This window comes from Rattus rattus, chromosome 4 (genome assembly GCF_011064425.1).
Source record: "Rattus rattus isolate New Zealand chromosome 4, Rrattus_CSIRO_v1, whole genome shotgun sequence".
In the NCBI taxonomy this organism is placed as follows: domain Eukaryota; kingdom Metazoa; phylum Chordata; class Mammalia; order Rodentia; family Muridae; genus Rattus; species Rattus rattus.
Window position 1 is genome coordinate 110727829 of NC_046157.1, and position 70728 is coordinate 110798556.

The 70728-nt window shown below is 47.9% G+C and overlaps 3 protein-coding genes, 1 non-coding gene and 1 pseudogene across 5 annotated transcripts in view; 3 read left to right on the plus strand and 2 right to left on the minus strand.

Annotated features, from left to right (window-relative positions):
• LOC116898129 (serine protease 40) overlaps nucleotides 1–4378 on the plus strand; it is a 5404-nt gene extending 1026 nt beyond the window's left edge. Inside the window, exons 2-5 of the mRNA XM_032899503.1 lie at nucleotides 174–336; nucleotides 923–1197; nucleotides 3116–3285; nucleotides 3892–4378. Of these exons, the coding sequence (XP_032755394.1) occupies nucleotides 174–336; nucleotides 923–1197; nucleotides 3116–3285; nucleotides 3892–4215 (932 nt within the window). The 3' untranslated portion in view covers nucleotides 4216–4378. The remainder of the gene's footprint in view (nucleotides 1–173; nucleotides 337–922; nucleotides 1198–3115; nucleotides 3286–3891) is intronic.
• Nucleotides 4379–35230: 30852 nt separating this feature from the next.
• LOC116898130 (cryptic protein-like) lies at nucleotides 35231–42496 on the plus strand. 2 transcript variants are annotated; one of them, XM_032899504.1, is made up of 6 exons: nucleotides 35487–35539; nucleotides 35794–35843; nucleotides 35939–36106; nucleotides 36665–36779; nucleotides 36866–36975; nucleotides 42190–42462. In XM_032899504.1, exons 1-6 carry the CDS (start codon nucleotides 35487–35489, stop codon nucleotides 42297–42299), a joined length of 606 nt encoding a protein of 201 aa, XP_032755395.1. In that variant the 3' UTR covers nucleotides 42300–42462. The 2 variants fall into 2 exon arrangements, with proteins under 2 accessions (XP_032755396.1, XP_032755395.1); XM_032899505.1 differs by lacking the exon at nucleotides 35794–35843 and having other exon boundaries at nucleotides 35231–35539; nucleotides 42190–42496.
• Nucleotides 36994–37126, minus strand: LOC116899829. The gene has a single exon (XR_004387829.1). It is a non-coding gene; the product is annotated as a small nucleolar RNA SNORA51 (small nucleolar RNA).
• Nucleotides 42497–50768: 8272 nt separating the features above from the next.
• Nucleotides 50769–59583, minus strand: LOC116898131 (serine protease 40-like). Its single transcript, XM_032899506.1, has 5 exons — nucleotides 59393–59583; nucleotides 58587–58749; nucleotides 55886–56160; nucleotides 54774–54943; nucleotides 50769–51279 (listed from the first exon to the last, which is right to left on the minus strand). The coding sequence occupies exons 1-5, from the start codon at nucleotides 59571–59573 to the stop codon at nucleotides 50938–50940; spliced, it is 1131 nt and encodes a 376-aa protein (XP_032755397.1). The 5' UTR covers nucleotides 59574–59583; the 3' UTR covers nucleotides 50769–50937.
• Nucleotides 59584–64714: 5131 nt separating this feature from the next.
• LOC116898471 overlaps nucleotides 64715–70728 on the plus strand; it is a 16141-nt pseudogene continuing 10127 nt past the window's right edge.

The window sequence follows — 70728 nt, forward strand, 5'->3', positions numbered from 1 at the left end:
ACCCCATCATTCAGGGTGCTCATTGTCACATGACTCCTGACCTTGGGTGCACAAACCTGACGACAGAGAGGGGAGGCCACTGTGTCCCCTGGGTCCTGCTGATGCTGACAGTTAGAGCATCAAGCGCATGCATCCTGAATGCAGGTGCCTTGTGGCTGGGATTGTCTCCACAGTCTGTGGCAAGACCAAATTCCAAGGGAAGATCTATGGCGGTTCTATTGCAAAGGCTGAGCGGTGGCCGTGGCAGGCCAGTCTGATCTTTCGTGGTAGACACATCTGTGGAGCGGTTCTCATCGACAAAAACTGGGTAGCCAGTGCTGCCCACTGCTTCAAAAGGTGCGTGTTCCCTCCCTGACCCCTTCTGCTGGGAGACAGTTCCTAGGACAGAAGGAGAGGCCTGAAGGATAGACAGCAGCCATGCCGGTGTAGGCTGCTGCCCCGACCTTGAGTATCCTCCTTCACCTGGCTTGTTAAGCTTCAAACATCAAACAGAGGGACAAGAGGAGAGACCCAGAGGTGGGAGACCTATTTTTCCTTTTAGGTCTTCCTAGAAGTTCTGACAAACTATTCTTATGCAGCCCTGAGGGGGATCTGGTCAGGGCTGGCAGTGAGCAACCTTTCTGTCTCCAAGGTGATGAAGCAGTGCATTTGGATGTACTTCTGATTAAAAAAAAAAAAAAAAAAAGAAAGAAAAAAAGATCAGGAAGAAAATCCTCAGCTCCTTGGATACTAGGGCTGCAGTAGTGATTGGAAGCCTTCAAAGGCCCAGATCCTCAGGCTGTTGGAGGTCAGCCTGCACTTGTAGAGAAGGAGCGCCCTAGTATCAGGAGGGGAGGACTGTATTGGTCTGTGTGCCTGTAGGGTGGGCAGGCAGTCAGGGTGACAGTGCCAACTCCGACTTAGGGGTGCCGCCCCTCGATAGGTCTCTCAAACCATCTGACTACCGGATCCTGCTGGGGTACAACGAGCTGAGTAATCCCTCCAACTACAGCCGGCAGATGACACTGAGTAAGGTCATCGTGCACGAGGACTACAACAAGCTCCACAGTCGGGAGAAAGACATTGTCCTGATCCAGCTGCACCTGCCCGTGCGCTACAGTTCCCACATTTCCCCAGTCTGTGTCCCCGACCAAACCACCAAGGAGCCTTCTGATGAGTCCTGCTGGATAAGTGGCTGGGGAATGATGACAGATGACAGTGAGTACGCAGGAGGGGGAGGGGTACCCAGGACAGGGCAGGAGCAAGAGCCTTGGAGACCTTTCCAGTGGTTGAGGAACCCCAGTTTCTCATTCAAAAGCAACCCCCCGCCCCATTTCCTTTTCTTTTCTTCTTCTTCTTTTTTTTTTTAAGATTTATTTATTATTTTATGTATATGAGTACACTGTAGCTCTCTTCAGACAACACCAGAAGAGGGCATCAGATCCCATTACAGATGGTTGTGAGCCACCATGTGGTTGCTGGGAATTGAACTTAGGACCTCTGGAAGAGCAGTTAGTGCTCTTAACCACTGAGCCATCTCTCCAGCCCCCCAACCTCCCTCTTTCAGATTAGAAATGTAGGCTGTCTGACTCCAAAGCTCTAGGTGCGGTTGACCTCTGACCACTACAAGGCTCTCCCCTGGTCAGGAAAGACACTGCCAGGTATGAGAGTGACCTTCTCTCCCTAGCATGGGGACAGGTTGGGGTGTTCAACTGGGAAACATTCACCCCTCTGAACATCACAGGCAAGGAAGCCTGTTCTACCAGCTTTTACAAGTGGTCCTGAATACACATGGTTCTGAATCTATGGATCCCGGTCACCTGGGTGCCAAAAACTTTAGTGTGGGGGAGTGACATTCTCCTTGTTCTTATTCTCTGAGCAATACAGGATTGTGACCATCTCTGTCACACTTGCTTCATGTCGGATATTCTGTCATCCAGACACGATGTCAAGTGTACAGGAAGATACGCACAGGTTCTCCCCGCACACCATGCAGAGGGAATCCAGTGTTTGTGGACTTTGGTACCGTGGGTCACAGGAAGAGACTGCTGACAGCAAGGGACAAGCCTACACATTTAGATTGAGAGCACAGAATTCCCGGGCAAGGATTTCCACAGGAGGCTAAATGCTTTCCATCTAAGACAAAATAAGGGCAAGTTAAATTAAAGAGAATGTAAATTTGAACATGGAACTTAGGGCCACACACAGTCTGGGCAAGCAACAAGGAGGCTTGGAGGTGGGAGATTCTCTGAGGTTGGGGCTAGGGCCCCCCTCTCTCTCCCTAGCCTCTGGGTGTCATCCTCACAGGCTAGTCACTAGAACAGAGGGTCAGGGCAGACAGGGTCTCCAGATCAGGCCAGGGGATGAGAATAGAATCACAGGGAAGGCATGGCCTGGGGCAGCTCTCACAGCAGAGAAGCTGAACCTTGAGCCACCCTCTCTCATGACCTCTCCTGACCACGGTTGCTGTGCTTGGGGACAGGCATGGGTTTGCTACCTACAGTACCAAGCCCTAGGCACCCTTGAGGGATGCGCGCCATGGCCCCTGAGTGCAGTGAGCCATGCTGCTGTCCCTCTGCTCCCGTGGTACAACCCCAGGCCAGACCTGTGAGAGCAGCTGGAAACAGAACCCCTGTCTCCATCCCCAGCTGCTCCTTCAGATAGACTGGTCCCCCCCATTCTCCTGAGCGTTTCTGGCCTGTGTCCTAGGCCACTGCTACACTCAGGCTGCAGTGTCCCTGCCTCCAGCTGGGGCCCCCCAGACCAACCAGAGCAGTTTGAAAGTGGAGCCCCTTCCTTCCTTGGCGTGGCGTCCTCAGGGGTGTATGTAGTCTGGGTCCCCTTGCCTGGTGAGGAGGCTCTGCCTGGGGCCCCACTATGGTTGTCCCTAGTGTTCCTCAGCCTGCACCCCGGGACCTTTGCAGTTGTGGTGACTTTCTGCCTGGTCACGCCTTCCACAGAGCCTCATGCTTGCACTTGCAAGCCATATCCCCTGGTCACTGAGTGCCTGCTGTGAGTCCCTCCCTGCTGCTGTGGCCTAGAGTGGCTGCCTCCCCTCCCCACTGGTGATCACCCCAGAAGGGGAGGTGGGGGGTCTTCCCTCAGCTGTGTCTCACAAGCGAACCCCCTCCCACAGAGTTTCTGCACCCACCTTTCCCTCTGCTGGACTCGGAGGTCTTCCTTCTGAATGACCAGGAATGCGAGGCCTTTTTCCAGACACCGCAAATCAGCACCACTGAGTATGAAGCTATAAAAGATGACATGATATGTGCCGGGGACATCGCCAATCAGAAATCCACCTGCCGAGTACGTGAGAACGGCTCAGACACACCTCAGTGCTCTCTCTAGTTAGTCCTGGCCAGCAGGCTGCCTGTGTGTCCTCAGAGCCCTCCCCTCCCATGGGGGTGGAGGGACAGATAGCAGATATTTAGTTCCACATGTTACCTTCTACGTGCTAAAACTCCGTGACCTTCCCAGGTAGGCATTGTCCAAGATCCCTTTGCAGGATCCGTTTTATTATAGCTCTATAGTCCTGAAGAAGCTGACCCGAGGGACTGTCTATGTTTTTATTTTATTTCATTTTTTAAAAAACAGCCTAGGCTTGAGGAGTGATGATGGAGAGATGGCTCAGTGGTTAAGAGCACTGAGTGTTCTCCCAGAGGTCCTGAGTTCAATTCCCAGCAACCACATGGTGGCTCACAACCATCTGTAATGGGATCTGATGCCCTTTACATCAAGGTGTGCTTGAAGACAGCTACAGTGTACTCACATAATAATAAAAAAAGCTAGATGGACCCAAAGGGTACTAGTCAATATAGCTGTAGAGATCCCTGGTCCCCAGTGAGCCCTGTCTAACCGGGCAATGTGTGCTCCTTTCTTCCTGGACCTATTAGCTGTTTTCTCTCTCTTCAGGGAGACTCTGGGGGTCCCCTCGTCTGCTTACTGGATAGCTACTGGTACTTGGTAGGGCTGGCCAGCTGGAGTGGAGCATGTCTAGAACCAATACACAGCCCCAGCATCTTCACCAGGGTCTCTCACTTTTCTGACTGGATCGAGAAGAAAAAGGCAGACACGCCTGACGTTGACCCCTCCCTCGCACCCCTTGAGGAAACGGCGCCATCCCTGATAGGCTGGAGGAATTACAGTGCAGGCACTACCCTCGAACCCAGGATCTGCACAACCCTGCTGTCTTCTCAGGTCCTCCTCCTGCAATCCATTTGGCTCAGGATTCTGTGATTTGCCCGCAGAGCCTTGCTGGCCATCATGTCTGCCAGCCATCATGTCTGCTGGCCTAGTAACCGAGAGTCACTTTGTATGAGTGAGTCCATCTTGTGGGCTCACCTGTCCCGTCTGAGGCCATGTGGGTTCTAGGCCTGACAGAATGAAGCAACTAAAGACACTTGTGGAGTTCTTCTCTTTTGTCCCCATCAGTACACCCCAAGCCCCATGTCCCATCATGCTTCTGTTCTTCAGGATCAGAAAGCCACTTCCTCCTTGGGCAGGGACTGTGGAGGAGACAGCAGGGAGCTGGTCTACCAATGTAGGAGCCAACTCTCTCCGAGCTGGCTTCCAAAGACTACGAATCACTTCTGCCCCCTAAGACTGTGTGTCCTTTCAGGAGAATGAGCCAATGTATGGGTCAAGCCCCATGTAGCTGCAGCAGCCTGTGCTACAGCTACATGGGGCTTGTAGCAAGCCCCAGCTTTGGCGTGAGGGGCAGCTCTCAAGCCCAAGGTCATAGTTAAGCTTCTAGGGAGTTTGAGAGTGAAGTGTGAGGGTCCCTGAAGTCTGACATCTCAGGAGCAATCACCAAAGCTCTTTTGCAGGGGTCAGCTGTCACCCTACTGTTATTACCTCTTTATATGCCAAAGCTTACCGCTTGTCTGATAAGCCCACAGTCCTTGTGGACTTGCTTCAGCCTGCATTGGCTGGGGCTTGGCAGACCTGGGAATGACTGGCTTAGCACTGGGCTGCCCTGCAAGCTTATCTGCGTCACTACACCAGATTCTGTCTGTGTGGGAGCTCACTAGGGACCCACATCAGTCTCCACTCTTCAACGTCAACTGTAGATACAGAGAGCACTGGACTCTTGGCAGAGCCATGGTGCCCTGAGAGAAATCCAGGTGCTTCGGGCAATCCTTTCCAACCTTATTTGAACATCCCAGGCTACCTGTTATAGTAACTTAGATCTTTAATAAGCAATTCAGTTAAAGTTGGTTAAGAAAAAGTTGGGATGGAGAGAGGGCTCAGCAATTAAGAGCCCTGCATGCTCCTCCAGAGGACCCGGTTCAATTCCCACATGGCAGCTCACAACTGTCTGCAACTGAAGATCTGACACTTTCACCTAGTCATACACGCGGACAAAACATCAGCGCATGTAAAATAAAATTAAAAAAAGAAAACATGGGCTGGAGAGATGATGGCTTAGTGGTTTAGAGCACTGTCTGCTCTTCTAGAGGTCCAGAGTTCAATTCTCAGCAACTACATGGTGGCTCACAACCATCTGTAATGGCATCTGATGCCCTCTTCTGGTGTGTCTGAAGACAGCTACAGTGTACTCATATAAGTAAAAGTTAAAAAAATTAAAAAATTATAATGAAACAATTGTTAGATATCTAATATACTATATTTTCCCACAATGTAGATGCAGCTTCCTGGTGGTTTATTAGAAATTATATCACTAAATTTTTTCTAAATTTTGTAATAATGTTAACATTAAAGTATGTTTTTAAATGAGAGTCAAAAGGAAGAAAGCTGCTCAAGGAGAACTATCAGACATAGAGAAGACAAGGAAGGAAGGTCAAAGAAAGAAGTGAGCTATTTTAAAATTTTCCTCAGTTTCAATATAGTTCTGAGAGAATTTTTGATTTTAACATCTAATCTAACCCACATGTATTTCTGAAGAACTCATTTTTTATTATGAATGATCTATAATTTTTTGTTTTTATTTTTTAAAGTTTAGATTATTTACTTTTTTAAAAATTGAATAAACCTTATTGATTCTTTGTGGATTTCACATCATGCACCCCTGTCCCACTCATCTCCCCATGCCCTCATATCTGTCCTCTGCTCCTGCAACCTCCCCCTCCCAAAGAAAACAAAATCTCGGGCTGGAGAGATGGCTCAGTGGTTAAGAACACTTACTGCTCTTCCAGAGGTCCTGAGTTCAAATCCCAGCAACCACATGGTGGCTCACAACCATCTGTAATGAGATCTGGTGCCCTCTTCTGGGGTGTCTGAAGTGTACTTATATAGAATCATTAAATCTTTAAAAAAGAAAGAAAGAAAGAAAGAGAAAGAAAGAAAGAAAGAAAGAAAACAAAATCTCACTGTGGAAGCTGCAGTGTGTCACAGTGTGCAGGGCTGTACCCTTTTAGGTACAGCTTGATTTGCAAATCCTCATTGCAATGAATCAATGGTCTGGTTTGAAGCCTGCAGTTTCTTTCACACTATCAATACTAGATTTTCCCGGGCTTCCTCTCTGACATCCTGTTGCCCTGTGCCATGGAGATCTCACAGCTTTGGGTCTGCAGGACCGGCTCCTTCACAGGTGCCTGCAGTTCACAGATGGGGCAGATGTTGGGGTGGGTCAATTCAGAACCCTGTCCCTGTGGAAGCTGAGTTGGTCAGCATGCCAGTTTTTCTGAGCCGGCACCACCAGGACCAACCCTCCTGCTTTTGCCCAGGTCAGGGGCCGGGCCAGCTCTACCACTCTGGTGCCCTCCGTGCTGGCTCACCCTTGCTCCTGCCACCAGGGCCAGCCTGTACTGTGCTGCCCAGGTTCCACTCTCAGGAGTACTGCAGCCAGCGAGGGGAGGAGCCAGTTCTTCTGAGTGTGGTGGCCTGGAGAGGGGCAGGACCAGCTAGCTCATCACAGTGCTTAGACATCAATGCGGCCTCAGGCAGAAGTCCAGACCATGGTCTTGGGTGGTAACACAGACCTCAAACATCGACGCAGATCCTGGTTGTGACAGGATCAAAAACCCGGACACAGCCCTCAATTGTATCATAGGCAAGGATGTCACCACGGTGTCAGATGGCAGTCCAGGCCACTGACATCCATATGGCCTTTGGTGGTAACTTGGGCCACAGACATCATCACAGATCCTAGCTGCAGCAGGACCACGGACCCAGTCACGGTCCTCAGCAGTGGCAGACCAGGCTGGGACTTCACCGTGGCCTCTAGCGGCAGGACAGTCCCCTGTAGCAGCATCCTGAGACATCCACAAGCTCTCGGGTGGCAGCTCAGAAGTCACCATGGCCCCAGCTGGGCAGGTGGCTCATATCCTCACATCTCCGTTCCTCCTCTCTCCCCAGTGCACGCATCTCTTGGCTCCACCACCAGCTCTCCTTACTCCTCTCTCCCTCAAGCATTCACCCGTTGTAGCAATGCTGGGCGCTTGAGTGTCTCTCCTCCTCCTGTACTTACCTTTTTTTTTTTTTAAACAGATTTTTTTTTTTTTTCGGAGCTGGGGACCGAACCCAGGGCCTTGCGCTTCCTAGGCAAGCGCTCTACCACTGAGCTAAATCCCCAACCCTTTTTAAAACAGATTTTATGTTTTAGTTGGAATGAACTTCCTGTTTGTGACTTAAATTTTTTTCCTTGCCTGTTGAGTTTACCAAGTGTACAAGATAAACCAGTTTTGAGGTAGTCAATGTTTCTACCCCTTTCCCAAATCCTTGCAAGTTAGTGATTATCACACACGAAAAACACCAGATGGTGACTTATCTCCAAAATGTCCTTTTCAGAAACTTGTTCCTCATGTAAAAATATTTACGTTTATATGTATATACACACAGAGAGACACAGACACAGAGACACACATACACACAGACACATACACAGACACACACAGATACACACGCAGATAGACACACAGACATATACACATACACAGACACATACACAAACAGACACATACACACAGACACATACACACACACAGACACATACACACACATATACATACACAGACACACACACACACACACACACACACACACACACACACACACACACACACACACACACAACACACACACACACACACACACACACACACACACACACACACACACACACACAGAGTTCTCTTTTCTCCCGAAAGGTTGTCTGTCTATGCTAGCTGGGGAATGTGTGTTTTGGATTGGTTTTATGTGTTGCTTTGGGGACTGACTTGCTTTATCCCTGAGGTAGTCTCCTCCCATTGGATCTTGGGAGTTATTCTTCATGTTTACACAAGGGTGATAGTGGCCAACACCCTGGGTGACCAGTCCCTCAGACATATCTTCTTGCATGAGCTCCTTCTGATCCAGGGAGGAGTGTGCTTGTTGGGTGTCCCTATGAGGCCACTGTATGCCATGGGGTACTCCCCTGACACCTGCACATTTTTGGGTGGGAGGCAAGGAGTGCCTCTTGCCTTTGGGTCTTTCTCATTAGGTGCTCATTAAATTCCTAAGCTAGGGCTGGAGAGATGGCTCAGCGGTTAAGAGCACTGAATGCTCTTCCAGAGATCCTGAGTTCAATTCCCAGAACCCATATGGTGGCTCACGACCATGTGTAATGGGATCCGATGCCCTCTTCTGGTGCGTCTGAGGACAGCTACAGTGTACTCATATATATGAAATAAATTATAAAATAAAAAAAATTCCTAAGCTAAAGAAAAGCACAGGATTTTGCATTTGAGGGGGAATGTCAGGTGATAAAAGCCAAATCATTTCAAAACCAAAGAACCAAGGCAAACAAAACAGTGTCCCTTTCCAAATGCACACATATACATGCGTCTTAGTTTGGATTTTATCGATTAAAGAGTCACTAAGACCTCTTAAAGAGGAAAACATTTAATTGCATCTGGCTTATAATTTCAGAGGTTCAGTCCATTATCATCGTGGCAGGAAGCATGGCAGTGTGCAGGCAGCCATGGTGCTGGAGAAGCAGAGAGTTCTACATCTGGATCACATAGGTAGCAGAAGAAGGCTGTCTTCCATAGGCAGCCAACAGGAGGAGTTTGGGTGGAACTCCCTGGGTGAAACTTGAGCAAAAGACCTCAAAGCCCACACCCACAGCGACACACTCCCTCCAACAAGGCCACACCCCCTGAGAGTGTCACTGTCCATGAGCAAAGCATTCAAACACACAAGTTTATGGGGGCCAAACCTATTCAAACTACCAGGACACGCATACACACAGGCATACATACATACACACACAAACATGCATGTATACACACCTACATAAACATATAAGAGACCCAGTTGATCCTTTAAGGAGAGAAATCTACTCAGAATCTGTCAATTTACAAATTAGTTTCATCTAAAAACAATCTTAAAACATACCCACGACGTTTAACAAATGTTGGACCACCCAATCATCCAGGTTACAGAATTAACCACCTCAGGAGTTTTGTGGAAAACATGTTCAGCCGTGACTCTGGGACCCCTTTCCTCCCCGCTGAGAGCCCTGGCCTCGGGTCATAGCACAGTGTGATAAACTTTCTTCTCTGCCTTTTGGGAGGCTCCAAGTCTGAAGGAAGGCAGGCCTGACACAGAGAGGAAGAGGGGACACACTTCAGTCAGTTGGCCAGGGGTCAGCCAAGCAGCCTTGAACAGTGAATGTGGCCTCATAGAACTCCCAGACAGGGACAAAACACATACAGAGCTCCCTAGCGATGGTGCATGGATCTTTGCTGTGGGCGAATCCGAAGCCACAATTAGCTTTTGCGAGAGGCACAAGCAGCGTGTGCTAAGTGTAACCACCACAAATGGAAAGAAAATCCCTAAAAGAAGACCTGGAAGAAAGCTGTTGGCACAGGCTCGCAATCTCAGTACTGTGGAGATTAAGGTAAGAGGACTGGAGTTTGAGGTCAGCCTGGTCTATAGGGAAAGACCCTGGTCTTAAACAAAAATGGTGACGGTATAGGTCAGTTGATGGAGTGCTTGCCTAGCATGCAAGATGCTCTGGGTCTGCTCCCCAGTACTTGATAAACCAGACATAACGGTGCATCCCTGTGATCCTCTAACTCAGATACAAGAGGATCAGAAGTTGAAGTCTTTCTCTCAGCCCGGCCTAGTAAGAGTACAAATCCAATCCCATCTACGTCAGATCCTGGTTACAAACAAACAAACCCCAAACAAGTAGCCAGACTTGGAGGCTCACTCATAATGCCAGAATTTAGTAGGACAACAATTCGCCAGGCATTCGAAGCAATCCAGGGGAATGCAATGACTTTCCAGGCCAAGCTTCACTTCGCTGTAAGACACTGTCTCAAAAGAGAACAGCCTCCTCCCGTGGTGGTTTGAATGAGAGTGGCCACCATAGTCTCATACATTCCAATGCTTAGTAAACAGTTGGTGGGCTGTTTGGGAAGGATTAGAGGGGCTAGCCTTGTTAGAGTAAGTGTGTCATGGGGAGTGGGTTTTGAGGTTTCAAAAGCCCACACCAGGCTCCATCTCCCCCCCCCTCCCTCTCCCTCTCTCTCTGCATGATGCCTGTGGATCAGATAGGGCTCTCCATCCAGTGCCAGGCCTGTCTGCTTCCTGCCATGATGATAACGGGATACTTCTCTGAACCGTGAGCAAGCCCTTAGTTAAATATTTCCTTTCATAATCTTCTTTAAATTATTTCCATAACCAAGGGTTTACCTTGTTCATGGTGTCTCTTCACAGCGATAGCACTGTAACTAATGCACCTCCCAAGAAAACAAATAAGAACACCAAACCAAACCAAATTCCAATCCAAACCAAACCAAAACTGTCAGTCACGTGATGCATGCTTCCCAGTCCTAGTCCGAGGGAGGTAGAGTGAGGGCGATCAGGACTTCGAGGTCATTCTCAGTTACACAGCAAGTTGAAGGCCATTCCAGGGCATAAGAGACTCTGTCTCAAAACAAACACCAGGAGGAATAAAGGAAAACAGAAACGGAAGTAATTCAGGCTTTTCAAATGACAAGAATAAAAAAACAAAAACAGGGCTGGAGAGATGGCTCAGTGGTTAAGAGCATTGACTGTATTTCCAGAAGTCCTGAGTTTAATTCCCAGCAACCACATGGTGGCTCACAACCATCTGTAATGGGATCCGATGCCCTCTTCTGGTGTGTCTGAAGACAGCTACAATGTACTTATAATAAATAAATAAATAAATAAATAAATAAATAAATAAATAAATCTTTAAAACCCATTCTTTTTTTAAAAAAGATTTATTATTTATTTATTTATTTATTTATTTATTATCTATTAGTACACTGTAGCTGTCTTCAGACACACCAGAAGAGGGCGTCAGATTTACAGATGGTAGTGAGCCACCATGTGGTTGCTGGGAACTGAACTCAGGACCCTTGGAAGAGCAGTCAGTGCTCTTAACCAGTGAGCCATGTCTCCAGCCCCCTCATTCTTCACTCAGGGCGTCTCTTAATTAATAAGTGAGCACAAAGCTATTGGTGGTGAGTGTCTCTTCCAGCCCAGTGCTCTGGACCCACTGCCAGAGACATGAAAACACTACTTTAAATTCAAATGAAAGATTCCAAAATGTCTCGGAGGGCACACACAAGTGAAGAATATTTTGGAAAACCTTTTACTGGACTGGTTTTAGGGGCGTGGTTAGAATGGGTTGGTTTTAGTGGGTTGGTTATAGTGGATTGCTGATATAACTCCTGCTTAGTGCTCACTAGGACCTGAGTTTACTCCCCAGCACACCAGAAAATAGACACGGAGGGAGGATGAACTTCACACTTCTGAACTGTGGAATCGAAACCTTTTATACCCCCCTCCCAAACCCCCCCTCCCTCCTCGACCCAGCTCCTGTGGCAGTGGTTAGTCCCGAACGCGTGAGTTGTAGAGTGTGAACCGGTCCTTCCTCGTCCTCTGCCTCCACTCTCACTGATCTTTTCTCAGCATGCCTCTCTCCACCTGTCCTGCTGCTACCGTGTGATACCAGAGGAAACCTTTACTTACTTGATCACCAGATCTACCTACCGGGAACCTCGAACTCAAATCGACTTCCGTTCCCTATAAACTACCCTGCCGCATTTCCGGTGCTACAGTCACGGGGCAAGCTGGCAGTTGTTGATGTAGTTCAGGAGTCCTGAATGCCCATCGATTTGAGTTCTGTTTTGGTTTTGCCCTAAGGAGGGGAATAAGAGGTGGTGAAGGGAAGGAAGTGGGAAGGAGCGGGGGAGGGGAGAGAAGGAGGGAGATGGGGGAGGGGGGGGCGATGAACAGAGTGTGTAGAGCTCACGATGAAGTTCTGGCCTTACTTGACCGGGTCAAACAGTAGGAGCTTTCACCCTGTGGTTCCCCATGGACGAACAGAGTGCACAGATAACCCTCAGCCACTGGAGTGCGCTGTTGATCAGCTCTTTCGCAGCCTCAGGCAGTGGGGGCTCGAACCTCAGTCATCACCTGACTTATTCTAACCCCAGCCACCTCTAGAGGGGTATATGGACCCTTTGTCACCAGGTAAAGTAAGGCGTATTGTAGGAAAAGCAGCGAGATTCTGTGTGGACTATTAATTCACCTGGAGTTAATGAAATCAGGGAAAATAAAGGTCTGGCTGTATTAAAAATAGCTCAACCAGTGATATTGTTATGGGGTTGGTGTCCCCTGGGAAAAGTCCATAGACTCAATCCAATTATAATTAAAAGGTTTATTGATTAGCTGCTAACAGGACAGCCTCTGAGCCAAATTTGAGATTGCCACAACAGACGGGTATGGGGAAAGACTTTTAAAGGGGAAAGTCACATGAAGACCTTCAATATCTACCCAAGCAAGCTTTAACTGCTCTGTTCTGCCAAATTAAGTGGTTGAGACATTTCAAAACAATTTTTGGGCATCTGCGACTTGCAAGGCCAAAAAAAAAAAAAAAAAAAAAAAAAAAAAGGCAGTTAGTCATATGATAAGTAGTCATGGCTGTATATTTTTGGGTGGGGGTCACTGAGGCGGGGTTACTGGGAACTTACCTTCCAGGGACTGGGAGTCGAGACAAACAGCTACTGAGAACCAAGATGGATGTCTAGCATCAAATGAAGTTTCTTTAGCCATCACGACACTCCCCGATGTTATGTGAAAACGTGGCCATGGCTTAGCTCCATGAAGACAGAGTTTTGGGGTCCTCAGTTCACGCTTACCGGATACAAAGAATAATGGAGAATTACCCAGAAACGAAGCTGTGCTTAAACGGTACAGTGTTTCTTGGATTTCTCTACCCCAGGGCTAATGTGTTGGTAATTGTGGAATGACATCCCCTCCTCGACACCCCCACCTTCTTCAGTCAGCTACTGCTGTACTGTATGTAGGAGAGGAGAGAACAGCCTCCCTGCCCTGGGCTTCCCAGGGTCCTCTGAGGGGAAAGATGTCCTATTTGAGACTCAATGGCAGGTCACTAGGCCGTGAAGTGCAGGACTCTAGGTACAGAACAAACAGAAAATTCCTTTCTCTGCAGTCAACACATCCGATTTTTGTGGACTGCTAAGAGCTGAAGGAGAATGGTTGCGTTGTTTTAGAGTCTAATACAGGAAAGCGCTTCAGTGACTCTCATTTAGCTGTGAGTATTGTGTGTGACTCACTCAGGGCAAAGAAGTGACTTAAAGGAGAACAATAAGGCACCTTTCCCTCAGATTAGTCCTTATTCTATTTGTGTGTGTGTGTGTGTGTGTGTGTGTGTGCGCATCTGTGTGTCTATAGGTGTTGCACATATGTACATGGGTACATCTGTGTATAGGAATGTGTGTATGTGTGTATGTGTGAATACATATATATATATTTGTGTTGTTTCTATGTATGAGCAGGTGTGTGTACATGTACATGCATATGCATATATGTATGCATGTGTATGTATGCATGCCTATGTACATATGTACATATGTGTGTATGTATATGTGCATACAAGTTATGTGTGTGAGCATGTGCACATGTGTGTGTATACGTGTAGATACATGTGCATGTTTGTGTGTCCACATGTATGTGTGTGTACATAAGTGTGCATGTGTGTATGTTTATGTGTGTATATTTGTGTAAATGTGTGTGTACTTTGTGTGTGTTTGTGTGCATGTATGCATGTGTACATGTGTATGCATGTTTCTGTATATATGTGTATATTGTTTCTATGTAAGGACAAATACATATATGTGTTTATGTGTTTGTGTGTGTGTATGTGTGTGTATGTGTATTTGCTAGGCCTCAGACTCTGTTGACATTGGCTTTTGATAAGTGTTCAGATTAGACGAGGCTGGTAGGCCAGAGAGATGCTGTAGGTTGATGTCATTATGCAGGTGAGGGCAGACAAGATAAAACGAGGCCTGTCATTGGGCAAGAAGGAAGGGCGGCAGGAACAGAGGTTTTAGAAGGGAGGGAGAAGCAGGGAGAGGAAGCGAAGAAGAAGAGCGGGGAGAACATGGCGGCAGGTGTTGATTCTTCTCTGTGCATAGTTACAGGTTGTTGTGACTATTTTTAAGGGATGGGTGCATACAGGATTTTGTGCTGTCTAGATGGGCAATTATCTCTTATCGATTGGATCAGAGGATATTGTGTGATGCGCTCTTTCATGTAGCAACTTAATTAAGTTCAAGAGTGTGTGCGGTGGCTGGGTGCATGGGCCGCCATGGAATTGGGATGTGTATGCCTGGCGTGGTGGCAACCTGACAAGGGGACTGTGAGTGAGGATGGGGTGGTGTGGCAGGGTACCACCGTGGAACGGCTCCATCAGAGGGAGCCGGGGAGAGAAAGTGCAGAGCGGTACACGTGGGAACCAGACACCACGTGTGCGCCTTTTTTATTTTTACCACAACAAGATGCTGGCAGGCTGAGTCCCTGCCTTCCAGGCCTGGGTTCAGTTGGGATGGAGAGCGATACTTGAGAGAAGTTTGAGGTGGAAGGGGGAATGATGTAGATGAATAACTCATATACAGAATTATAAAAGAGTTAAAAACACTTCCTTCCCACCAATTACCCAGTAACCAAATCTACCATGGTTTCCTTTCTCTGTGGGTTCTGAGGACTCACATTTGTGTGGTAAACCCTTTCCCACTGACTGAGCCTTCTTCCCAGTTCTCCTGAGTTCTTTGACTCAGATTAGGCACCAGGAGAGAGCAGCCATTACTGCAGTCACAATCATTCCCTGAGCATCTGATGCTTGTGATGAGACCTGATGATGTCTATCCTCATCCACAGTGGTCTCCAAAAACCCAAATCTATTCAACGAGTAAAGTCATACTTTGTGTGTGTCCCCTATGCCATGAGGGAGACGGTTGAGCATGTCCAAACTGCACCCCGCTTTCTCTCCCGTTTTCATGATGCACCACACCGACAGATTTGATAAAGACCTCTGATATGTCTCAAGTCTAAAAAGATCATTTGATCGATTTCCCAGGTCACTGTCAGGAGAAGAGTGCCCTTTCAAAATTAAACCATTGGCCCGAAGCTTCGAACTTACTGCCACCGGTTGTCACCATCATGATTGGGTTGCAGGAACCTGTCTCTTCTTGTTTTTTTCCCTACCCTATGTGGCCCCTCAACTGCCGGCCTTATTCATTTGCGTCCTAGATCCCGAAGGCTAGCTATGCGCGCATCCGGAACCCCAGCCCAGGAAGACCTTGGCTAACGTCCCCAGTGATGACGTATGTGAAAAAGCAAACCCTATGGGCACGTTGCCTGTCCACCCAGAGTCTCTTCACATCAGCGGCACAGCTGCTTATCCATTTGTGGAGCGGGCAGTTGAGGTGGGGTTTTACCGTAGGGAACTTCTACTGGCTTCTTCCGGTGGCCGGGATCACTGAGGACAGGCTACCTGCTTCTACCCAGGCCTGACTGCTACCTGCTGTGAGTGCAGAGCAGTGTAGACTAGCTGGTGAGAATGAGGCTACAGTTTGCCAGGGATGCTCCCCTCCTGCTCACAGGGAGACTGCAGGGGATGGGATTGGCTCAGAGGCACTCCAGGCCTGAGTGCTGCCTCCCTATTGGCTCCCTCGGGAAAGTGATATGTTCTAGCCTGCCGGAAGCCCAATAGGGTCCTTAAAACCTGGACTTAGGGGCTGGAGAGGTGGCTCAGTGGTGAAGAGCACCGACTGCTCTTCCAGAGGTCCTGAGTTCAAATCCCAGCAACCACATGGTGGCTCACAACCACCCGTAATGGAATCCGATGCCCTCTTCTGGTGTGTCTGAAGACAGCTACAGTGTACTCATATACAAAATAAATAAATAAGACAGCTCAGAGATTAAAAGCACTTGCCGGGTTGGAGAGATGGCTCAGTGGTTAAGAGCACTGACTGCTCTTCCTGAGTTCAACACCCAGCAACCACATGGTGGCTTACAACCATCTGTAATGAGAGCTGGTGTGTCTGAAGACAGCGACAGTGTGCTTATATATAATACATAAATAAATCTTTAAAACAAAACACTTGTCATATAAACAAGAGGAATGGAGTTTGTATTCTCATACACATGATAGCAGATTGGCCTGTTGCCCAGTGCACCTATAAATTCTTGCTCAGAAGGTAGAAATAGGATCTCAGAGCAAGCTGGCTCATGAGACTGTATTGTAGACTGTATTGGCTGTATTGTAGAGCTCTGGGTTTGATTAACAGTCCCTGTCCTAGAGAATAAAGAAGAGAATGAACTGGAGTGATATCTCAACAGCTAGGGGCACTGGCTGTCCTCCCAGAGGACCAGGGTTTGAGGCTCAGTACCCACTTGGGGGCTCACAATGGTCTCTGATTGGCCCACTATTTGGCGTGTGACCTTGTTGAAGTAGGTGTGTCACTGTGGGCATGGGCTTTAACAGCCTTGTCTGACTTAGCCAGCTCAGTCAGCTAACAGGGTCTCAAGAGAGGGAGTGAGGATTGAAAAAGAAAAACATTTAGACAGAATTGTAACACGACTCCAGCCAGTGCTGAGGCTGAAGCCACTTTATTTCTCTCCAGGCTGCTTTTATATCATTCCAGGTACAGCCAAAAAACACACGGTCAGTTCTTAGATCAAAGACAAAGTAATCAAATGAAGAGGTAAACGAAGAGATCACACAAGATAGTAATCAAGTAAAGCAGTAAACAAAGCCCCACAGTCACTGTTTCTAATATTCTTATACTACTACTTCCTTGTCTGAGTCCAGTGACAAATGCCAGATGCCTAGAAGCAGCACCAAAAGCTCTCAACACTCATCCTAGCTGCCTAGAAGCCAGTCTTCTGCTAGCAGCCTTCAGATGAAGACAGAACCCTCATTTCCTCCTGCACCATGCCTGCCTGGATGCTGCCATGCTCCCACCTTGATGATAGTGGACTGAACCTCTGAACCTGTAAGCCAGCCCCAGTTAAATGTTGTCCTCATAAGAGTTGCCTTGGTCACGGTGTCTGTTCACAGCAGTAAAACCCTAATACACCAGGCTCTCTCTTCTGATCTCCACAGGGACCAGGCACACCTGTGGCACACAAACATTCATGCAAGCAAACTGCCCACACATGTTTTCCTTTAATTTTAAAAATTAAAAGGTAGAAGAATGGTTGAGGAAGATTCCTAAGGGCCAGAATTTTGGACACACCAGAGACCTGTGCCATAGCTGTTACGTTCGGCGTATGTGTAAAAGAAAGAAACAAACAAAAGCGAGTTTGTCTGCTTGCTACCTGTCTCTCTTGCTGGACTCAAATTATTAATGTTGTTTTTATTATTAGTCATTAATGCATTTATTATTAATTCTGAATACTGCTTCTTTCTCCTCCTCCTCCTCCTCCTCCTCCTCCTCCTCTTCCTCCTCCTCCTCTTCCTCCCCCTCCTCCTCTGCCACTGAGGCCGCCGAGGGATTTGAAGGGCATTGTGGATAGGGGCAACATTGTGGAATATGGGAACCAAGCAGACAAACCTATCTCAGAAAATATCAGGTGACTGGGACTTCCTGATAAGCTTGAGGCTGGGGAGTTTCACAAGAATTTGCTGAGTAAACACCCTATTCAGGAAGTGTTCCAACCACAGTAAGAGTGGGTCCCTCCCCACCAAGGGCCTCCAATGAATTCAAAGGACAATAGGCAGCCACCAATGAATTTAAAAGGTAATAGTCCCCACCAATGAGAAATAACCAACTCATGCTGTAACCTAAAGCCTATACCCTGAAAAAGTATAAAGAGTGTGGGCCTTTGTTCTTCATGGTCACCTCTGCCTCGATTGCAGAATGACCCCAGTGCACTGGATCAGTAAACCTCTTGCTTATTGCATTGATCTCCATCTCTGTGTCTCTGTGAGTGGGACGTCCCGAATGTAGGGCTCAGAGGGCTTTTCTCGAGTCTTACAACATCACCTTTTAATGTGAAGGACAGATTCAGTGCTTCTGAAATCTCTAATCTGCAACCTCTGCGAGAAGCCTCCCAAACCCCCGAGGGAGTTAGGTAGCCCCCTTCTGCACAGACACCACAAGAGCCATGCCCACCAAAAGGACACACACACCCCACCCCCAACCCCCACACAAAGCATGCCTGGGATGGTTGAACACAACCCTGGGTATACAGCACAAGCAGAGAGAACTGCTTGGAAGCAGGTACCCCTAGGGGCAGGGGCTGGGTCTACCCACAGTTATTTATTCGTTTATTCAATGGTTAGTTTGGTTTTTATTGTTGCCAGATGTGCTGATTAAAGGGAAAACTGAGTCCTAGGAGGTGGCTCAGGGGTTCAGAGTGCTGCCACTCTAGCAGAGAACCAGAGTTCTGTTCCCAGCATGCATGTCTTCTGGCTAACAACTGCCTGTAGCTCCCTCTTCTGGACTTCTTGTGCATCTGCACATAAATGGCATGCACACACAGACACACATGTGCACATAAATAAAAAAATATATGTAAAGAGAAAACTGAAATTGTAGCAGCTCAGCCTGGCCCCATCTTGTGTTCAGATTTCCACACGAGCACATGTTTTTTTGTTTTGTTTTGTTCGTTAGTCGTCCCCCCCCATGTTTGTCTAGAACATTCTAAATGCATATGTTGTCACCATGCTGCACACCAGCACTGCAATGGTTAATTGGATTTTTCTTTGTTCTTTTGGAGATGGGACTCAGGAACTGGCATTTGCTAAGCAAGGACTCTGGTGGTGGCTCTTACCTCCAGCCCTTGGTTAGCTGTTGGCACTCATGAACCATTATTCTTCCTTCTTGGGGACAAGTACTGGCTAGTCCTAGTACTGCTGGTGCCTGAACCAGGGGAGAGGCAGGCTGCCTGCCTGGCTTCCCAGTGCTAATTACAGTGACAAAGACAGCGGGGTGGTTTCTTCTAAAAACACAGAAATGGGAATGTATTTTGTTTTAGCGGCTTGTCTGTGGCAGCTGCCTGTGATTTGTTTAGTGCTCTAGCAGGGATGTGACTTTGCCAGCTGCAGATCGTTTCATGAGTGTTTGACGTCTGGAATTCTGGGAACTCTTGAGAGGGTATGTGAATGCTAGCAAGCCAACGGCCTGTCGGTTGCTGTCGCTCACAGTTGGTTAAGTAGCAGTGCACAAAAAAGAAAGAAGAAATGGAATATCCTGATGGTGAATATCAAACTGGTCCCAAAGAACTCAGTGCCTCAATCTGCAGGACGTAGACTAAGGATAACTGTTGGTATCAGGAATTGCCCTTACCTCCAACAGCAACACCATTTGGTCACTGTTGCCAGGGTAATGGCCAGACATTCCCAGAAAACCTTTCGGCTCAATTGGCACCTCCACCTGGGAGTAGTTACATCACATTCCAAATAAAAGGCAGACATAGTCTGCTCTCTCTCTCTCTCTCTCTCTCTCTCTCTCTCTCTCTCTCTTTTCTCTTTTCTCTTTTCTCTTTTCTCTTTTCTCTTTTCTGTTCTTTCTCTCTCCCCTTCCCCTTGTCTCGTTCTCCTATTAAATCTGTCCATCTGTCCACATGGAACCGTGTTGGTGTTGGTTTGGTGTGCTTTATCTGGACCAGCTGATATTTAACAACAACAATAACACACCTCCTTTTCCCTTTTATCCTATTCTCTTCTGTCTAGTGTTAAGGAGTTGAAAGGTGGAAGAAAAAAAAAAAAAGAACCTACAAAGTAGCAAAGGACCAGCTACAGGTCAGGTGGTCAATCCCTGAAGTAAACCATTAGGGACTAAGACAACAGACCTTCTCAACCTATCTAGAAAACAAGAAATTGAAAAGGTTGAAATCTCAGCAGGAACCAAAATCTCTTTCTTGCATTGGCAAGAGATAGAAGTGGAGATTCCCTACTGTATAGTTCTTGGGCTGGGAGGTAGAAAGGGTTCAGCTGGAGAGCGGTCTGACTGGGAAGGCAAGGGGGAGACCCTGCAGGCTCTGTGTCCTGGGGCGCTTATCAGCTCCCACACATGGTGTTTCTGCCCTCTGCTGTGCACAGCACTCTCTAGGGAGACATGGGCTTCCCTGATGTCACAGGTGAGGAAGCTGAACCTTGAGTGGGTAAGCCCTTTGGCAAGTAGATCATTGAGAAAAAGATTATGCAGACTGTGTGCTGAGCCCGCAGCCCGTCTCTGCACAGTCCCTTTTGCCTGATCTGAGATGCTGCAGCCTGAATCACTGGAGTGGGTGCCCTGGGGCTTCTGCTCCTCAGCTATTCTATCTGCTGAGATAGGACAGAGCCCTATCATTATCATAAAGGAGGACACTTGGCAACAGGTGTGGTATGATCTTCTGTGACTTTATGTAGAAACTCAGTTCTTAAAAATCTTGTTTCCTCTGAAGTTGAAATAATGTTTGGGACTAACTTGATTTATTTCTCATTTGAATGTAAGCTTCACCAAAGAGGCTGTTAAACCAAGAAGGAAATGGTGAGTTTCCCCAGTCTGTGACCTCCCAGTGAAGGGTTCTATGAGCTTCCAGGACCAGACAGGCAAACACCAGTGGACAAAAACCACAGAGAAGATTGAGGGGGGGATGTCTCAGGATTTCACAGAGACACAAAAAGGCATTTTTAAAGGTAATATTTATTGTTGGTAAAGAACACAGTTCAATTGCATATACAAAGCAAGAACATTTAATTGTTTCAAATACATACAGGCTTCCACATGAGCAGAATGGTGCATTTAAAAAAGATCATCTATGTGCTAAGAAAGTAATTGTATTTCTTTGCGAGAAATGCAAAGGAAAATTTTAATATTTTTTACTATTATTTTATTTGTTCATCTACACATGGGTGCTGTGTTGTATATACACCTGTAGGCCAGAAGAGGGCAGAAGATCCCTTAATAGATCACCGTGAGACACCATGTGGTGGGTGAGAATTGAACTCAGGACCTCTAGGAGAGCAGCCAGTGCTTTTAACCGCTGAGCCATCTCACCAGCTCCAAGGGGGGGGTGGGTGTTAAAGTTCACTGTGCTGAGTTCTGAATCCCAGCACTTGGGAGGCAGAGGCAGGCAGATCTCTGAGTTCAAGGTCAACCTGGTCTACAGAGTGTGTTCCAGGACAGCCAGGGCTACACAGAGAAACAAGAAACAAATAAGAAAATTGATGGCCATTGTACAGAATGCTATGGGAACTTCCTGATACTATCAAATTTAAAAGAAACTGTATCAAATATTGTCCGTTCTTCACATGATTTTTTTTTTCTTTATTTTTTTTCGGAGCTGGGGGCCGAACCCAGGGCCTTGCGCTTGCTAGGCAAGCGCTCTACCACTGAGCTAAATCCCCAACCCCTTCACATGATTTTTTAACTAAAAATTTCATAGTGTTCATTTGAAAGCATACACAGAGCTGGGATATTTATCCAGTAAATTCACACTTATTATGTAAGGGTGAACCCAGCCAATCCCAGTTCCCCTGGGCTGAATTGTCACTGAGTCACGAAAAGCAGTTCCCAGACACCTTGGCCCCCACAGGTCTGATTTGCTGTGGTTCACCTGTGGCCTGTTTGCTTGCTAGGCAGGAGCTAAACCTCCTGAGACACATGGCCACTGCCTGATGAGGTTTGGGAAATCTACACTTTATGGTTGGAAACTGCACATGAAGGGAAAGAAAGGGCTTGCCTGCCAGACAGGAGAGAGACAAGCAGCAGCAGGGGATGCCCCACCTCTGGAGTTTGCTTAAGGTCCAGGCGCCTGAGGAGCCTCAGAGAGAGGCCCTGGGTGTCAGAACTGTTGTTGATAAACCTTCTCACCTCACTGTTACTTGCTCTGCAGCAGGCCTTTGTGGTCCAGGCTGAGCCATTTACTCCCCATCAAAGGAAGAGCTTGGCATTGTCACCCCAGACAGAGCTGCTGCATATCTGCCACCAAGGAGACCCAGCAGGGAGGGCTTGCCTGGCAGAGGCTGAGTGGGGCAGGGGGAGAGGATTCTCTCTTGTTATCTCTGTAAGAGATAAGACTGGAGTCACTGATCCTGCCTCCTGGGGGGCATCCCTAACTCACAGTGTGTGGGAACCAGGACCTCCCTGGCCCAGGACAGGACTGCATGCTGTCTGTCCCCTGTCCTCCTCTGGGACAAGCTATCACAGAGGAAATGACCTGATACAGATAGGTGTGGGGATTCTCTGAGCATGGCTGAGAGCTCCCTGGGATCAGAGGGGAAGCAGATGTGGCTTATCCCAACTCCTGGGTGCTTGGCTGAGGCACTTTCTGTCTGTCTGGTCTTTTCTCTCCTGGGTACACCATGGAGTGAAGCCATACTGTGCTTGTCCTCTGGGTCCTGGTAGCACAGACACAGGACCAACAAGGGGCTAATGAGACCTCATGAAACTAGAAAGATTCTCTGCCACAGGTGAAATGAGCCCATTTAAACCAGATTAGATTAGATTAAAGGTAGGTTTATTGGGCAGCTGCTCTCAGGGTGAGTTTACCAACCCCAAGGACTGAGGACTAGTCAGGGGAGGCCATGGATGCGTGGTGGGGAAGAGGAGAAAGAAAGAAAATGCTCACTCACTCTCAGAGGGAGAAGAGAAGAGAGCAAGAGAATAAAATGTCTGGATAATATAGGGAAGAAGCTCTAAGGGAAGGGCAGCCCAGCCCCTGATCTGGAAAGTTCAGGGTTGGGGTCAGGGTGTGCCAGAGAGGGAGTGAGGGATGCTGGGAGAACCTGGAGCCTGGGTCTGCTTTGTTATGTAAAATATGCACCTCAGCCCCTTGTCCAGGTCTGGAAATCAAACTGCTTCTTATAGCAAAGGACATCACCAGTACAGCCATTGGTTCCCTATGCAGGACAACGCGCATGCATGCAGGAGTGTGTGTGTGTGTGTGTGTGTGTGTGTGTGTGTGTGTCTATGTAGAGGTGAGAGGACCACTTTTGGGAGTTAGTTCTCTCCTTCCACTGTGTAGATTTTAGGCATTGAACTCATGCTGTCAGGCTTGGTGAAAGGAACCTTTACTGACCCAGCCATCTCTTTGGTCCATTACTTTTTATTACAAGCATTGAGTCTCTTGAGTTCAATAAAAGGTAGAGATCCTAAATTTAACTTTGCCTGTTTTGTGAATGTTGCTTGTTTTATCTTGACAGCTTTATAATGTGTATGCACACTTATTTAGTTACTATAGTATCTTGATAATGAGAAGAAATGCGTGTGTGTTTAAAATCAACACAGGAATAAAATGAATTTACTAACAAGCACTAATTTAGGAACAATCAGGGGACCAGGAACGAGGACAGAGTCAGGAATGCCACTGTGCTCTCAGACAACAAAACTGAAGTTGCACTGCTGACTTCCTTACTTGCCCCTCCCTCTTTTTCTGGAAAAAAAGAACATAGATAGCAAATTTCTAAAGATAAAACTGTTTAACGAGAAACCTACAATCTCAGTTTTGGTAACATTTGTTCAGCTCTACAAAAAATCTCCATGGGGTGGGCATTAAAAGACCACTCTAGTCCTGTAGGCAAGGTTGTGACAGCACTGCCTGCCCTGTGTAAGCTATGGTATATGCAGTGGAGCCTCCATAGCAGGAGCCAGAGGCTTCAGTAGGACCAGTGATAGAGTTCGTCCCTTTATCTCTGCCGACTATTGAATTTCTCCCAGGGGGAGAGGGAGCTCCAGTAACAATCTCAGAACATTATTTGTAACAATTGGAATCTGTTACATTGTTACATTAGATTAGTTGTTAATGCTGGGTAGCACCTTTATCTTTCCGAGATCAAAAACAACCCGGCTCAACACTGACAAAATGTGTTTCAGAGGGAGCGAAGCTTGTAAAAGCGTTTCTAACTATAGGCTGCTTCTTGAGTTGTTTTTATCATTCAAATTTTAAATTCTTTGGGCCTTCTTATTTGTTTGTTTGTTTGTTTGTTTGTTTGCCTTAGAATCCACCTTTATTTGAGAGACCAGATGGGTTACCCTAGGACCTGGCTGCCATCCTTGAAGCCGTGCAACCCTCAGACCAGCAATCTGTCCTGCCAGTGCCCTGAAATACAGCTTAAGTGCCAGACCCTTCTTGTAGTTACTGAAGGTACAGGTGGGAGGGCGCCCTGAAGGCGTGTATGCTATTACACCTTCATTAAAAAAGAAAAAGACAGCAACACTCCATGTCCCTAGTGCTGGGTAGGCTTCAGGGGGCTGTGAGACCTACAGCAGCATGGGATGTGTACAGTCAATCCATCCATTCTGAGGGGCAGAGGGTGGCACATGGATGCCAAAACTTGGCTTTGTAAAAGTTGCATGATAGAATGGGCTCTAGGACTCAGGCCACTATGAAGGTTTGCATATGCTTGGCCCAGGGAGTGGCACTATTAGGAGATGTGGCCTTCTTGGAGTGGGTGTGGCCTTCTTGGAGTGGGTGTGTCATTGTGGGTGTGGTCCTTAAGACCCTTATCCTAGCTCCCTGGAAGCCAGTCTTCTGTTCGTCTTCTAAATAAGATGTAGAACTCTCATCTCCTCCTCACCAAGCCTGCCTGAACACTGCCATGCTCCCACTTTGAAGAAGATGGATTGAACCTCTGAACCTGTAGTACAACCCTAATTAAATGTTGTCCTCATAAGAGTTTCTGTGGTTACGGTGTCTGTTCACAGCAGTAAAGTCCTAACTTAGACACCGTTTGTATTTCGTCTTCCTGTCAGCAGGCTTGGGAGTCTCAGAGGTACACAGGAGTCTCTTGTCCATTCTCACCTTGATGCCAGAAAACTCACAACAGTGATGGAAAAGAGAAAATGTCAGTGACTGCCATCTGGCAAGGAACACAGAGCCACCTTCCACCATCTGACATGCATGGCAACTGGGCTCCAAGTCAGGTTTATGCAGGAACTTGGCCAGCGTCTCAGCCCCAGAAGACACTCCACTTGACAGTCACTCTTTAAACCCTGCACATCCTTGACAGAGTCAGACCAAGGCTGCTGTCTTAGGGTTTTACTGTTGCAATGAAACACTGCGACTAAAAAGCAAGTTGAGGGTGAAAGGGTTTATTCACCTCATGTTTCCCCATCCCTGTTCATCATTAAAGGAAGTCAGGGCAGGAACTCAAACAGGGCAGAAACCTGGAACAGGAGCTGATGCACAGGCCAGAGAGGGATGCTGCTTACTGGCTTGTTCCCCATGGCTTGCTCAGCCTGCTTTCTTGTAGAACCCAGGATCATCAGCCCAGGGATGGCACCAAACACAATGGGCTGGGCCCTTCCACATTGATCACTAATTAAGAAAATGCTTTACAGTTGAGTCTCAGGGAGGCATCTCCTTAACTAAGGTTCCTGCCTCTCAAATGGCTCTAGTTTGTGTCAAGCTGACACACAAACCCTTCCAGTAGAGCTGATCACACAGTGGGACACGGTCAGGCACATCTGTGGGTCACATCCTGTGCTAAATCTGCTCGATGGATTTAAGGCCAGGGAGAAACCTCCTTGGCACAAAGCCTTCTCCTCTTCAGGGGCCACAGTGGGGCAGGAAGTAGGTAGAGATTTTCCACAGCTTGACTTTATAGCGTCCCTCACATTCACTGTCAAATCTGTAGATATGATTGATGCCGGTATAATCTCCATGCTTCTTATGAAGGTACTTATTCTCGGGTGGTATTTGTTCTTAGAGGTTAACAGCAGGCAGATGGCCTCCACATAGCCCACTACCACTGCCAGGGTCCAGCCTCGGCCTAGGAATGGAGTTCTCAACTGGAAGCAGGGCATAATAAATATACACAGACTACTCTTTGGGTACAAACTGACAGGCAATTTCAAGGCTTAAAGTTACTCTCTTTCCTCTCTCTCTCTCTCTCTCTCTCTCTCTCTCTCTCTCTCTCTCTCTGCTCCCTCACTTGCAGCTCGAGGCTGCACACTGTATTCTCTTACACACTCTTTTTCTCCATTATGCTTTTCTTTTCTCGAACTCCCACACTTATGCACACCTCTGTTCCTTACCTTTCATAGTCACACACAATCTTCATACACACCTCACATTCTCTCTTGTTCTTCTCATGTTCTCTCTCTCTCTCTCTCTCTCTCTCTCTCTCTCTCTCACACACACACACACACACACAATCTCATGCACACCCCCCCTCTCTCCCACGTGACCTCTACATGCTTGCACATGTTCACACATGTTCTCTCATTTGCTCTCACACTCGCTCTCTCACTCCCTCTCTAGCCTTTCTCTTGCCCCTGTCTTTTATTGACACTCCAAAAGCAGGTTGAAAAAAGACATTGTATAACCACTGCCAAATCAAATTCAAGAGAATAACCACATCCCACAAAGAATTAAGAATCACAATTGTTCCCCAAAGTTTCAAGCTTCCCCTATTCCCAGGCCTATGGCCAAAATAATAATAATTGCAAACTTATCATTATTTAAACTTTAACTTTTGACTTATTATACTTCAGAGCTCAGAGCTCTGAGGTCAGCTACTTGCATTGTCCTGTGAAGCTCCAATGATAAATGACATGGGCAAAGCTGCCAGGCAGTGGCCAGAAAGAATCAAGTTAACCCTTAACTCGGAGGTTCCGCTAGCTTTCTGTTCCTTGCTTTGCACACAATGACTCTCGTAAGAGTCCCAGTATTTTGACTTAGTTTTACTAGTATATAATTTTATATATTCTATACTTCCTTATCCAGGAACCATTCTCAAATGTTATGTAAAACGTTATTTCCTGACTTCAATAACTTTTTCCTTTCTTGGGGTCCCAATGTTGGCTCAAATTCATTTTCTAATAATCTCTTCAAAGTTTCTTTGCAAGTCAGGTATTAATCTGGAACTACCATTGTGCACTTATTACATTGTTTCCAAAATGAGAACACACAGCATGCACCTGGGCCATTAGGGCTGTGCTGTTCCTCTATGCCTCAATTTCCAATTGTTTAAGAATCATTACATCAAGGAACATCTAGTTTCATAGAATTCACTAGAGCAGAAGGAGAAAGAAGTAGGAAAGTCAGATATAATAGAATAATTATGCACACCAAGGCCAACTGAAAGGCAGTCATGCACAAATGAAATCTATACAGCCGTTGACCAGGGCTAAGGTTAAGAGAAATGGGAACAACCAGTTTTTACAAAGAGCTTCTGCGGGCTACTGTCTCCATCCCGGCCTACTGCAGGCAGCCTCTTATTTCAGATGGCGGGTCCCCTGGAGGGATGTGTCTCCTGCTTCTCAGGTCCCAGACGCCACCCTTTTTTACAAGGAGCTGCCACGGACTTCTGAGATGTCTCCATCCCAGCCTACTGCCGGCAATCCCTGCCATCATATGCTGTCCCCACACACCACCACCACCACCACCCCTGCCACAAAAGAATAGTTGCTCTCCGGAAGGAAATCACCATACCAAACAGCCACAGAAGGCAGTAGAGCTGACATTGGAAGTCACTTCAGTTTCTAAGGGGGGAGAGGGATGTCCAGCCAGCAGCATATCCTGGTTCAGGAAACTCTCTCCTAGGATTTGACCGAGGACTTTGCCCTGAATGAGCTATATAGTCTTCACAGGGCAGGAGGCAGATCTATACACTTCAGAAGGTGAGAGTCCAGATTGAGTCTTACTGCCAGCTTTTGTAGTGTGGCCACAGTGGGCGCTCAGCCCAACCTCATGAATGCATTTTAAAATTACTTTGCAAAAAAGCTGCTTATACATTTTTTGGAGCATTTTCAAAAACATATTAAATTCAAGGTGTTGGTTGTGTCTCTTCCGGGTAAGAACTGATGGTATAGCTCTGCCATTTTACTACGTACGGTGAGCTTGCTTGGCTCCTAAATATTTGCTGTTTGTTTTCGTCTGGTCCCATCTTCAAAAAGAAATTGGACAGGAAGGTCTTCCCCCCCCCCGCGCCCCCGGAGCTGGGGACCGAACCTAGGGCCTTGCGCTTACCTAGGCAAGCACTCTACCACTGAGCTAAATCCCCAACCCCTAGGAAGGTCTTTATTACACATTATTTTTTGTCTATTGCAACCTTGATTTTAAAAAGCTCATTTTTGCCAATATATATGTCTGGTCTCAGAAAAGAATTTCATAACTATAATGTAATAAAGAGACTTTGATGTACATTCGTTAGAGGGTTTTTGAGATTTATTTATTGTATGTATGTGAGTACACTGTAGCTGTCTTCAGATTCACCAGAAGAGGGCATCAGATCCCATTACAGATGGTTGTGAGCCACCATGTGGTTGCTGGGATTTGAACTCTGAACCTCTGGAAGAGCAGTCAGTGCTCTTAACCCCTGAGCCATCTCTCCAGCAGCTAGAGGTGCTTTAGTTGACACAAAGCATTTTTATGTCTTTTTAATTTTTTTCATTGGCCTTGATTATCCTAAAAAGAACATGTATCTGTGTGTCTGTTAGTTTATTGTTCATGTTGGAACAGAGTCCCACTGTGCAACCCTGGCTAACCTGGAACTTAGTTCATTATGTGAACCAAGCGGGCCTGAAATTTACAGAGATCCTCACCCGCCTGCACACGGCCATGCTTCCTGCCATGCAATAATGGACTAAACCTCTGAAACTGTAAGCCAGCCCCAGGTAAATACTTTCTCTTGTAAGAGCTGCCTTGGTCCTGGTCTCTTCACTGCAACAGAGCAGTGACTTACACAGTGGGTCACTCCCACGAGCTTGTGCCACGATTATACTAGCATACCTTGTAGGCAGGTCGCCATTGTTGATCACAGGGTGCGTGGCTGGGTGGCAGTTGATATTTCTCTTTTGGTAGCACGCAGAGCGCCTTCCTGTACTAAAGGTGCTAGCATGTAGGGGTGAAGACTCTATGAAGGCCAGCACAATATCTTCATGTTCAGTTGTGTAGATGCTGTCTTCATCAGTGAGGCCTTGTGGAGAGCAGACCTCAGTCTCGGCAGCAGCCTGGGATGTTTGGGGATCCCATGGACCTTTCGGGCCAACAACTCAATTAAATATAACCTAATCCTGGTGCTGGAGTCATCCAGCGGGTCTTGTCTCCCCCATCATTTGGGGATTTCATTTAGATCACCTTCGTATATGTGTATGTGTATATGTATATGATGTATATGTATCTGTGTCTGCATGTGTATATGATGTACATATGTATGTGTATATGTACATGATATATATGTGTACATGTATGATGTATATGTATCTGTCTGTGTATATGATAGATATGTATATATGATGTATATGAGTCTGTGTATATGTGTATGACTTACATGTATTTGTATATGTATACATGCACATGAAGTATATATGTGTGTGTATGTATTTTAGGAAGGTTCTACTGTATTAAATTTTAATATTAACTGTTGGTATCAGGAATTGCTTTTGCCCCCAGCAGTGACACCGCCTGGTCACTGTTGCCATGGCAACAGCCATACATTCCCAGCTTAGTTCCCACGTTCACCTGGGAGCAGTTATGTCATATTCCAAATAAAAGGTAGACATTTTCTAACCTCTCTCTCTCCTTTTTCTTCTCTCTCTCATCCCTCTCCCATGTCTTGTTCTCTCATTAAAACCTCTCCACGTGGAACTGTGTTGGTCCATCGGACACGAGCCGAGATTTCTGCCCCAACGTTACCCTCCAATGGTCCTCACTTTTAACATGCAGTTTTAGCATGAACTCACTTGAGCATAAACGGCGATTTTAGCATGCAGGAAGTTAAACAATGGAAAATGATTAGCTACCAGTTTGCTCCTCAGTTAGCTTTAGGACTTCCAGGATGGTTGCCTAACTCTGCCCCCTTCTCTTTTAGACACTTAACAACACAGAAAAACAATTATAGCCACACACAGTGCATTCTCACATAAATCGTAAGTTGACAAGATGAATTTCCCTCCAGGGGATACTGGGATGGTGCTTAATTTTCTCATCCTTATGCAAATTGCAACCGAGATTTCTTGTCAAACAGATTTCAGTGATTCAAATTAGCTCAATTAGTAAAGGAAGACCCTGTGTGGTTAGGAATAAATGTCCTCCATAGGCTCCTGTTCTCATCGCTCCCCTCTGAGTCCTTCCCACTTCATGCCTTTCCCCTCCCAACTTCATGTGCACTCTTAAATTTTTTTTTAAATACCCACTGAATGTATTTAGTGCTGCCTGTGTGTGCATGGGTGTCCAGTGACTGACTACTGGAGCAGGGACCTAATCATCGAAGAAAACTAGCTCTTGCTCTCCAGAGGCCATTGATCAAACCCCTGAGAGAGCAATGGAACTTCATGTGCTCCCCACCCCATTTATGCTGTGAATTTGGCTTGCTTAGTCCTGTGCAAGTCTCATTCACGAAGTCCCGCTTGCTGAGTTCATGTCTCAACTGAGGTGTCATGGCTTGGAAACACGATTTTGCTACAGATGTTTGCTTCCTTTGTTTTCCATCCTCTCTTTCATGATGACTTCTTTTTTTTTTTTTTTTTTTTTTTTTTTTTTTTTTTTTTTTCAGGCTGGGGACCCGAACCCAGGGCCTTGTGCTTGCTAGGCAAGCGCTCTACCACCTGAGCTAAATCCCCAACCCTCATGATGACTTCTGATCAAGGTCTGGAAAGTGTCCAAGAACTCTGGAAATAGACTGTAGTGTGAGAGAGTCTCTGTCTGTGTGTGTGTGTGTGTGTGTGTGTGTGTGTGTGTGTGTGTGTGTGTGTGTGTGTGTGTCCATGTGATCACACTGATCAACAGCTTGAGAAAAGTTAACTTGTACTATTGGGCTTTTTATTTGATAGCATGTGGTGTCTGGGAGAGCCATTGTACCCAGAATTATAAGGTAACTTCATTTAAATCCCTCTTATATGTGTATCTGTTTTAGGAACTTCTATAATAGTAGTTTTCCATATGGAATTTGCAGAAGTTTTTAGTATTACTTATTCCCACATTCCCCCATTTTAGTATTATTTATTTTAAAATCATTTATTCCCATTATTCCCCTCTCCTGTTGCCTCCATCCCATTTAACCCTTCCTGTCCTGTTCCATCATTTCTCTTGCCTCTTCCTACCACATTCGTTCCACTTCCCTTTCCTTGAAATCTACCCTCTCTGGTCACTTCAATTTAAATGTGCGCACACACAAGCATGTGCACACGCACATGCACACACACACACATCTAAATATTTAAAGCTAGATCCAAATATTAGGAAGAACATGGGGCATCTGCTTTTCTGGATCTGGGTTCCCGTATTCCAAATGATTACTTTGAGTTCCTTCCTGGTACCTGTGAAATCCACGGTTTCATTTTCCCAGTTTTCTATTACCCAGCTATCTATTTCTTGCAGTTTGTGAACAGAGGACACCGAACATGGATTACCAGGTATTTCTGTAGTAGGATTTAGAGTCCTTCGGAAATATACTCAGGAGTGGTATAAAATAGCCAGTTGTGGTGTTTAAGGGACTGCCATGTGGATTTGTATAGTGCCTCCCACAGTTTGTGTTCCAGATGCACATGTCAGCTTTGTCACTTGTTTTACTGATTTTTGCTACTCTGATTGTGGTAGGATGACATCTCAAAGTAGCATTAATTCACATGTCACTGATAGCTAAGGATATTAAACCTTTATTTAAAAGATTGCTTAGCTAATTTTATTTCTTCTTAACTTTTTGTTTAGTTCCGTGCCCCGGTTTTTAACTGGTTGGTTTGTTTTCTTGATGTTTGGTTTTCTGAGTTCTATGTTCTGGACACGAAGGCTTTCTCAGATGTATAGCTTCCATAGATAGACTTCCGCCCATTCAGGAGGCTGCACTCAAGCAATGACATCCTTTGCTATAAGAAGCAGTTTGATTTCCAGACCAGAACAAGGGACTGAAGTGCATATTTTACATAACAAAGCAGACCCAGGCTCCAGGTTCTCCCAGCATCCCTCACTCCCTCTCTGGCACACCCTGACCCCAACCCTGAAATTTCCAGATCAGGGGCTGGGCTGCCCTTCCCTCAGAGGTTCTTCCTCCAAATAATCCAGACGTTTTAATCTCTTGCTCTCTTCTCTGAGAATGAGCATTTTCTTTCTTTCTCCTCTTCCCCACCACACATCCATGGCCTCCCCTGACTAGTCTCAGTCCTTGGGGTTAGTAAACTCACCCTGAGAGCAGCTGCCCAATACACCTACCTTTAATCTAATCTAATCTGGTTTAAATGGGCTCATTTCACCTGTGGCAGAGAAATAACCTATCAGAATCTTTCTAGTTTCATGAGGTCTCATTAGCCCCTTGTTGGTCCTGTGTCTGTGCTACCAGGACCCAGAGGACAAGCACAGTATGGCTTCACTCCATGATGTACCCAGGAGAGAAAAGGCCAGACAGACAGAAAGTGCCTCAGCCAAGCACCCAGGAGTTGGGATAAGCCACATCTGCCTCCCCTCTGATCCCAGGGAGCTCTCAGCCATGCTCAGAGAATCCCCACACCTATCTGTATCAGGTCATTTCCTCTGTGATAGCTTGTCCCAGAGGAGGACAGGGGACAGACAGCATGCAGTCCTGTCCTGGGCCAGGGAGGTCCTGGTTCCCACACACTGTGAGTTAGGGATGCCCCCCAGGAGGCAGGATCAGTGACTCCAGTCTTCTCTTACAGAGATAACAGAGAGAATCCTCCCCTGCCCCTCAGCCTCTGCCAGGCAAGCCCTCCCTGCTGGGTCTCCTTGGTGGCAGATATGCAGCAGCTCTGTCTGGGGTGACAATGCCAAGCTCTTCCTTTGATGGGGAGGGAGTAAATGGCTCAGCCTGGACCACAAAGGCCTGCTGCAGAGCAAGTAACAGTGAGGTGAGAAGGTTTATCAACAACAGTTCTGACACCCAGGGCCTCTCTCTGAGGCTCCTCAGGCTCCTGGACCTTAAGCAAACAGCAGAGGTGGGGCATCCCCTGCTGCTGCCTGTCTCTCTCCTGTCTGGCAGGCAAGCCCTTTCTTTCCCTTCATGTGCAGTTTCCAACCATAAAGTGTAGATTTCCCAAACCTCATCAGGCAGTGGCCATGTGTCTCAGGAGGTTTAGCTCCTGCCCAGCAAGCAAACAGGCCACAGGTGAACCACAGCAAATCAGACCTGTGGGGGCCAAGGTGTCTGGGAACTGCTTTTCGTGACTCAGTGACAATTCAGCCCAGGGGGAACGGATTGGCCGGGTTCACACTTAAATAAGAAGTCTGAATTTACTGGATAAATAACCCAGCTCTTGTGTATGCTTTCAAATGGACACCAAGAAAATTTTAGTAAAGGAAATCGTGTGGAGGCAAGGTTAGATTTGAGGTAGCTTTTTAAAACTTGAGTATTATCAAGAATTTCTCATAGCTTTCTGTACCATCACCATCCTAAAACCTGTGCATATAAAGAAATGCGATCACCCGGTTAGCTGCAGAGTGACTGCTTCAGGTTTACCTTAGGAGTATGCATATTTTGCTTGCCTGCTTTTCTGTGCACTGTGTGCATTTCTAGTGCCTGGGGACATCAGCAGAAGGCTTTGGATCCTGTGGAGTTATCAGTAGTTATGAATCACCAGGTGGGGGCTGGGAATGGAACCCAGGTCGTCTGCAAGGGCAACAAGTGGTCCTGGCTGCTGAACCGTCTCTCTAGTCCTATACTTTAAAAATTACAATTGCTCAGCTCATACAAAAGTATGCACTGATTTCAAGTTATAAAATGTGTTCGTTTTGTATATGTGATTGAACTGAGTGATTTACTAGTTGATATGTTTTATAAAACGGGGTATGATGCAGCAGGAGGAGGGGCCTTAATGGGCCCATGCAGAGCATTCCCCTGGGGTATCAGCCATAGGACAGGCCTAGTATAAAAGGAAGTTTATTTGGGACCTGGGAAGGGGGTCTGGGGAAGGGAGTAGAGGCTGAGAAAGGGGAGAGAGAAAGAAGGGAAGAGGCCAGCTGGTAATGTGGAGAGAGAGAAGATGGACAGAGATAAAATGGGGGGAGGGAGGGAGAAGGGAAGAGGAGAGAGAGAGAGAGAGAGAGAGAGAGAGAGAGAGAGAGAGAGAGTGTTGTTTTACACAGTGAGCTAGGCTAGTAGTACCAGGATGTTGCTAGGTAACTGTAGGGTGGAGCCTAGAGTCCTCTGTTTTGTCCACTGTGTTTGCCAGTTCCTTTCTCGTCCTGGAAGCTCACAGAACCCTTTCTTTCATTGGGAGGTCACAGGCTGAGGAAACTCACCAATTTCTTCTAATTTAACAGCCTCTTTGATGAAGCTTGTATTTAAAGGAAAAAATAAATCAAGTTAATGCCAAACATTTCAACTTCAGAGGAGACAAGATTTTTTAGAACTGAGTTTCTACATAAAGTCACAGAAGATCTTACCACACCTGTTGCCAAGTGTCTTCCTTTATGATAATGATAGGGCTCTGTCCTATCTCAGCAGATAGAATATCTGAGGAGCAGAAGCCCCAGGGCACCCACTCCAGTGATTCAGGCTGCAGCATCTCAGCTCAGGCAAAAGGGACTGTGCACAGACGGGCTGCGGGCTCAGCACACAGTCTGCATAATCTTTTTCTCAATGATCTACTTGCCAAAGCTTACCCACTCAAGGTTCAGCTTCCTCACCTGTGACATCAGGGAAGCCCATGTCTCCCCAGAGAGTGCTGTGCACAGCAGAGGGCAGAAACACCATGTGTGGGAGCAGATAAGCGCCCCAGGACACAGAGCCTGCAGGGTCTCCCCCTTGCCTTCCCAGTCAGCATGCAGGACATTTAGAAGCAGTCCTCAGCTGCTGTGTCCCATCGGCCAGACTGCTCTCCAGCTGAACCCTTTCTACCTCCCAGCCCAAGAACTATACAGTAGGGAATCTCCACTTCTATCTCTTGCCAAAGCAAGAAAGAGATTTTGGTTCCTGCTGAGATTTCAACCTTTTCAATTTCTTGTTTGTTTTCTAGGGTGGGTGAGGAGGCTTGTTGTCTTAGTCCCTAATGGTTTACTTCAGGGATCAGCCACCCTGCTGTCACCAACACTGTAAATAGCACAGGGGAGCCAGGCAGCCCATCTCCACCCCCTCTGCATCCAGGACTGCTTCGAGTCAGCTCTCCAAGCCTGGTGGCTCAGCAGTCCTGACCTGAGGGGGCTCCAGCACCTGGACTCCCAGATCTTCCTTCAGCCCCGCCATCTTCTGGCCCAGGCAGAGGGCAGAGACATCCCCATCTTGCAAGCTTGTGCATTCTGTAACCCGCTATAGTGACTCCAAGACCTGAAGCAAAGGACTCCTCCAGGGCTAGAACATTTGTGTTTCAACCTCTGTGGCCATCGGTCCTCAAGCACAGATGAGAGGGAACTCAGCAACCCAGGGTGTCGGTTTGAAAACGAATGGAGCTAGGTAAGGACAGAAGTCAGCCTGGTATTAGAAAGCCAGGCTAGGAGGGTTGAAATCCTCCGGCCATCTTCTGTCTCATGACCTTTCTAAACTGTGATGGTACCCTTAAAATTTACAAGGGGTACAATGATTACGGATGTTTGTGATTTTTATTGAGTTATAAATGTCCTATACATTTTACATTATGATTGACGTGTGAATTGTGCTTAGACTGGTTGTGGACTAGAAACGTCAACGACTTCCTTTAAATATTCTAGGCCTCTGTTCTTGATGACTGTGGCGTTGCAGCTCATCCGTCCGGGAAACAGTAAGTTAACACCCCCTTCCCCCCACCCCCGCACCCCCTCCCCTGAGTTTCAGTTATAAATAGTAAAATCTCTGTCTCTTTGTCGTTCTTTAAAGGCTATCAGAGAGAAGGAGATGGTGCCAGAGAAATCAGCTATATCCTGTCTCCAGAGCTCCCAGGGACGACACTGGATGGAACCCTGAGTAATTCCAGCAGAAAGAATGACAGCCAGGAGGGAGCGCACCCGTGGGAGGCCCTTACTGGTTCCAGCACTTTGGAGGAGAGTAAGTCTTAGCTCTAGGCTTTGCATCCTTGGCAGTGGATCCCAAGCACCCGGGCTGGAAGGGAGACACGGACAGGGGTGTCTTTTCACCTCAAGTTAAAAAAAGAAGGAAATTTTAGTGGTGCGTTTACTTTGAAGTCTCATTCCCTTTTTCATGGGTAAACTTTTGCTCTGTAAATAAGATAAATGCTGCCGCCTAGCTTTCGGGCAACTCCAGCAAACTCAGTGGCTCTAGGCCGGGCTAGCGACATCACACCCTTGGGTGGTCCTGCCTGGGAGGCCTGTGGTTAATCACTGTCCACAAAGTCACATGCTGACTTTAACAGTGGAAGAGAGAGTGGGAGAGAAGCAACTTGGAGGGTATCAAGGGCTGTCCCCGCCGGGACCCCGCCCACATTCCTGCTACCTTGTTTTCTAGCCTTCATCAACGAAAGAGTGGGGTTTACCTAGCAAACACTCAGCAGGCACGGTCCCCTCCCAAGCCCTGCCGCTCTGCGGGAGGGGACTTGCCAAGCGCCACCGGAGGCTAACACAGCTGCTGAACCGGGTCATCCTGCAGGTGCGGTCCCTGGATCCCGCTGTTGCCACAATGGAGGCACCTGCGTTCTGGGCAGTTTCTGCGTGTGCCCCGCGCACTTCACAGGTCGCTATTGCGAGCACGACCAGAGACACAGGTGGGTGGGGCAAAAGTAGGCTGGGCGGGGACTGGCTTGGGAGGGAGGGGCAAACTGACAACACTGACCTGTTCTGGCCTCTGCAGAGACTGTGGCACCCTGGGGCACGGAGCTTGGACCCTGCAGAGCTGCCGCCTATGCAGGTGCATCTTCTCAGCCCTGTACTGCCTCCCACGCCAAACGTTCAGCCACTGTGGTAAGAGCGTCCTTCCCGCCCGGTCTCCCTATTCACCCTACAGACCAGGCACAGTGGCCTAGGCTGAGGTGTGCATAGGGTAGGTTTATTTTGCCTCTTCTTTCTATACAGTCAGGGTAGGAACACAGCCTGTGGCAAGCACAAGGAGGCCCCAACAATACACTTTTACCTCACACTCGTATACACTTGTGTCTTTGTTGTTAGTGCTTGGCACACCAGTCCATAGAACATCAGCTTGTGCCAGGAGACATAAAAATGATCCAATTAGATTAGATCCATGTATAGCCTAATGACGTTCCGATCCCTGTGAATCCGCGGGGCTTAACCTGGGAGCCAGCAGGCTTAACCTGGGAGCCAAGCTAGCAGAGCAGATCACTAGTGATCTCCGAACACTGGGTACATGGGGACAGTGCTGACAAAGAAGGGGGGGCTGCCACATTCCAACCTGATGTCTTGGGCTACAGCCTTTCCTCATCTTAACAGAAGCTGGCGTGGATTCCCCAGTGGTAGGCACAGTCACGGAAGGTTCACCTTTCAGCCCCGTGCTGTCTCTGCCTCTCTCACCTCTGGGTAATTTGGCTGTGCGTTGTGTGAAATGAAACCCCGAGTTCCTTTCCTGCTCTTTCTCAGGCACTCCAGTGGGTGTGACAGTGACATTTTCATCCTTTCCTTCTCCCACAGCAGTCTAGGAAGGGCAGAGCCAGAGCAGGGAAGGTCCTCAGCTCCGCTGCCTAGCCCCACCCTCAGGTCACAGCCCTGGGTCAGGACATTAGTGGAGGAGGACATTCAATGGCCGCTTCCTTCTGAATCTCCCTCCCCTTCCTGTGGGGCACCAGCAGCGACTCCAGGCCTAGCCTTCCACATTCCCAATGCGTTTCTCTGTTCACCGATCATGCAAAGCCCTTTCTCTCCCAAGCAATCCCCTTTTTTTTTTTTTTTTTTTTTTGGTTCCGGAGCTGGGGACCGAACCCAGGGCCTTGCGCTTCCTAGGCAAGCGCTCTACCACTGAGCTAAATCCCCAACCCCCAAGCAATCTCCTTTGTTGAGTTTATGTCTCTTGATTTGCTAGCCCTGAGCCCCAGAGGACACCAATTTTGGGAATCAGGGTAAATTTACAGGATAGATCTAGTGACCTTGCAGGTGAACTCAATTCTTACCAGAGCTTCTTCCCTGGGAATTATGGGAAAGGGCTCTTTGTGGACTTTAGCAATTTTCCCATGCAAGGTCTGCAGAGCAGCATCTGAGAGTCAGGATAGCCAATTACTGTTTCCCGTCCTTGGAAAGCTGGACAAAATATCCAGATCCTCCTCCAGGGTAGCTGGCCAGGCACAGAAAGTGCAGTTAACAACCTTGTGCCTTTGATCGACTGGCTGCATTGCAGGGCCCATCTCAAAGGCTGATGTCAGCAATGGGGAGTACCCTGTTCAAGCTCTCTAGCTGATGCTCATGGGTAAGGGATGGTCACCCCTGAAGTTGTGCCGACTGTATTCTTAACCAGTGTGCCCCACCCACTGACATCATTGGATTCCACCACAGTTTAGGAAGAGCATCTGTTGCCTCTCTGTTGTGGAAAAGGAAACCCAGAGATAAAAACTCCCACTGGTATCAAACAGACCACCGCGTCACCCATGAGCCTTCATTGTGAGAGTTACTCTCAATATGAACGAGCATCTTCATTTGTGACGGTCTTATTTAGAATGTTGAGAAGTGGCTGTGTTTTAACATCCAATCCCATGGAAACTGTCTTAGTCAGGGTCTGTGTTTCTGCACAAAACTTCACAACCAAGAAGCAAGTTAGGGAGGAGAGGGTTTATTCAGCTTACACTTCCACATCGTTGTTCATCACCAAAGGAAGTCAGGACAGGAACTCACAGAGGGAAGAAACTTGAAGGCAGGAGCCGATGCAGAGGCCACGGAGAGATGTTACTTACTGGCTTGCTTCCCCTGGCTTGCTCAGCCTGCTTTCTTATAGAACCCAGGACCTACAGTGGGTTGGGCCCTCCCCCATGGATCACTAATTGAGAAAATGCCTTACGGCTGTGTTGTGATGAGTTGGATGTGTTTCCGTCAAGGTATCTAGCAGATACCTTGGGGCACCCTGGTGCTGTGTTGGATCTCATGGAGGCATTTCCCTCAGGCTAAAGAGCCTCCTTGCTCTGTCTGTGTCCTCCATCTGAAAGAATGGAAAGCTCCCACCGAGCTCAGGTTAGACGCAGCCAAAGCTCTCCCCATCAGAGCAGCCCTCAAGGACGATGAATAAATGTTCATGAGCAAACGACAGTGAATGAAGGACTGGCGTGGGACTCAACACCAGAGTCCTCGGTTAGCATGTGCCAGGCCCTGAGTCCCATCATCAGAGATGCAAGGGGAAAAAAAAAGTCAATTGACTATTGTGTTGTGTGGTGGGTGGCATAGCAGTTAGAATGTTCTAAACCCTGGTTTAGCCTCTACCAACAAATGGGAGCTATGGGAAATGCTGGTGTGTTAATCTAAACATGAGATGGACCCAGGCCAAGCCACTATGACTTCAGTTCTCTTTATATTTATTTTGTTATTTATATAGACATGAATGTGTGTGCATGCACAACATATATGTGTAGATGTTCAGGAAGGCCAGAAGAGGGCCTGAGGAACTCAAGCTACAGGTCACCAGACATGTGCTGGGAACAGAACTCTGATCCTCTCCTAGAGTGGCAAGAGCACTCTTAACCACCGAGCCACCTCCTAGGCCTCAGTTTCCCCTTTAAATGGCATATGTGGCAACAATAAAAAAAACCAAACCAACCAGGCTGGAGAGATGGCTCAGCGGTTAAGAGCACTGACTGCTCTTCCAGATCCTGAGTTCAATTCCCAGCAACCACATGGTGACTCACAACCATCTGTAATGGGATCGATCCGATGCCCTCTTCTGGTGTGTCTGAAGACAGCTACAGTGTACTCACATACATGAAATAAATAAATCTTAAAAAAAAAAACCCAACCACCAACCAACTAATAAGCAAATAAAAAACTGTGGGTAGACCCAGCCCCTGGCCCTAGGGGTACCTGCTTCCAAGCAGCTCTCTGCTTGGTGTACACCCAGGGTTGTGTTCAACCATCCTAGGCATGCTCTGTGTGTGTGTGTGTGTGTGTGTGTGTCCTTTTGGTGGGCATGGCTCTTGTGGTGTCTGTACAGAAGGGGGCCACTCAGTGGCACTTCCAGCAGGGGCTGCAGATTGGAGATCTCAGAAGCACTGGTCTGGATCTCACACCGAGACGTGGTGTTTCCCTCATCACAGAGACCCTAAAACCTCCGAGAGGAAATGAGAATCTGGTCCTGTAGTCTGTGCAGCGTAGAGACACACTGACAGGCAGGGAGTGCTCAAACTTGGCTTCAGTTCTTTCCTTCTCACAGATGGGCAAAAGTAATGGGCGTGACAAAGGCCTCTGGCTGTCCAAAAATCTAGAAGACCTCTTTGCTTTTTAAAGACTTATTTATTTAATGTATTTAATGTATGTGAGTACACTGTAGCTGTCTTCAGACACCAGAAGAGGGCATCGGATTCACAGATGGTTGTGAGCCACCATGTGGTTGCTGGGAATTGAACCCAGGACCTCTGGAAGAGCAGTCAGTGTTCTTAACCACTGAGCCATCTCTCCAGCCTCCCTAGAAGACCTTATGGTGAATATATAAGGTCTCAGGCACCAGTATCAAGTCATCTACAAATAACTTTTTTTTTTTCTTCCTTAGTGTGACAAAGAATAGTGGGGGCTCACAGAATAAGAAATGTAGTTTTTTTTTTTTTAAGTTTCATTTTTTATCTAAGTCTACAGTGGACATTCTGATTTTTTTTTTTCTTTCTAATCTCAAGGAATCACTTGGGAAGCACACCCCACAGTGGTCACGGGTCAAGTTTGAGACCCCAGGCTGCTTACTTTACAGAACCTGATGAAACTGTTTACTTGAAAATGTAGTTTGTGTGTAAGGACCAACTGCCCAAGGGGCCTGAGTCTCCACGGTGGCCTCCATTCTCCTGGAAAGGTGATCCTGTGTGATAGACCCTGTCCTCACTTGATGCCGTGTGCAATTACCTGTGCATGGCCAGGATCTCTGTCGGGGGGATCTTCATCAATTGCTATTCTCCCTCCTCCTCTCCCCTCCCCGACTGCTCCTCCTCCTATTTTATTTTATTGTGACACAATCTCTGGCCCACACCTTAATCTGCGAGCTCTAGGTCCAAGTGAGAGACAACATCTTTAAAAAATAAATGATCTGGGGGCTGGAGAGATGGCTCAGTGGTTAAGAGCACCGACTGCTCTTCCAGAGGTCCTGAGTTCAAATCCCAGCAACCACATGGTGGCTCACAACCATCTGTAATGGAATCCGATGCCCTCTTCTGGTGTGTCAGAAGACAGCTACAGTGTATTTATATACAAAATAAATAAATAAATCTTTAAAAAAAATAAATAAATGATCTGAAAGGTACCTGAAACATGACAACCAAGGTTGACCTCTAACCTCCACAGGCATGCAGATACCTTGTCCACACGCATGTACTCATATCTGCATATAGACAAAGACACAAAGAACTAATCTGTACAGAGAGTTCAGCCATCTGTATAGCAAGTGGCTGCAAATCGTTCTGTTTGCTTTGATCAAGTGAGGGACACTCAGGTGTCCCCGTTCTCCTCAGGAGCTAAAGGAGTTAGGCTGAAGGGCTGTTTGCTTGTAAGAGCAAATGAGGCATTTCCCTTCAGTTCTCAATGCTCTGTGAGGATTTAGGTGTCTCTGGCTGCAGAGGAAAATAGCTTTTCCTTTGTTTGTTTTGAACACATACTCAGCAAGAGCTCTGCCATCCTGAAGGTGGTCAGGCCTGGTGGTGAACACCTTTGGTCCCAGCATTCGGGGGTGGGGTGGGCAGAGGCAGGAGGTCCCCTATGAGCCAGAAGCTAGCCTAGTCTGAGTACTAAGCTCTAGGCTAGTACTAAGTGCTGAGTACTGAGTTCCAGGCTAGCTAAGGGATGACTACTGTGATCCTACCTCAAAGAAATTATATACACTCATACATAATAGAATATATATGCATGCACACACACACACACACACACACACACACACACACACACACACACCCCTAGCGCACCAGGCAGGAGAGGGCTTTAGTGAGAATGGCTACGGACATCTCTGTGTTCCTGTAGCCATGCACTTTACATATTGTCTGTGTTCTTTTCCAGACCTGAAAAGCTTCCTCTCTTCAGGCGCCAGAGGATCAAGGGCATGCAGCATCCCGAGACTCCTCCTGTTGGCGCTCTGCCTCCTCCTGCAGGTTGTGTGTGGCTGGTAAGGGCTGAGGCTCCGAACTGCCATGACAGAATCTCCTCCTGAGCCTGCAAGGTGTCACCCTTGACTACCCATGGCACCACAGCACGCCTGCAGGAAAGCTGGGTGGTGGGCATCTGCTTCAGTGTTGAATGCTGTAAATGACCGAATGGCTGAACTATGCTGGATCCTCGTGCTGTGCAATAAAGACGTTCAACAGCGAGCCCTCCTTGCTTAGCTGAGCCTCTCTTCACGGTCTCCAGGGGAGGCAAACCTGAATACAAGAGCCCAGCCTGTTCAACTCAGAATCCCTTTCTGGAGGCTTCAGAGTATGTACTGAATAGGCTTCAAGGAGGGCCCCAAACAAGTGGCCCCTCCCAGGTAACAGCCAGTCTGAGCAGCCTGGACCCTCACTTTCATGCCTCACTGCTGAGGTTCCCGGTCACCTGCTGTTCTCTGTCAGTCTCTCCTCTGACCTCTGAGCCCGTTGGAGAGGTACTGTGAGTCCTGAACACTGGTTCGGCAAATCCCAACACTCTTAAACATGCTGTGTGGGGTTGGAAGGGAGACAGGAGGGGCCTGGGGGGAGCGTCCTGGCAGCTGCCTCCTCCTCGTTAGTAATGAGACCGCTTGAGGTGGATCACAGCATCTTCTTAAAATATATGCATATGTAAAATGAGGAGTTTAAATGGAGTTAACATGTTATGGAGGGGGCATACCCCAACCAGACATCACATGATAATAAAACCCTCAGGACCAGGTTACATCTTTTGAGTTGTTGGTCAGTGGGACCCCGCAAACATCCCCAAATATTACAGGCTACTGTAGGGGGTGGCTCTGATGCTCTGATTGGGAATCTGCATGTGAGCACTGAAGGTCCTGTTCCCCAATTGGCTTTTGATCGATCAATAAAGATGCTAGCAATAAAGATGAATCAATAAAGATGAACTGGGTGGAATAGGCAGGACTCCCCCCTACTCCCCACCCCCTAGGTAGGCAAGCAGATACAGGAGAGAAGAATTATTCCCCATGCTCCAGAGGGAGAAAGAGGAGACATCAGTCACGTGAAATATTGGGCAGAGTGACTGTAGGTCGCTTTCCCAACTGGGACTGGAGTTGCATGAGGGTAGATTTAGGGTGCTAAGCTGGGAGCGAAAAGAAGGGTGTGATAGGCGAGGAAGGCTTTGAAGAGCCTGGCCATTGAGCTAAATAAAGCAAATCAAAAACAAACACGTGTGTGTGTGTGTGTGTGTGTGTGTGTGTGTGTGTGTGTGTGTGTGTTTTCAACCTTGGATCAGAGGGAAACCGGGTGGGGCTGGTAGCATGGTTCGCTGGGAGCTATAGGTGGGGTAGCAAAACCTATATGCTATAGGCTATTGCCAATGCTATTGATTACATCCACAACTTGACTCTAAGGCCCTATTGTGAAGACATTACATTCTTATGCCACAGAATAGCTGGCAAATAGAGACAAATAGCTGGCACTCAACTGGAGCTTCACCCCTAGAAGCTAATGTGTGCCATGTTGGAAGGTGTTACACATGCTACTGGAGGAAGTAATCATTGATTTAACCCAGCTGTGAACCCTGTAAACAATAATAATGACCTGCCCAGCAAGCTATAAAACCCTCTGGTGCAACTGTGGCAAAAATGTCACAGAAACAACCAACCTCTTGTCTTAAATTGAGTTTAAGAACCACGCCATGAGCTGGTATGCATATCAGACACTGTCAATAAGGACAAGCACCTGAGACTAGACAGGCCATAAGTCCTAAGAGGAAACCTGCAACTATTATTCTACTAAATAACCATAGCAATAAAACTATAGCAAAACAACTATAAGGCGCTATTGCTGTACTCATAGATCAGTGCACTGCTCAACCTTCACCAGAACAGCTTCTTCTTGTAGTTGATGATAATTAACACAGAGATCCACAAGGAGGCAATGCACAGAGGATGTTTGGTCTTGCCTGGTATGGCTACATCACACCCTTCTCTTCAAAGCTCAGGGATCCATGTGGAAGAAGGGGAGAAAGATTGTCGGAGGCGGGGTATGACTTCAAGGAAAGGGACTTCAGACACAACTGGGCAGACGCCTATATGAACTCATTGAGACTCTCAGCATGCGTAAGACCTGCACAGCACAAAATCCCGGTTTGGAGGAGGAAGACGTATGGGTATGAAGTCCCATCCCTGGACAAGGAGCTATTAGCAATTAGTGGCTTCTGCGAGAGGTGGTCAGTTTTCTTCAATGACACCGGGTATGTCAACCACACTCCAGGTCAAGCCTCACACCCAGGAATAGTTGTCCAACACAAAGTTGGCCAACAAAAGCTAGACTCCATTGTTTTTTGGTTTTGTTAGAGACAGGCAGACATAGTAAGAGCTGGGGAAAGGGAAGGAATATGATAAAATATATTGTGTGAATGTCTCAAAGAATAAAAACAAGACATAAAACGATCTTTGAACATGAAAAAACAACGTGCTTCTTTTTTTGATGGAGAAAATTTTAAGAGAGCAAAGTTTTGGACTGATCACTCTGACTCGGATCTACGATGAACAAGAACAAGGGGGAACAGAGGAAAATACAAAACCACAAAACATACATACAGTTTGGAAACAGAAAGAGCTCTGGGATGCTTCAGGTTACAGTCAAGGCTTGTGGTGAAGAGATACTATAACTGTTAGCATCATTCTGGAGTTGCCTACTCCACAGAAGAACAATGAGAAAGTACCCGGAGGGCAAGACAGTACCTGGGTGGCCCTCCACGTGGTGAAGAGAAGCTACAGGTTTGGTTCCTATAAAAACAAAACAAAACAAAACAGAACAAAACAAAACAAAACACCACCAACAACAACAGCAACAACAAACCTGTATGTTGAAGCTGCTGCCAATGTGATTCTATCCCAGGCTGGCAGTCAGGCTCCATCGTGTCATCCACAGGGTAGGCTTTGGGGATGTAAAAGATGCAGGATCGAGGAGGTCATGAATTCTTCCTTGTTTTCAGAGCTGCCACTGAGAGCAGGCACTGTGTGCTTGCCCTGGAGCTGCTGTAAGAAGACGGTCCTGGGGGGCAAGGAGCACCCGGGAGGCAAGGAACACCCGGAAGGCCATTTGTGAAGCTCTGAAAGTGAAGCCTCAGTCCAGGCGGAGACCCCAAGATGTTTGAGATGTCAGAGCTGTGAGATAGCTGCCACAGAGAACTTCCCAGAGGGAGTAGAACCAGCCCAAGCAAGATACATGGTGTAGAATTAAAAGCTGGATGAGCCAAGCCATCAAGGACCTTTGGAATTAGAGATGCTGGCCCTGGAGGTATAGGGTTTTGGATTTTCCTGGCTAGAATTTAGTTTTGCTTTGGTCCTGTATTTCTCTACTCCACTATTCCTCACTTTGGGGGTCGGTAGAGTATGTTCTATGCCACTGTATCTTTTTTTTTTTTTTCCCCCGGAGCTGGGGACCAAACCCAGGGCCTTGCGCTTCCTAGGCAAGTGCTCTACCACTGAGCTAAATCCCCAACCCCCGTGCCACTGTATCTTGTCGATACACAGTACGCACTTTGCTTTTTTATTTTATGAGGGGTTACAGTTAAGAGACTTCTTTTAAACAAGTGTTGAAACCGAAATTGTGTATAGGCTCTTTTGAAGTTGGACTACGTGTATTTTGCATATATGACATGACCTTGCTGCTCTAGGGGGCCGGGGAGTAGAATGTGGTGGAATTCTAGTTGATACAGATCGTCGGATCTAGGGCAAACGTTAGAATGAAATAGCTGTTTTCTAGAAGTCCTTCCACCTTGAAGAAATCATCGTAGAGAACCGGGATTGTTTTCCCGTCATCTGCGGAGTTGTTTTTCTGAAGGAGTTTCTCAGCCTTTGCGTGACTTTGGTCACGTGACCGTCCCGGAACACCTGGAATGTGTAGCATTACTGAGTGCTGCAGACAGCGCACAGTAAGGACTAAGTTGCAGGGGCCTGATGTCCTCCTTCAGGAGCCATATAGATTAGATCAAGGGCTTTGCTATGAGGATCTTGTTTTACTGGAAAAACAAAAAAACCTTTATGTGTAACAATTGGTAAATATGCTTGCCGGCAGCTGTTTGACATGCAGTCCAAAGAGGCTGAATCTCTCTGCCAGAAAGGCCTTAATTCATCCCCGAGTGATGGTCCAGAGTAACCCAGAACACTGACGGAGATGTCTCACGTATTTGAACGCTGAGTCCCCAGGTGGTGGCACCATTTGTGGTGGTTACAGGGGGAAGTATTTTACTGACATTTTAAAGCCTCGTCATACTTCCTGTTTGCTTTTTTTTTTTTTTTTTTTTTTTTTCTTTTTGGTTCTTTTTTTTTTTCGAGCTGGGGACCGAACCCAGGACCTTGCACTTCCTAGGCAAGTGCTCTACCACTGAGCTAAATCCCCAACCCCTCCTGTTTGCTTTCTTTGTGTTTGAACAGAGTGAAGAAATAATGTCTCGCCTTCCTGCTCGGATACACGCTGGCTGCTACGCCTGCTCTGGCATGATGAACTCACTCACCTACAGGGACCGTAAGCCAAAATAAAACTCCTCTTCCAGAAGTTGCTTTTGATCGTGGTGGCTGTTACATTCAGAAACGTAACCGGCAGAGAAGTCGGTACCAGGAGAGGAGGTCTTACTGTGATATGCCCAGCCATATTGATTTGGGGAAGCATTTGGTCTGGAAAAGCTATCGCGCCCTTAGAATTTAATAAGCTGAGACTTGCTGGTTTAAGTGACACGAAAGCTGCAGAAATAAAGGGGACATGGAAAGTTGGTGCTACAAGAGGTGAGAGGCCTTTGGTGAAGATGCGTACTCAATTGCATGGGAATCCCATGATGGAAGGGGTGGGTAGTTGAGAGAACCTGAAGCCTGAAGTCATACATCATGGCTGGCCTCTTTGCGTCAGAGAGTCCAGGAGGCTGTTGGTGAGGGTGCGGCCTCCGTTGCAGTGGAGATACCAACATGGTAGGCCCACAGGGGTGACCGCCAAAGATAGCAGCAGTTGTGAAATGGAGGCTTGAGCCTACAGAACAGTGCATGTTGCAGCCAGAGAAGTGGAGCTCAAGCACATTGGAGCTTACAAGGTCACGAGTGGGTCCCATATCTCAGACACGGAGGTATTTGCATTGTCGGATTTTGGCTGTCAGGAGCTGATTATAATTCCTGTCACCTCTGTATCTGCCCCCTTCTCCTTCCACCCGTGACCTTTTTGCCTGCTTCCTCTATGAACAAACAGAAGGGTATTGTAAAGAATGGCCAGACCTACATGGAGGCCGCCCATACTGGTCTTGAAGATGCCAGGTTGTCTTAGCTAGGGTTGTGCTGCTGTGAACAGACACCATGACCAAGGCAACTCTCATAAAGGACAACATTTAATTGGGGCTGGCTTACAGGTTCAGAGATTCAGTCCATTATCATCAAGGTGGGAGCGTGGCAGCATCCAGGCAGGCATGGTTTAGGCAGAGGTAAGATTTCTACATCTTCATCTGAAGGCTGCTAATGGAAAACTTGATTTCCAGGCAGCTAGGGTGAGGGCCTTAAAGCTCACACCCACAGTGACACACCTACTCCAGCAAGACCACGCCTCCAAATAGTGCCACTTCCTGGGCCAAGCATATACAAAGCATCACACAAGTAACACACATGTATCCTCACTCTAACTTCCTTCTCTGTTGAAAAAACTTCATCTCTGTATCACAAACCCATGGGATCCCAAATGGGAAATGGGTGTTACTGTTAAGTTCTACACCTGGTGAACATGATTTAAACCCAGAGAAAACATATCCCAATTACTCAACCCCTGGAGATAGAGGAAGTCGAGGAGGTGATTCAGCCTTCCTCCGAGGTTGTAGCCCCTCCCCCATCTCCTCTCCTATATAGTACAAACCTATTATTTCATCCCCTGCTTCAGACTTTGACCTCAGTGTAACGGCTCCTTTAATGCCTCCCAACCTGCCTTGAGTGACTTAGTGCCAACAGCCCTGCCATTAGCAGCCAATGTCACATGTTTCCACTGTCGCCACAGTCATTTATTTTCCCTATGTGCATACTCCATATCCCTTATAAAACCCGGCACCATCACAGTCCGCTGTCTCCCCCTCCCCCATCTCTGCTCAAAGGCAGTCCTTTGCATACTTCTGCACCAATAGACCTCTCATCTGAGGTCAGTCGCATGCTGTCATATGGCATTCCTTGGCTCTCTGCTCATGGCAAAACACAATACCAAGCACTGATAGTTTTGAAACCATGAGCCAAGATAACCTTGCCTCCTTTTGCATGGATTTCCTCAGGTATCTTGTCACAGCTGTGGAAACTTAGTGATAGAGCCAGTACCCATTCTAGGCCCAGGAAGAAAAGGAAGGAGGGAGGGAGGGGACCTGCAGACAGGGAGAAAGGGATAGGCTGCACACTGGGAATCTTGACATCATCAGCAGAGGGATTTGGACTACACATGAGTGGGTGGGCCAGGGATGTTCAAACAGGGGTTTCTCTCATGGCATTATGGGTCTGCAAAGAGTGTCTCCCTTATCTATACTATAGTTCCTGTTGAAAGGCGGAGACTGTGGGGCGGAGCCCTAGGGAGCTCCCATCTAGGCTGCATAGGGTGTGTCGACACTGTTATGTTGAATTACTTATTAAAGAAGTAAATTCCAGTGCAGGTTACTTCCTGCTTCAATGGTTTGTGTTCCTGAATGAAACACACGCACCCACACACACCACACCCCACACACACACCACGCACCACACACACACACACACCACACTCACAACAGACACACACCACACACACACATGCTCACATTCACAACCACACACACACACACTCACACACACATACACACCACACACACACATACACACACACACACACACACACATACACACACACACACACACACCACACACACACACCACACACACACACCACACACACACACAACACACACACACAACACACACACACACACACCCACCACCAACACACACCCCCCACACACAACACACCACAACCACACACCACACACACACCCACCCACACACACTACAACACACCACACACACACCCCACAACACACACCCACTACACCCCCCCACACACAAACACAACACCACACCCCACCCACACACAACACACACCACACACACCACCACACACACACACTCCCACAGCCTAAGCTGGGCGACTGCCTGGCCTCTGTGCTGCTGGAATCTGCCTCTCACTGTTACTTCTTCTTTTTTTTTTTTTTTGGTTCTTTTTTTTTTTTTTTTTCCGGAGCTGGGGACCGAACCCAGGGCCTTTCGCTTCCTAGGCAAGCGCTCTACCACTGAGCTAAATCCCCAACCCCTCACTGTTACTTCTTATCATTTATTAACTTCTGGGTTCCATCTTGGCTGCTCCCGACCCATTTGTGCAGTTCCATGGGCCACACTTTCTTGGCCCAGAGCCAGGGTGTTCTCCTTGCTTCCCTACCTGGAGAGCCTCTGTCTCTCCTCTGCCACACTTTCCTAAAGTATTGCTAATCCCCTTCTCTTTCTCCTCCTCCCTGTCCCAAGCCCAGAACCTTTGCTTCCTCCCCAGATATTGGCTGCTGGCATCCAGCTGGGGAGCAGGTTCCCAGAAACTACATGCAGACCCTCTCGTGCAAGCAGTTTTTTGGGGGACCATAACTAGCATTTGTTTTGTTTTTAAAGATTCATTTTATGTATGTGAGTACACTGTAGCTGTCTTCAGACACACCAGAAGAGGGCATCAGATCCCATTACAGATGGTTGTGAGCCACCATGTGGTTGCTGGGAATTGAACTCAGGACCTCTGGAAGAGCAATCCGTGTTCTTAACCGCTGAGCCATCTCTCCAGCCCCATAGCTAGCTAGCATCTGTAATGCAAGCAGCTACTCAGGTTGGCAGGGCAGCCCAGTGCTAAGCCAGCCATTCCCAGGTCTGCCAAGTCCCAGCCAATGCAGGCTGAAGCAAGTCCACATGGACTGTGGGCTTGTCAGACAAGTGGTAAGCTTCGGAGTGTAAAGAGGTGACAGGGCGACAGCTGACACTTGCAGAAGAGCTTTGACGATTGCTCCTGAGATGTCAGACTTCAGGGACCCTCACACTTCACTGTCAAACTCGCTAGAAGCTTAACTATGACCTTTGGCTTGTGAGATGCCCCTCACACCAAAGCTGGGGTTTGCTCCAGGAGCCCAGGCTGCTGCAGCTACATGGGGCTTGACCCATACAGTGGCTCATTCTCCTGAAAGGAAGTGCACGCAGCCTTAGCAGGAAGGAGTGGGCCTAAGGGACAGAGACTGGATTTCACATGCCTGGAGGGGCAGGGGGCAATGACTTGGCTCCTATATTGGTAGGCCAGCTCCCTGGCTATGTCATCCACTCTCTGCTTAGGGAGGACGTGGCTTTCTGGGACTGAGCAGTGGGAAACCGCTTCTGCTGAGTGTTGATGGGACAGAAAGACGTCAGAAGTTTCTTTACCTTTTAGCTTTATTGTTCATTCTTTGTTTTGCCTGGTCCAGGGCAAGCGTGGCCTCAGATGGACAGGGGAGCCCACGGATTGAGGTGTGGAAGACAGTGCTCGGTGAGGTGGCTCACAGGACATACTGGCTGTCCAAGGCCTTGTGGCTCCATCATGGACTCCTGATTTAAATCAACTGTTGTAGGAGGAGCTGAGAGAGCAGCAGGACTGGGCAGGCTGTCAGCTTGGTGATAGCACCTTGGTTTTCGTTATTGTCCTCGGGATTTTCATTCTCAGGGGATCCTGGATTATTTGGGGGTCTCTGATGGTGAGGGGGCCCATAGGACTCCCCTGGCTTTGAGTCACCTGATGCTTTCTTGTTATCACTAATCCACTTGTCAAAGTAGGAGACCCTAGCGAAGACACTGGGGCCGGATATTGGGTCTTCACATGATGAGCTCCAGCTGGTCAGCCCTACTACATACCAGGAGCCTTCCAGTAGGCAGACGAGGGGACCCCCAGAATCTCCCTGAGAAGAAAGAAGACACGAAACGGGAATAGCGATCTAGGGAAGGACGCACGCTGACTGGAGAGAATACAAATGGAGACCAGGTGTCTCTGCTGTCTGTGTACCTCATCTGGACCATTTAAGCAATTAAAAAACAAAACAAAACAACAACAAAAATCTCAAGCACAGGCAGCCCCTTGGGTCAGTATCTTCAGTGAAGGCCCTGGAGTCCTATTCCACAAAACTGCCAATGGAACCCTGGACACCATTTGGTGGAGAGTCTTGGAGCTGGATACGGGCTCTCTGCCCTGCTGTCTATGTGGAAGATGTCTCTGAAGTCCCAAAGGGTTGCTAATTGACTAACTGACCTGGAGGCCGGGCTCTGTAACCTTTGGTTGCATCCCTTGTCCCCCATCACAGCATCCCCACACGTACCTTTGTGTTTTGCTTAGTGTAAGGATTCCAGGGAATCTCCACTCCCTTGACTGAGCATCTTTTAGAAGATGCTAAACTGTAGGATGTGCTGAGTGGAGAAAAAAAGCCATCACATGGGTCTTGTCAGGGTGGAACCATGGGGAGCTGTGAGGCTCCAGGAGAGAGGCGAGGACTCCAAGCACAGCAGGGACCTGAGAGGCAAGGTCCTTCGGACTGTAAAGCAGGATCAGGAAGAAGCAAACCAAACCAAACCAAAAAGAGCAAACAAACAAACAAAACAAAAACCCAAACCACAGTTTCTGCCAACCTTGTGCTGTAACACGTGTCAAAACAGTCCTTGTTCACGAGCGCTCAGGAGACGCAGTGGATTGTGGGCAAACACTGGAAGACCCTACATAGGGTTAGTGGGCTGCACGGATGACGGAAAAGCCCTCAAGGGGATGCAAAAACTAGGCCCTGAGAGGGCTTCTCTGAGCCAAGACTAGATAGGCTTGACTGTGCCCGTTAGGGGCAGAGACACAGGTGTTCAGTAGGGAAGCAAGCGGCCCTGGTGAAGGTTTTAGAGCCCCTGAGATAGGGTTGCAGGCCTGGTCTAGGCAGGGTTCAGTAAGAGCGATGATTAGATGATAGATAGATAGATGATAGATGATATATATAGATGGGAGATAGATGATAGATGATAGCTAGATAGACAGGCAGATAGACAGATAAATAGATGATAGATGATATATAAAAGATAGATGACAGATAGATGATTGGATGACAGATACATAGACAGACAGATGGTCAATGGTAGATAAATAGATGATAGACAGACAGATGATTAGACAGATAGGCAAAGAGACAGACGATAGATGAATACATAGGCTGATTTGACACAAACAAAATAGATAAGTTGATATGATAGATAGGTAGACAGACAGACAGATGATAGATGAATACATAAGCAGATTTGACACAAACAAAACCAGCAACGACACCACACATACAAGTTGGGAACAGGAAGATAGGTCGTGGGCGCTAGTGCTGGGAAGAGGAGAAACCAAGAGAGCAAAAGAGCAAAGACGCATCTGTTGAGGAGCAGTGAGCGACGGACTGGGCTCACCGAGGGTTAGGATCATGAAGGACGAGTGCCGACACTGCAGGGTGAGCCTGGCTGGGTCGGAGACATTGAGAATTATCCCGCATTCTTGTGGACAGGGAAGGTACACATAAGGTGTGAAGTCATAGGTTTCTGAGCCCAGGGGACAGCCAAGGGAAGGGAACAAGAGAGACAGAGCAAGCATAGGCCACGTGGGACACTTCTGACTGCCCACTTCCTCTCCTGCATTGGTTCCCTGCCGTTAAATGTAAATACAGACTGCACCCCAACAAACTAGTGATGCATTCACGCCCCAAACCTAGGAGCTCCTGTGAATCATTCTGAAAGACACCTGATCCCATGAGTGGCAAAACAGCCTTGTGAATTAATCGGAAAAATAGACGAAAACATTTCCACCTTCATTAGCCGTTGGAAACGTGCAAATGAAAGGTCACACACGCCTGGGCGGTGGTGGCGCACGTCTTTAGTCCCAGCACTTGGGAGGCAGAGGCAGGCAGAGCTCAGTGAATTGAGGGCAGCCTGGTCTGCAGCATGAGTTTCAGGTCAGCCGGGGGATACTCACTCCAAAACGTAAAAACACAAAACCAAAGAGAACGAGAAAAAGAGAGATCATATCCAATGGCTAAACGGAGTGGGCGTGTGATCCGAGGAACTGCTGCCGTGGGGAGCAACCGAACCTTTTGCTGCTGGCCGGAGGGCACTAGAACCATACTGGAGTGTGTGCAAAACAGGGGCGCATGCACACCATGAGGTGCAGTGTGCTTCTGCTGCAAGCACGGTGAGCCCTCTAGCACAATGCTGTTGCACAGACCTTTCATACAAACAGCTGAATGCCACTAGGATAAGAGTAAGGAAGACTGCAGTGTATCCTTACAGTGCCATGGCTGGATAGCATCCCGTTGGCTAAAAAGCAATCAGGCAAAACCCTGTGTGATGCATGCTTAGGTCAAGTTTCAGCAGTGAAGCCATAGTGCGTCTATAGCCAAGACGGGACCGATCTAGAAGTGAGGGGAAGGGGTATGAGGGAGTGCTTTGGGTGCTGTTTACATCCGTGTGTCAATTTCTTGTTTTAAATGAAATGTTATTCATCTGTTTTGTGTGTGTGTGTGTGTGTGTGTGTGTGTGTGTGTGTGTGTGTGTGTGCATGTGTACACAACTCAGAGAGGGCTACTTGCAGGGGTTGGTTCTCTCTACCACGTAGGTCAAGCAGTGTAGGGAGCTGTATTGAATTTGGGCCTGGCCGCTTTGTGACTGCATAGCTCAAGGTGGCTACGTGACTCTGGGCTGTATGGCCACAGATGCTCACCCGTAGGTGGCTGCTGTAAGATTATGAGATTGTTGGACAAAAGCCTCTCCCAGGAAGACCCCCGGAGCAATCACAGGATGTTTCAGCCTGAGCAAAACACCGGATGTCCCTGAGCAGATTCCTGAGAAGGGTTCGACCTTTTCAAAGAACATGTCCCGAGAAGACTGTTGCCTCTTTGTTTAAGGATACCTTGCAGTTTAGTGATTCACCCTATATCCTTGGGCACTTCCCAATACTCCCCCACCCTAAGCTTCAGTTCCTGCTTCTATTCCTGCCTCAGAGCTTTAAATGCTGTACATTTCTCACAATAAATGAGACCTTGACAACGGAACTTTTGCTTGGTCTCCTTCTTCTCTTTACCCCCATTGACCCACAGGTAGAAAGCCTCTTCAGGACCCTGAATAACTGGACCCGCTGGACGGGACAAAGCAGTAGATCAAATTCAGGCCACTAGGATTTGGGGGAGGCGCCTTTACCCACTCAGACCTCTCATGGGCCCCCTGACTTAATTTCTAAATAGCCCTCAGTCGGTACAAGGGACGGCCATTTCCAAAGACACAAACAAACGGAGGAGACAAGGTCCGGAGAAGACACAGAAGGACAGGGGCTTAGACAACACGAGGGTACAACAGTGGCAAGCTTGTTTCAGTCGCCTGAGCAGGCTTCACTTACCGAGCAGATGGATTTTGTCAGGCTGTAGTCAGCAGCGCACACCATGTCATCGTATATGTAGTAGGTTTTAGAGGATCCTGGGACTGGTGGTGGGAAGAATCCTTTGCAGTCGTCATTGCTCATGATGATAAGCTCGGCTTCATACAGGTCATTAGGCAAAGGAAGTCGCACTGGAAGGGGGGAATCAGATGTGAGACGCACCCCACCCGGCCAGCTCTCCCTTTTTGGGGTAGGGGCAGCCACTCTAGGCCACAGCAGCAGGGAGGGACTCACAGCAGGCACTCAGTGACCAGGGGATATGGCTTGCAAGTGCAAGCATGAGGCTCTGTGGAAGGCGGGACCAGGCAGAAAGTCACCACAACTGCAAAGGTCCCGGGGTGCAGGCTGAGGAACACTAGGGACAACCACAGTGGGGCCCCAGGCAGAGCCTCCTCACCAGGCAAGGGGACCCAGACTACATACACCCTGAGGACGCACACGCCAAGGAAGGAAGGGGCTCCACTTTCAAACTGCTCTGGTTGGTCTGGGGGGCCCCAGCTGGAGGCAGGGACACTGCAGCCTGAGTGTAGCAGTGGCCTAGGACACAGGCCAGAAACGCTCAGGAGAATGGGGGGGACCAGTCTATCTGAAGGAGCAGCTGGGGATGGAGACAGGGGTTCTGTTTCCAGCTGCTCTCACAGGTCTGGCCTGGGGTTGTGCCACAGGAGCAGAGGGACAGCAGCATGGCTCACTGCACTCAGGGGCCATGGCGCGCATCCCTCAAGGGTGCCTAGGGCTTGGTACTGTAGGTAGCAAACCCATGCCTGTCCCCAAGCACAGCAACCGTGGTCAGGAGAGGTCATGAGAGAGGGTGGCTCAAGGTTCAGTCTTAGGGAGGCCAGCTTCTCTGCTGTGAGAGCTGCCCCAGGCCATGCCTTCCCTGTGATTCTATTCTCATCCCCTGGCCTGATCTGGAGACCCTGTCTGCCCTGACACAACCTGGAGTCACAGAGCCTACACTTCTAATCTGAAAGGGGGAGATGGCTTTTGAACGAGGGAAACTGGGGTTCACAACCACTGGAAAGGCCTCCAGGCTCTTGCCCTCCCGCCTCCCAGCCTTCACCTGTGCTCACCATCCTCTCTGAGATTGCCCCAGCCACTTGTCCAGCAGGCCTTCTCTTTGGGGATCGTTATGTTTTTATTGGGGACACAGGCTGGGAGGATGTGGGAGCTGTACTCCACAGATGACTGCAGCTGCAGCAGGACAATGTCACTTCCTTGGGGGTAGAATTTGTTGTAGTCCTTGTGAACGATGAGTTTCTGCACTGACATCTTCCTGCTATACTTGGTGGGACTGTTCAGTTTGGTGTACCCTAGCATGATTTGGTAGTCCTCTGGGTTTCGAGACCTAGGGCAGGGGGAGGAGGAGCTGTAAGTGTCAAGTCAGCGCTGTCTCCCTGACTGTCCACCTGTCCTGCAGGCCACCAGCCCCTGTCTCTTCTTCCCTTCAGGTGTCTCCTTTTCCTAATACATGGGTGTTTTTCCTCTTGAAGGGCAGGATGATCCCACACAGCTCAGGACACCGAAGGCTTCGGATACCCTGGAATCCAAAGGGCTGTCGATCTCGTGATTGGGTAGGACCAGGAGAGTTCCGTCAAACTGAACCCTTTCCTCTGGGAGGAGGAAAATCTCACTCAACCCTGCCCAGATCTGTCTTATACATATACGGCCTCCTTAAAGACCCTGCCTCCTGCTTAGCACGACTTATACTCCAAACCTCAGACATTGGATCCTCTCAAGATTGTATTCCCATCTCACCATAACCATGGGCACTCGAGGTACATTTATGGAGGAAATGGGACAATAGACAAAAACTTACCATTTCTGGAACGCGACTGTATTCTAGGCTACGTGGTCATGAGGAGCTCTCTTCCGTGCCCACTCCCCATGGCTGAATCCGCTTTCTTGGGGGACCCTCCATCTGTATGTCTCATGACCTTCCTGATCTATGGGATGGGGCCTCTGCTCACTTTCCTGACAGGTGGTTCTCACACATCCTCCAGGAGACCCTCCACATGGGGCCTGATCCACATGGATGCCAGCGTATGTATGTAAACCCAGATGCATATGTGTGAACCCAGATTTGTCCTCCTCGTTCCCGTTGGGCACACAGTGAGCCCAAGATACATCTGTTTGTCTCTGCTAGTACATGGGCAATTCCAGCTGTGGCTATAGTAACACCCTTCACTGTAGGAAAGACAGGCACACCACACACACACACACACCTCACATACACCACACACACACACACACACCTCACATATACCACACACACACACACACACATACACACACACCACACAACCACATACACCACACACAACCACACACACATACACAGACATACATACCATACACATATATCACAACACAAAACCACACACACCACACACACACCACACACACACCACACATATACACACATCACATACACACCACACACATACAACCACACACATATACCACACATACAAACATATACACACATACCACACATACCACACACACACAACTACACACACTCACACACACAGATCACACACACAATACAACTACACACACACAAACACACACAGACCACACACACATACCATGCAACTACACACACAAAACCATACACATCACACACAGACCACATACATACCTCACACAAACACAAACACACACACACACACCACACACACAACACAACTACATATACACACAGACCACACACACACACACACACCACACAACTACACACACAACACCATACACAACACACACACACCACACAACTACACACACAAAACCATGCACATCACACACACACCACATACAAACCACACACACACCCACACACCACACACACACACAAAACCACACATAGCCATACACATACCACACATACACACATACCACACACACACTCAACCACACACACACACACCATACACAAACCACACACACCACACACACACACAACCACATATACCACACACAGACACACACACACACACACACACACACACACACACACACACACACACAGTACCTGGATGCCTCTGGAGAGGACTATGCTCCAGTCTAAGGGTAGCCTGAACCCACATGAGCCTCCAATAACCATGCCCTAGATGGAATTGCAGAAAGCCCTGGCCAGAGAATGCAGGATGCATCCCAACCATTTCCAACCTTGGGAATAGGAACCTCTGATGGTCACTTTCAGTTACTACTGTGTCCCACTAGGTTAGGACACAGTAACAGTAGTTACAGGAGAAACCAGGCCTGTTGCCGTCCGCAGGCACTGTCTCGAGGTAAGCAAGTGAGTTACTGAAGTATATCAAATGGAACAAAGTTTCCATCCCTAAGGTTCGTGAAAAAGAGGAGCCTGACCACTACAGAATGAAGATCTGTTTCCCTGAACTATTACAGTCCAGCTGAGGCAAGGATTTCAGTTAGCTGTTTAAAAGTCATGTGTATAACACCATGATAGCTACACTTGTTAGGTGAGTCTCAGGGAAGGGGAGAGGACATCCCCAGGCTGAGAAACCCTGTAGTAGGAGACCCAGACTGGCAGAAGATACTGTCTGGTGATGAGCAGGGATGGTAATCTAGGTGAAAGACACCACTCAAGGTCGGGGCAGCAGCAGAGAGGACTACTCCAGGCAGTGAGCTACCCCAGAACACAACCTAGAAGGACATGGCTGCTGTCTATCCTCCATGCCTCTTCTTCTGTCCTAGTGGCTCTCTCCTGCACCCCTTCCCAACAGAAGGGGCCAGGGAGGGAACACTCACATTTGGAAGCAGTGGGCAGCACTGGCTACCCAGTTTTTGTCGATGAGAACCGCTCCACAGATGTGCCTGCCGTATAAGCGCAGACTGGCCTGCCACGGCCACCGCTGGGCACCTGCAATCTGTCCACCATAGATCTTCCCTTGGAATTTGGTCTTGCCACAGACTGTGGAGACAATCCCAGCCGCGAGGCACCTGTATTTAGGATGCTTGCGCTTGGTGCCCCAAATGTCAGCATCAGCAGGATCCAGGGGGCACAGTGGTCTCCCCTCTCTGTCCTCAGGTGGGTGTACCCAAGGCCAGGAGTGGAGTGGCAAGTCTCATGTGACAATGAGCACCCTGAATGGCAGGGGAAGAGTTGGATCAGACCAAGGCTTCCTCTCAACCAGTCTCACAGAACAGAGGTGGGGGCGAAGAGGATGAGGGCCGTGCTAAGCTCTCCTCAGAACTCGTTAACTTAGGGAGGACAGCTCTGAGGAGGCAGAAGCTGAAGCTGACAGAGGCCATCAGTTTTCAAGGCCATGGTCATTTTGGGTGGGTACGCCCTCCCACCCCAACCCATGATGGTGCAGAGCTAAGAGAACCCTGAACTGAGAAGATAGGGTCAATGGGCGAGAGCCAGCAGAGGAGAGGGCCATCTATATAGGTCCCCAGTCTCAAGCCCCTCCTTTTCAATGTAAAGGCCCATAGGTTCTCCCGACCACTTACGTTCCAGAGGGGAGGAAAAGCGGGGAAGGAGAGGAGAGGGAAGAAGCCCACTGGAAACCTGCCCCCTACTTTAAAGGTTACTCCTGCTCCTGTCTCCTTACCCGTTGACAAGGATAGCGTGGTCTTCCCGGTCTGGGTGGTTGTGTTATTCGCAGCGCTGGTGACGTCGGTAGGTTCTGTGGCCAGAGCATGCTGGGACAGGAAGCTCAGCCCGAGCAGAGCAGCCAGCAGGGCTGCCCCATACCCAACCAGGCCCGATTGCTGGGCCCTGGCGCCCCACATGGCATCTGGTCGTGCTGTGTCTGGGTCCCGGGCAGAAGCAAAAGCACGTGCAGACAACCGCTGACGCTGGCAAACTGCCTCTAGGGAACCCCTCTCGCCCACCCAGACTTCCCTCGAGAAAGCTGAGCAAAAACCTAGGTTCATCGTCCTCTTCTCCGGCTTTCACCGAAACAATTCTGAGAGGGTAGGTGGGTGGGTGGAGCACCCACCATGTCCCAGAGTTTCTCTGTTTCATACTGTTATGATATGCGCTCAAAACACAGTGTCATCCTCACCCAGAACCGTATGTCACCTTCTCGTCAGCCCCAAATCCACAGAGTCAGAAGCTAGTTACAGGCAGTTGTGATCTGCCCAGTGTGGGTCTCTGGACCAAACGAGTCCCCTGGAAGAACAGCAAGTGCTCTTAACTACTGAGCTATTACCAAAGCTCTCCAATAAATTTTTTTTGTTGTTGTTGTTGAGGCTTTAAAATTTGCATACTTCTACACAACGATCTTGGTCACATTCATTCTTCACACAGCCTCAATGCCCTTCAAGAACTCCCATCCTATTTCAATCCCATTCATTCATTCATTCATTCATTCATTCATTCATTCATTCACGGAGTCCAATTAGTGTTGCCCATATGCATGTGGATGTGGATTTATCTGAGAAAATTACCAGTGGCCACACTCCAAAAGAAAAACGACTCTCTTTCCCAGATCAGTCACCAACTGCCCAACTCCTGGCTAGAATTAGGTCTCAGCAGCTCCTCCCGTCTTTGCGCTGGAATTTTTAACTGACTTCATTTTGTGTATGTAACCATTGCTGCTGTAAGTTGCAACTATTTGTAAGCAGAACATTAGGTGTTAGTCCCTTACCAGTGTATTTAACTTTGACATGTGTCAAGCCTTTTTTAATTATAGGAAACTTAATCATATACATATTATATGTAAGTTACATCTTTCACAAGCCCTATGATATACTTTAATTTTTCTGGTTTTGTCCTCATTCGTCTGTTTCAACTTTGGAACTGTCTCTTAATTTTTTGTGACAACACTAATTTTTTTTTTTTAAAAAAAGATTTACTTATTTATCATCTATAAGTACACTAGCTGTCTTCAGACACACTAGAAAAGGGCATCATTAGATCTCATTACAGATGGTCGTTAACCATCATGTGGTTGCTGGGATTTGAACTCAGGACCTCTGGAAGAGCAGTCAATGCTCTTAACCACCGAGAGGCGTCTCTCTAGCCTCTATGTACAACTTTTTTTTTTTAATCTCTTTTTCATATCTGATGTCTCCTTTGTTAGTAGCACTAGGGAGAGAGACACTGTTCCATGCACTGCTCTGAGGAATTCTCTTAATCTTTGGGGGAACTTAAATCTTTAGAAATTGCATTCTTGACTTCACTGCAAAAAAAAAAAAAAAAAAAAAAAAAAAAAAAAAGAAAAGAAATAGCATAAGCCAGTATGAAGCCAAGTAGGAGTTTATAAAAAGGTATTTTAACTTAGACTTTTAATTTTAATCGAATGTTAACCATGAGGGCTAAGAGTGAAAAAAATAATAATAATCAGCAAGAAGGTGAGATGCAGGTGTGGGTTTCTCAAAAAGGACACCTGCTTCATCGTCTTGACTCCAGCCGTGCATACCAGGCTGACGGGAGGTGAGGCTTGAATACCCAGAATGGGTTCAGAATATACATGGAATCCCAGGCTGCTCTCACTGAAAGGAGCTCAGCGTATGGAGGGTGGAGAGAGGAGTAAGCAGGAGGTGGGGGAACGATTATAATGAAGGGATCTGTGAGCTGCCAGAATTAATCCATCTTTAGCAGCTAATAGTCATCTGAGGTTTGACTTCGGAGGTGACGTCAACATTCCAACATTCTTTAGCATGCATGAAAAAAAATCTGCTGATTCTCAAGGTGCCCGAGCAGGGAAGGTCCACCAAGCCTAACGGCCATGTCAGGCAAAGCATGGCATTGTGTCTGTCACAGTCCTCAGGTGCTCAATGTGTGGCTTTGGAAGAGCAGCCTTCTCCCTCCCTGCATCTGGACCAACTTCTGCTTCCAGGCTTCCTCCAGCCCACCAGCCTTCTGGGCGCCTGGCCCATGCTTGTAAGTACTGAGTTTGGTTGTGTGTTTCTGAAGTTAGGTCACTCGCCTCCCTCCTGCGTGACGAAGCGAATGTGACTCTCGGGGACTATCAGGTCTCTCTGGGCTTGTTTGCTTTTGTTTTTCAAGACAGGGTTTAAATAGACCAGGCTGGCCTTGAACACACAGAGATTCACCTGCCTCTGCCTCCCCAGTACTGGGATTACAGGCGTGCACCACCACACCCAGCAAGGGCCTTTCTTTTTAAATATTAATAAAAAATATTTTATTTAAATTTTACTATGTGTATGTGCACGAGAGTACTAGTGACCACAGAGACCAACGGAAGTGTGGGGTCCCTTGGAGCTGGAGTTACAGGTAACCACCAACATGGGTGCTGGGAAGTGTACTGGAGTTCTCTAGAAGAGCAATGGCACTCTAACCCCCACTCATACCTCAGACTTCAACCCTCTCGTCTGGCCTTTCTCAAACTCTGTTCAATATAGCCTTTCACTAGAATTTTTCCTCTGATCTTTCAAAGACTTATTTACTTTGCGTGTATGAGTATGTTGCCTGAATACATGTAAGTGGACCGTGTGTGTTTCTGTTGCTCATGGTCCAAAGAAGAGGGTACCTCGAATCCCCTATAGCTGGAATTATAGATCATTGTAAGCTTCCATGTAGGTGCTGGGATTTGAACTTGGGTCTTTGAGAATAGCCAGGGCTCTCAACAATTGAGCCACCTCTCTAGCCCGTTCTCCTCATCTTTTGCTCTTGTTTAAATTCACTGGTCTTGAGAACGAGACGTTTTAAGCTTTAGTCTGACACTGGCCTCTTACGTCAGGCACTTGGGGTGAACTGCAGTCTAGAGTCAATTCTGCCTTTACCAAGCAGATCCTGATAGTGAAGCTGGGAAAAATGAAAGTAGAAATTAAGATGAATTGTGGGTTAGTGTTGTAGAAGGGACGAAAGGTAGTGCATTACTCTGAAGAAGGGGACTGGGGTCTTGAGAGTCCAGGGACATTTCAGAAGAGGAGTTACTCAAGCAAAGAGATGATGGAGTGGATGATTAAAGAGAGAGCAGTGCCCCAGGGTAACAAGGGTCCTCTACCATGTAAGGAATGGAAAAGAACTGAGGCAGCTGGGGCAGAGAGAACCAAGCAGGGAGGGGTGAGGACAGGGACACTGGGCTGTGTGCATAGAAGAGGCTTCATGTGGTCCTTAGCATCTATCCCTGTGACAAAATGCTTAGCAAAGCAAAGGTTTATTCTGACATATAGTTTCAGGGATTTCAGTCCACGGTCACTTGTCTTGGTTGCTTTGGGCCTGTCGGGGTAGAGTGTATCATGTGGCTATGGTATAGGTTATAAAAGAGGGGAGAGATTGGGGGCTGGAGAGATGGCTCAGGGGTTAAGAGCACCGATTGTTCTTCCAGAGGTCCTGAGTTCAATTCCCAGCAACCACATGGTGGCTCACAACCATCTGTAAAGAGATCCGATGCCCTCTTCTGGTGTATCTGAAGACAGCTACAGTGTACTTATATATAATAAATGAATAAATCTTTAGAAAAAAAATGAAAAATAAAAGAGGGGAGAGGGATTTACAGAAACACAGGCAGGGAGGGAGAGGCCCTTGCTTTGAAGTGTGGGTGAAGCCTCTGTCTGGCCAGTGGAGAAATCAAGGATATGATCTCAACTAACATTGACTCTAAATGGTGATGATGTGGATGATATTTTCAAATAGACAAATATTTTCAAATAAAAATATTTAAAAGGAATAAGCCAGGCTGCACATATATTACTTAGGGTAGGGCCTTTCTCCTTTCCTGAATATTTTCTGGGAATCTTGCAAACAGGACTGTTTACAGTGAAGATATTCTAACTTCTGTCTCTGATCTAGGGTTGACATCAACTGTAGTCCTGTCCGAGTATCTTTCATCTGACTGAGTCTTTAGCAAGTCTTAGATAATAGCTTCAGAATCCGCCCATGTCTGGTGACCATTGCAAGACAAAGTGTGTCTCCTTTGAGGAGCCCACACCTGTGTCCTCAGGTATGTCTCTCCATTAACCGTCTACACTTCCACCTATGTTAAAATTCCCTCAGACCCCATTTCTGCTTCAGATGGCTTACCCCGAGGTTCCATTTGGCAAGAAAGTCAAGGACCTGGCTTTATCTGAGTAGAGGCCTCTCAACTCCTCAGACTGCATGCGTGAATCAGTGTGAAGTGGTCATGCAGCAGTGTGAAGTGGTCATGTAGCAGTGTGACACAGTCATGCAGCGGTGTGATGTGGTCATGTGGCAGTGTGAAGTGGTCATGTAGCAGTGTGACACAGTCATGCAGCGGTGTGAAGTGGTCATGTGGCAGTGTGACACAGTCATGCAGCGGTGTGAAGTGGTCATGTGGCAGTGTGACACAGTCATGCAGCGGTGTGAAGTGGTCATGTGGCAGTGTGACACAGTCATGCAGCAGTGTGAAGTGGTCATGTAGCAGTGTGACACAGTCATGCAGCGGTGTGAAGTGGTCATGTGGCAGTGTGAAGTGGTCACGTAGCAGTGTGACACAGTTATTCAGCAGTGTGATGTGGTCATGTGGCAGTGTGAAGTGGTCACGTAACAGTGTGACACAGTCATGCAGCGGTGTGAAGTGGTCATGTGGCAGTGTGAAGTGGTCACGTAGCAGTGTGACACAGTCATGCAGCGGTGTGATGTGGTCATGTGGCAGTGTGAAGTGGTCATGTAGCAGTGTGACACAGTCATGCAGGGGTGTGAAGTGGTCATGTGGCAGTGTGAAGTGGTCACGTAGCAGTGTGACACAGTCATGCAGCGGTGTGAAGTGGCCATGTGGCAGTGTGAAGTGGTCATGTAGCAGTGTGACAGTCATGCAGCACTGTGAAGCAGTCATGGGGCAGTGTGAAGCAGTGTTGCCGGCCTGTGCCTGCCACTGCTAACAGGTGTGCTTACGCTGTGCTAGCTAAGAAGCAAAGGGAGAGGGGAAGAAGTTGTGTTCCTCTCTCTTCTCAGGGTACATCACGAATGCCCTAACCTCCTTCCCAATAGACCCCCCCTCATGCAGGCTTCACCACCTTCTGACAATGCACAGACTTGGGTCCATGTCCTTAATGCAAAAGGCTTTCAGGTGCACTTCACCTATAAATCCTAGCAACCTGGATTTCTTTTTAAACACACTGAGAAGAAAGTAGAAATTTACCTTAGTGTAGAAGCATCACACGAGGCAGGCCTCTGTTCTGGTGCCACCCTTGGGGTAGGGGTAGAGTCTGCCTCTCTTGCCTGGGTCCTCCTTGGAAACAGAGAGTAAAGACCTGGCTTTGAAGGTTGAAGGAGGATTGGACACCAGGGAAATTGAAGAAGCTGTTTAATGAAAACAGTTGTCAGCTTATTTGTAAGAGCGGCTTGAAGCCACGGTCAAGATGTGTGATGCTTTGAATATGCTTGGCTCAGGGAGTGGTGCTATTAGGAGGTGCGGTCTTGTCAGAGTAGGTGTGGGCTTATTGGAGGAAGTGTGTCACTGTAGGGGTGGGCTTTGAAACTCCACCCAGTGTAGAAGAGATAGTCTTTCCTTATCAGTCTTTAGATGAAGAGGTAGAACTCTCAGCTCCTGCACCATACCTGCCTGGATGCTGCCATGTTCCTGCCTTGATGATAACAGACTGAACCTCTGAACCTGTAAGCCAGCCCCAGTTAAATGTCATCCTTCTAAGACTTGCCTTGATCATGGTGTCTGTTCACAGCAGTAAAACTCCAACTAAGACACCAGAGTATACTGTTGCCCAAGAAACTAGAAACCTGGGGTTGGGGATTTAGCTCAGTGGTAGAGCACTTGCCTAGAAAGCACAAGGCCCTGGGTTCAGTCCCCAGCTCCGGAAAAAAAAAAAAAAAAAGAAAGAAAGAAACAGGATTAAAAGGCTTAGGTATGGAAGTGGTCCCCATTTCTTGTAAGCACAGAAGATGAAATAGTTATAATAGAGCAGCTAACTAGGGAATGGTATCATCAGCCAAGCATCACTCGCATTCATGTCTGTACTGATCTTTTGATCAAGCAGGTGGCCAAATTAGCTTGTGTCTCACATTGTTGGCTGATGGAGAGGGACTTGCTTGTGGCTATAACACCTGTGGCTGGTTGCAATCAGGATCTATAGCAAATCAGCCTTGGAAAGTTACAAGCCAGTTACATAGTAAGAGGGTCATTGGCCTTGCCTATGGTCATATCTCATTCATGGCTATTCTGGACAACAGGGAGGTGCGGCTCTAATGGAAATGGGTAGCTAGGCTTGAGAAACTATGGCAACTGGCTGATCTCAATGATAACGACGGCTCTGAGCTGAATGCATGTGGACCAAATTATTTATAGGTATGCACATATCCCGACACTAACTCTAATTCTAGCTTGCTCTGTTCCGGGGGAGCTAATACACAGAGACAGCTGGGAACCGGCAAAGAAAATAACCTGCTAAGCACAGCACGTATCTTGGTGGAACAGGAAGGATCGTTAGCCTGTCACTCCACCCACACGCCTGCTGCCAAAACTCAGGGTGTGCATGTGTACATGTGTGGGCAATGTCAAGGTCAGTCTACGATCCTCCCACTTCCCCAGCTTCTGCAACTGGTGATGCTTTTGTCTGTTCAGCTACCTCTGCGGCCAGAAGGTGTCTTCTGTCTGAAGAGCACGAAGCCTTTTTAACAGTTACAGAGTCACCAAGGAAAGAATTTGATAGCCCAGAGAGTGCTGATGTGAGGTTTGGAGCAGATGGGAAATATATTCCTGTCTATAAAGCTTCTTTGACCTGTAGGAGATTGGTCTCATGCTGCTTGTATTCAAATGCTAAATACTGGTCCCCAAGATCTGGTTGTTCCTCTGATGAGGAGATCCTTAGGGACCATAAACCTCACATACACCAAATGATGCTGTGTAACCATGCTCCCCAAGTTTATTGGTCAATATAAGCCTGTGATGGAGCGATAGGCAGAGGAGGCAGATTTTCATCTACTTGGCTCTGGATGCAGGAAGAGAGAAGTGAGGAGAGAAAGGAGATGGAGAGAGGAGGAAGCCACCATGAGAGGAGATGGACCCTGAGCACGTGGCCAGGAGAAATAGCAAGTAACAGGGACATATGTCTGTCATGTAAGCTAAAATAGGGGGAAAAAACTCTACCAAATAAAGCATTGTTAAAAATTATAGGATTAAGCCCAGTGGTAGTGGTGCATAACTTTAATCCCAGAACTCTGGAGGCAGAGGCAGGCAGATCACTGTGAGTTTGAGGCCGACCTTATATACACAGTGAGTTCCAGGACAGACAGGGCTACGCAGAGACACCCTGTTCCACAAACAAACAAACAAGCAAACAAATAAGCCAAACCAAAATAAGAAAACCTAGGAGTTACAGATAGGAGAAAAGGGAATTAGAAAACACTCAAGAAAATCTCCCCAAGTGTAGCATCCACATCTTAGGAGCTCATTTGGCAAGCGTTCAGTTCAATGGGTGAAAAGCAAATTCAAGTTAATTATGGGTGTCTTAGGGTTTTATTGCTGTGAAGAGACACCATGACCAAGGCAACTCTTATAAGAACATTTAATTGGGGCTGGCTTACAGGTTCAGAGGTTCAGTCCATTATCATCAAGGTGGGAGCATGGCAGCATCCAGGCAGACATGGGGCTAGAGGAGTTGAGAGTTCCACCTCTTGTTCTGAATGCAACTAGGAGAAGACTGGCTTCCAAGTAGCTAGGATGAGGGTTTTAAAGCTCACACCCACAGTGATACACCTACTCCTAATGGTGCCACTCCCTGGGCCAAGCATATTCAAAGCACCATAATGGGTATGTTTCAGAACACCAAGAACAAAGCTAAAAGCTTCCAGGGGTGGGGGGAATGGGGGAAGCCACAGTAGGACTGCAGAGATGGCTCAGTGGGTGAAGCACATGCTTTGCAAACATTAGGACCTGATTTTGGGTCCCCAAGACCCATGTCAAATGGGATGAAATGTTTGAGATTCTAAGTGTTTTTACGGTGAGATACAATTGAGACAAGAGAGTCCTTGGAGGTCATGCTGGCCTGGTGTACTTAGCAGCAGAGGACAAAAGACTTAGAAAGTGGGGACAGATGACAGAGGTTGTCCTCTGATCCCCATGTGCATGCTGTGCCCTCTGACCTCCATGTGCATGCTATGGTGGTTTAATTAGGAGTGGCCCCCAGAGACTCATGTATTTGAATGCTTGGCCCATTAGGAGTGGCACTATTAGGAGGTGTGGCCTAGTTAGAGGAAATGTGTCACTATGTGGGCGGGCTTTGAGGTCTCCTGTGTTCAAACTCAGTGTGACACAGTCTTCTCCTTCTTGTGGGTCAAGTAAGCCAGCCCCAATTCAATGTCTTCTTTTATAAGAGTTGCTGTCTCTTCACAGCAATGAAATCATAACAAAGACACATGAGTACCTACCTAATTCCACATAAATATCATTTATTAAAAAAATATACGTATAATGAAAAAGGACTTGAAAATGGTAGAGAAAGCAGCAATGCTTTCACAATACTGAGGGGAAGTTATTCCTAACCTAGAGTTTCGAGCTCAGTAAAAATGATCAGTCAAATTTAAGAATAGGAGAGAGTCATTTCAGACACTGGTGGTGTGTGGAACTTTACCTAAAGAAGCTTCTACAATAGAAATTATATAGCAAAGCCAGAGTTAACCGAGAAAGAGAGAAATGATCTGAGAAAGCCCAGGACAAAGCCCATGCATGAAGCAAGCAAGGCTCAACAGAGGCAGAAAAGGAGCCAGCAGCACAGTATCGAAAGGGAAAACGAGAGGCAGACACATTAGGAATGCCTTTGACGATGTAGAAAACACACTGAGCTGGTGAGATGGCTCAGAGGTTAAGAGCACTGGCTGTGCCTCCAGAGGTGCTGAGTTCAATTCCCAGCAACCACATGGTGGCTCACGACCATCTGTAATGGGATCCGATGCCCTCTTATAGTGTGTGTGAAGACAGCTACAGTGCACTCATAAATAAATATCATTAAAAAAGAAAAGAAAATACACTGTTTGTTTTCACTACTCACAGTGTAAGCCACAACAGTCCTAGAAACGAAAAAGGAGCAGTTTAAAGACGCGCTTACATGGTCAACTCCAGGAAAAACAAAATGTTATGTAAGGAAGGATTCCTTAAACTATTGAGCTCAGTTGTAGCTAATATCTGGGTGTATTTGTGTGCGGTGTGTGGGTACACGCGTGCATGGTTGGACATGCATGTGTATGTGTGTGCACGTGGAGGTCAGAGGCTGATGTTAGGGGGCTATTGCTCATATTACTCAATCACTCTCCATTTTGCATACTGCAGCAGGGTCTCCCACTTGAGCCTAGACTACATCACTGATTAGTTTAGCCTAGCTAGGCAGCGGCTGGCTCCGCGAATCTACAGTCCATCTGAACTCCAGTTTTCACGATTATTCAGCGGTGCTTTACCTGCCCCGCCCACCCTGCCTTGCTCCCCCAGCCCTGTTTACATCTTTATCGTGTGAACGCAGCATCGATCGAATAAAATAAGAGGAAGGGTAGTGAACTCTTCGTTCACACGAGGGAGACATTTGCAGATATCTTAGCTGGGATAGGGCTGGGACTACTCAGCGTCTACACTCAGGGTTTCTTCCCCTTCCTGCGTTCCAGCAATCTTGCCAGGACGCGGCAGGTCGTCTAGCTGTTTGATTGGACAGCTTTATTTCCCTTTTGGTCTGCAGTGAGCAGGCCCCGCATGGCCAGAACGGGAGTCTGGGAAGGACTGCCCACATTGTTCCTGCGTCCTTCCGAGACTGCCTGCCTGGCTCTGAGGAAGTCATACAATGAAAACAGGTCTGCTATAAGGGCAGACCAGAATACGGGGGACACAGACACTGAAGGTCTGCATTCTTGTGTCACAAAATAGTGAGTTAGACCTAGGGCATGTGGAGAGGGGTGGAAACAGAGGCGGAAAATCAGATAGTGGAACTGTGCGAGTGAGGTGGGAAACCAGTCACTCAAAGCCTGACGAGAAGTGAGTTCTACCAATCTGTCAGTGCTCAGAAGGCCACAGGGCCAAGACTTTGCTTCCTTCCTTCCTCCTCCCTCCTCCTCCCTCCCTCCTCCTCCTCCCTTCCTTCCTCCTCCTCCCTCCCTCCCTTCCTTCTTTCCTTCCTTTCTTCCTTCCTTCCTTCCTTCCTTCCTTCCTTCCTTCCTTCTTTCCTTCCCTCCTCTCTATCTCCCTCCCTCCCCCTCCCTCCCTCCCTCCCTTCCTTCCTCCCTCCCTCCCTTCCTCCCTTCCCCCCTCCCTCCCTTCATTCCTCCCCTCCTCCCTTCCTCCCTTCCTCCCCTCCCTCCCCCTCCTCCCTCCCTCCCTCCTCCCTCCTTCCTCCTTCCTTCCTTCCCCTTCCTCCTCCCTCCTTCCTTCCTCCCTCCCTCCTTCCTCCCTTCCTCCTCCCTTCCTCCTTCCTCCCTCCTCCTCCTCCCTCCTTCCTCCTCCTCCTCCTCCTCCCTCCCTCCCTTCCCCCCCCCTCCTCCCTTCCTCCCTCCTTCCTCCCTTCCCTCCCTTCCTTCCTTCCTCCCTCCCTCTTCCTTCCTCCCTCCCTTCCTCCCTTCCTCCCTCCCTTCCTTCCTCCCTTCCTTCCTTCCTTCCTCCCTTCCTTCCTTCCTTCCTCCCTCCCTTCCTTCCTCCCTCCCTCCCCTCCTCCCCTCCTTTCTTCCCCCCCCCCTCTCCCCCCCCCCCCCCCCTCTCCCCCCCTCCTCCCCCCCTCCCCTCCTTCTCCCCCCCTCCCTCCCCTCCCCCCCCCTCCCCCCCCCCCTCCCCCTCCTCTCCTCCCTCCCTCTCTCCCTCCCCCTCTCTCTTCCTTCCTTCCTTCCTTCCTTCCTTCCTTCCTTCCTTCCTTCCTTCCTCCTCCCTTCCTCCCTCCCTCCCTTCCTCCTTCCTCCCCTCCTTCCTCCTTCCTCCCCTCCCTCCTCCCTCCCTCCCTCCCTTCCTTCCTGTCTTCCTCCCTTCTTCCTTCCTTCCTTCCTTCCCTCCTACCTACCTTCCTTCCTTCCTTCTTTCCTCCCCTCCTTCCT

Bases quoted from the DNA above. Each gene is read 5' to 3' on its own strand.
- LOC116898131 (XM_032899506.1), bottom strand. From the start codon at position 59,573: ATGTGGGGCGCCAGGGCCCAGCAATCGGGCCTGGTTGGGTATGGGGCA. The intron at 56,161-58,586 runs GTGAGTGTTCCC...CCCCTGCCCTAG, and splicing joins GCTGCCCACTGCTTCCAAAT to GTCTCGAAACCCAGAGGACT. The intron at 51,280-54,773 runs GTAAGTGAAGCC...CTTTCTTCTCAG, and splicing joins TGACAAAATCCATCTGCTCG to GGAGATTCTGGGGGTCCCCT.
- LOC116898130 (XM_032899504.1), top strand. From the start codon at position 35,487: ATGAGAGGGAACTCAGCAACCCAGGGTGTCGGTTTGAAAACGAATGGA. The intron at 36,107-36,664 runs GTAAGTCTTAGC...GTCATCCTGCAG, and splicing joins TTCCAGCACTTTGGAGGAGA to GTGCGGTCCCTGGATCCCGC. The intron at 36,780-36,865 runs GTGGGTGGGGCA...TGGCCTCTGCAG, and splicing joins GAGCACGACCAGAGACACAG to AGACTGTGGCACCCTGGGGC.